At 40.9% G+C, this 72089-nt stretch overlaps 3 protein-coding genes across 5 annotated transcripts in view; 1 reads left to right on the top strand and 2 right to left on the bottom strand.

The window, feature by feature from the left end:
* The window catches only part of kcna7 (potassium voltage-gated channel, shaker-related subfamily, member 7), an 8034-nt gene extending 4265 nt beyond the window's left edge, over nucleotides 1–3769 (top strand). The window contains exons 3-4 of the mRNA XM_066642197.1: nucleotides 755–1081; nucleotides 3191–3769. Of these exons, the coding sequence (XP_066498294.1) occupies nucleotides 755–1081; nucleotides 3191–3769 (906 nt within the window). The remainder of the gene's footprint in view (nucleotides 1–754; nucleotides 1082–3190) is intronic.
* Nucleotides 3770–12249: 8480 nt separating this feature from the next.
* fgf21 (fibroblast growth factor 21) lies at nucleotides 12250–25848 on the bottom strand. Its single transcript, XM_066641859.1, has 5 exons — nucleotides 25726–25848; nucleotides 17772–17941; nucleotides 15547–15624; nucleotides 12972–13075; nucleotides 12250–12772 (listed from the first exon to the last, which is right to left on the bottom strand). The coding sequence occupies exons 2-5, from the start codon at nucleotides 17914–17916 to the stop codon at nucleotides 12470–12472; spliced, it is 630 nt and encodes a 209-aa protein (XP_066497956.1). The 5' UTR covers nucleotides 17917–17941; nucleotides 25726–25848; the 3' UTR covers nucleotides 12250–12469.
* Nucleotides 20949–59120, bottom strand: slc1a9 (solute carrier family 1 member 9). Of its 3 annotated transcripts, none has more exons than XM_066641855.1 (11): nucleotides 59005–59120; nucleotides 40892–41038; nucleotides 39245–39397; nucleotides 37910–38163; nucleotides 34693–34798; nucleotides 33179–33305; nucleotides 30321–30554; nucleotides 28599–28793; nucleotides 25746–25880; nucleotides 24097–24526; nucleotides 20949–23367 (listed from the first exon to the last, which is right to left on the bottom strand). In XM_066641855.1, the coding sequence occupies exons 2-11, from the start codon at nucleotides 41031–41033 to the stop codon at nucleotides 23149–23151; spliced, it is 1995 nt and encodes a 664-aa protein (XP_066497952.1). In that variant the 5' UTR covers nucleotides 41034–41038; nucleotides 59005–59120; the 3' UTR covers nucleotides 20949–23148. The 3 variants fall into 3 exon arrangements, with proteins under 3 accessions (XP_066497952.1, XP_066497953.1, XP_066497955.1); XM_066641856.1 differs by having other exon boundaries at nucleotides 40892–41034; nucleotides 59005–59065; XM_066641858.1 differs by lacking the exon at nucleotides 30321–30554.
* Nucleotides 59121–72089: the final 12969 nt, after the last annotated feature.

The raw sequence follows: 72089 nt of genomic DNA, 5'->3' as shown, positions 1-72089 counted from the left end.
AGAAAATCCACACAGACAAGGGGAGAACACACCAACTCCTCACAGACAGTCACCCGGAGGAAACCCACACAGAAACAGGGAGAACACACCACACTCCTCACAGACAGTCACCTGGAGCGGGACTCGAACCCACAACCTTCAGGTCCCTGGAGCTGTGTGACATCACACACCTCAGGAACCAATCCCATTTAGCTGCAGGCAAGTTCAGAATAGTAGTTTGGCGATAGATGAGGTAACGGGCCACAGAGAGGCTGTAAGTGTATATGCTTCAGTGTGTATGTGTGTGTGTGTGTCAGGAACGTTGTGCATGTGCATGAGTGTGAGAGAGAACTCTATCTGTGTCTGAAAGAGTAGAGTGTGGTGTTAGGCGTCTGAGATGTTCCCGTGACAAGGGATGGATTTCAAACAAACTTCACATCCTTCCCTTTCATTTCCTTCTCCTCCACTCATTTTTCCATTAATCCACTACTTTTCTCTCCTTCCCTTATCACTCTCTCTTTCTCAACTCTGCCCCCCCATTTCACCACATTTTCCCATCCCTCATTGTGTCTGTTTTATTTAGTTATCCCTCTTTCTTTGGTCCTTACATCCTTTCCTTTCCTTCTTTTCTTTCTGTCTTCTTCCAGACCTCCATTTTTCTTACATTTGTCCTTTTAAAAGTAGTCTTCCTGTCTTTCCCATTCTAAACCCTCTGTCTCTCTTGTTCTCTTTCTTTCCTTCCCCATCCTCCTGCTTTTTACCACCTCCCCAACAGCAACAATCCTCCAACACAAACTCCACAGGCACGCAGCATACAGCCCCCTCCCCCTTCCAGGATCCCTTCTTCCTGGTGGAGACCATGTGTATCTGCTGGTTCTCCTTCGAGCTCCTGATGCGCTTCAGCTGCTCCCCGAGCAAGATGCACTTCTTCAAAGACGTCATGAACGTTATCGACTTCTTCGCCATCATTCCCTACTTCGTCACGGTGGGAACGGAGCTAGCCAAATCCAAAGGAGGAGGGACCAGCACGTCCCTGGCCATCATCAGGGTCATTCGTCTGGTCCGAGTCTTCAGGATCTTCAAGCTGTCTCGCCACTCCAAGGTAGGATGAGCATTTAATTCTAAAGTCCACATTTATGAGTCTTTAGGACAGTGGTGTGCCCCGGTTTAGAGAATCTCCTACTCCAGCCTGAGGTCAGGGACTGATGTGGGATGAGCAGGAGTGGCTCTTAGTGTTTCACAACTAACCGTCCAGCATCAAACCGCACTGAATTTAGAGTGGTCATCAAATCTGGAACAAGAAAAGTTCCAGTATCTAGAATAAAGCTTTCTGTGACCCAAACTCTCTGAGGTGTGAGTGACTGGGTGAGTGTGTGAGTGACTGGGTGAGTGTGTGAGAGACTGGGTGAGTGTGTGAGTGTCTGGGTGAGTGTGTGAGTGTCTGGGTGAGTGTGTGAGTGAGTGTGTGAGTGACTGGGTGAGTGTGTGAGTGACTGGGTGAGTGTGTGAGTGTCTGGGTTAGTGTGTGAGTGTCTGGGTGAGTGTGTGATTGACTGGGTGAGTGTGTGAGTGTCTGGGTGAGTGTGTGAGTGACTGAGTGAGTGTGTGAATGACTGGGTGAGTGTGTGAGTGATTGGGTGAGTGTGTGAGTGACTGGGTGAGTGTGTGAGTGACTGGGTGAGTGATTGGGTGAGTGTGTGAGGGACTGGGTGAGTGTGTGAGTGACTGGGTGAGTGTGTGAGTGATTGGGTGAGTGTGTGAGTGACTGGGTGAGTGTGTGAGGGACTGGGTGAGTGTGTGAGTGACTGGGTGAGTGTGTGAGTGATTGGGTGAGTGTGTGAGTGACTGGGTGAGTGTGTGAGTGACTGGGTGAGTGTGTGAGAGACTGGTTGAGTGTGTGAGTGTCTGGGTGAGTGTGTGATTGACTGGGTGAGTGTGTAAGTGTCTGGGTGAGTGTGTGAGAGATTGGGTGAGTGTGTGAGTGACTGGGTGAGTGTGTGAGGGACTGGGCGAGTGTGTGACGGACTGGGTGAGTGTGTGAGGGACTGGGTGAGAGTGTGAGTGTCTGGGTGAGTGTGTGAGTGTCTGGGTGAGTGTGTGAGTGACTGGGTGAGTGTGTGAGGGATTGGGTGAGTGTGTGAGGGATTGGGTGAGTGTGTAAGAGACTGGGTGAGTGTGTGAAACTGTGGACAGGTGTGAGTGTGTGAGTGTGTGATTGGCTGGGTGAGTGTGTGAGAGACTGGGTGAGTGTGTGAGAGACTGGGTGAGTGGGTGAATGTGTGAGAGACTGGATGAGTGTGTGAGAGACTGAGTGAGTGTGTGAGAGACTGGGTGAGTGTGTGAATTTGTGGAAAGGTGTGAGTGTGTGATTGACTGGGTGAGTGTGTGAGAGACTGGGTGAGTGTGTGAGAGACTGGGTGAGTGTGTGAGAGACTGGGTGAGTGGGTGAGAGACTGGGTGAGTGGGTGAAAGTGTGAGAGACTGGGTGAGTGTGTGAAATTGTGGAAAGGTGTGAGTGTGTGAGTGTGTGATTGACTGGGTGAGTGTGTGAGAGACTGGGTGAGTGTGTGAGAGACTGGGTGAGTGGGTGAATGTGTGAGAGACTGGGTGAGTGTGTGAAATTGTGGAAAGGTGTGAGTGTGTGATTGACTGGGTGAGTGTGTGAGAGACTGGGTGAGTGTCTGAGTGACATTTGAAACTTGAGTTTAGTTTAGTTTTGTAGCACTGTCACTAATGCAGTTAGCCGTCTCCCGAGTTTGTAGACATTTCCACGTTGTTCTAAAACAGCAAAAAGTCAGTACTAACCACCTATGGAGCAGGAATAGAGCAATATCCTCATTTCGGTTTGTGCTTTTCAAAAAAGCGTGAAAGCATGCTGGACAGACAGTTTGTATTTGTACTCATTTACAGACACTGGAGCTTTGTAAACACATTAGACCGGTTTCGAAACACCTTCTGATTTTATAAAAAGTGTTTTTTGATTTCCTTTGTGAACTTCGCCTTTAAACGCTGCAGTAGCCTCAGGTGCTAGACTGTAATTGCTTCAGCATTTAAGGTGGAACTGGAAATGCACAGCTAACTACCTAAACTTCAGTGTACAACTCGTGATGTTTTCTGCTTGTTATGTTCATGCGTATTATGTCTCACTGCTTTATTCCTATATCAGTGAAGTCTAATCTTATCAATGACCCACATCTGTTCCCACTCTAAGGGTCTGCAGATCCTGGGCCAGACACTGAAGGCCAGCCTGCGGGAGCTGGCACTGCTCATCTTCTTCCTCTTCATCGGCGTCATCATCTTCTCCAGTGCCGTGTACTTCGCTGAGGTGGACAACCCTGATACAGCCTTCACCAGCATCCCCGAGGCCTTCTGGTGGGCCGTGGTCTCCATGACAACAGTGGGCTACGGAGACATGTACCCAGAGACGGTGGGGGGAAAGCTGGTGGGCTCAATGTGCGCCATCGCCGGGGTGCTGACCATCTCCCTGCCCGTCCCCGTCATAGTGTCCAACTTCAGCTACTTCTACCACAGGGAGATGGAGTGCGAGGACAGCCAGGAGTACACTCACGTCAACACCTCGCTGTGGGAGAAGGAGGAGAGCGACGGAGAAGGGGATGGAGAAGGAGGAGAGGGAGAAAGAGTTGGGGGAGAGCGGGATTATTTTCCACTGGATGGGGAGTGCAGGGACATCTGCGTTCCTTTGAATGGTACACTGTTGGCTGGAATTCACGCAGGAGAACAGAGGAGGGGAAACATCTTTCTAGGAGAACCACGGGTCACTCAGGTCTAATAGAGAGAGAGAGAGAGAGAGAGAGAGAGAGAGAGAGAGAGAGAGAGAGAAATGGGATTAGCTGGAGAAATCACAGACAGGTACAGGCCAAAAGAGACCACCACCAAAATCTAGCAAAACATGGTTTTGAAAGTGATTATTTATTCTTTTAACATTTTTTTATAAAGTTATAAACCTAGAGATGAAGAATCACATTGCTTTGTAGTCCCAGCATAAACCAGTTTATGGTCCATAGAGTGGGTCGCCCACATAGGGGCGGTAGTGCTTTAAATATTAGGTGTACAAATAGGTTTTACAAATAGATGTACAATATTGTCCTTTTATTCAACAAAAAATAACATAAAGATGAAGTAGTTTGAAGTGAGAAGAGTTTATTGGGCGCTACATTTGTTATGAGCTCCATCAGGAAAAATCTCTGCAGAGGACTGTGATGGACTTATTCTGTTCTTGAGTTTGGGTTTAAACGATTTACAGATGGGGATCTTGATGTTAACGATCATGAAAGCAGTGTATCAATACTTACTTTTAAGTTTATTTGTAAATATATAAGAACAATTATCCATTTGAGTACCACACAGTTACCATTAAACTCAGTTGTACACCTAATCATACTCTTAGAATCTCTGCTACATACAGGCGACCACTAGGTGGCAGGATAATATTATATTTATATAAGGTCAATGCCAGTAAACCTTAGTGAGTGGACAGGGCTGAAGAGAGAGTGTGGGGAGTTGGAGGAGTGGGTTGATGTGCCCCACTGAAGGTTCTCCAAACATGAGAGAAAAGCCTAAAAGAAAGAAACAGGAAATTGTGTGATGAAAAACGCACAAAATACACACAAAACAAACAAGAGACAAATCAGGAGTCGTCCAGCCCAGAGGACGTCCACACACATCCACACCAGCACAGCACATGCAAGAGGATCTTTATTTTCTTATATTTCTAAGACTAAGACTGTTTATACATGGTTGTGTTACTGTTTATCTATATTTCTATCTATGTTTATTTCAAGAGCTGCAGTCTTGTCTCAGGCTGGCTTCACAAGGCCAAACTTTCATGCAATTTTAGCAGCTCCAGACTTAGTCTCATTTAAATTGGGTCATGTCAGGTTTCCTGGACCTCGTTCGAGCTGCAAATCATTCAGGGCTTTTCTATTAAAGCTCAGTGAGTTTCAGTTGCTAAACCTTCCTCCCAGCTACTGCATCAACGTTCCTTATTCTGGAGCAGGACACGCTGTCTTCACTCTCACGTCCGACCCACTCCCTTTAGTGAACTATTTACAGGTGAGACTGGGGTACAATGAGCACTGAACATTAGTTATTCCACAGTGAGGGGTTTAGGGGCGGGGCGTCCGTGATGTAGAAATCAGTGTGAAATATGTTGGCCCTGCCTTTGTGTGGTTTTGGTTTTTTTCTCATTTTATGGGGTGATTTTAAAAAGAAAAGGGAAAATAGGTTTAAAATTTTGATCATATTTCAGAATTTACAGGGTTTAAGCAAAAATACTACATGAAAAATTATATAAAATGTAAAATAAAAACAAAGAAACAAAATTGAGGAGAATGAAACTAAACTTACTTAAAGTAATACTATGTTAGATTTAGTTTTTTGGGTTTTTGTATTTTTTTGCTCCTGGGGCACCCCCTAGTGTAATTTATATTTATAGCACTGTACTGAAATTAATGGGGAGGAGGAAGGAGCAGTGGTTTCCTACCCTTCTGCAAAAGTTACATACTGCAGGTTCTGCAGTGCTGATCCAGGAGTAGAAACAACAGAGACACTATTCTCCCTATTACAGCTCAGTGAACCATCACAGTGATTTTGAAGCAGTAATTTTAAGGTAAGAATATTACATAGTGTTGCTTTAATGGGCTGTATTTTATACTTTTCTGAGTCGTCTGTGACTCTCAAAAAATCCCCCAATAAACTCCAATTCAATTTCTGATGCCAGCCCACGATACATGGAAATGTGATGGGGAAATCCAGTCACTTAAGCCACATTCAGAAGTGGTTTGTGGCACTTCAGGCCACATCACATCTGCAGTGTGAGCAGTAATGGGCCCTGATGCGTCCTCAGCATCAACTAATTACTGCTCATTGAAACTGCACCATTGCCCTGGTTTCTTTCACGGATTCCTCTCCTGTTCCGTCCCATTTCAGTCTACACCACGCAGTCCAGACGCGCGCTAATATTCATGGGACATTTCTGTTTGGAAACAAGCAGTGGAGGAGTGATATATGTGTGCACTGCTTCCATCATGGGGAGTTAAGAATTTGAACACTGGTCAATAGAGTGGTATTTAAAAATGCTAGTTGTAAACTGCTATGTGTTGTGACTGTGGTTTATGTAACTGTCAAGTGGCCAGAAATTATGTGGCATGCATTTCACAACATGCTATCAGCTGCATGAAATATTTCACCAGCTTTAATGTTAGGGTCTGTGTGGAAATGGTAAATAATGGCACTGGACTTCAGAGGGCAGAGGCTGAATGGCCCAAGACCAGATCTACAGCACCCACTGGTGGCTCAAGTTAAGATGACAGTTGGGACAGAGTCTTAAAAATCTCGGTCAAAACACCAGAACCCAGGCTTATATAAGCTAATCTGTGTGTGTGTACATGTACTGTGTGTATGAGTGTGTCTGTGTGTGAGTGTATGTGTGTACATGCCTTGTATACGTTGTATCAGAATTGTATTTATCCTAGAAACTAGTGTGAACCATATTTGTATATTCAATAAACAGATTATTTTCTTCACTTTCTGGAAATATCTCTATTAAACACAAAGACACACACCCAGTGTCCATTGAAAATATTTAAGTGGAACATATAAGACTTGTTCAATGCATGTGCACATTCATTTGTGAATTTAGAGCCCACCAACTCACACACATGTGCCCAGAAACGGTGGGGTAGCTGGTGGGCTCAATGTGCGCCATCGCCGGGGTGCTGACCATCTCCCTCCCCATCATAGTGTCTAAATTCAGCTACTTACTAAATTTGGGAGATGGAGTGCGAGGACAGCCAGGAGTACAATCACGTCAACGGAGATGGGGGGGATTCAGGCAGGAGAACAGAGGAGAGGAAACATCTTTATAAGAGAACCACCAGTCACTCAGGTCTGAGAGAAAGAGAGAGAGAGAGAGAGAGAGAAATGGGATTAGCTGGAGAAATCACAGACAGGTACAGGCCAAAAGAGACCAACATCAAAATCTAGCAAAACATGTTTATGAAAGTGATTATTTATTCTTTTAACATTTTTTTATAAAGTTATAAACCTAGAGATGAAGAATCACATTGCTTTGTAGTCCCAGCATAAACCTGTTTATGGTCCATAGAGTGGGTCGCCCACATAGGGGCGGTAGTGCTTTAAATATTAGGTGTACAAATAGGTTTTACAAATAGATGTACAATATTGTCCTTTTATTCAACAAAAAATAACATAAAGATGAAGTAGTTTGAAGTGAGAAGATAAAATACACACAAAACAGAAACAAGAGACAAATCAGGAGTCGTCCAGCCCAGAGGACGTCCACACTAAGGATGTATATCTTCACCACTATGGTCGATTCAATACGCATCTCGATACACTGCCACCGATACGATATAATTGCAATACACTGAAAACCCTTGTTGATACGATGCGGTACAAATCACTCCTGTTCAGGATACGATGCAATTCAAAAATGATTTGATAACGATATGACTTCATTATAAGAAGATTTGGTTTGATAAGTAATCATTCGATATAGCTAGTTGAGGTTTGAGGATGTATTAGCCTAACCCATCGGTTTTCTTAACTCAATAGCACAATTCTGCTTTACTCTCTGTAACGATCTGAGGGATGTATGCATCTGGTTGTTTTCAATGGAGTAAAACCAATACATAATATAAAAAATGCATAATTCAATACATTGAGACAGAGAATTACATTTTATTCAGTTGAATTTATTCAGTTATATTCTCCGTCTATATTTATACAAAATGTATAAAACATATAAGATGAACAGTTTTCAAAAGTGCAGTATTAAAAATGTGCATAGAGAAAATTATGATTTGCAACACATACTATTGTCTGCTAGACTTATCTGCTACTCCGTGCTGTCGTGGAGGTTCGTCAGGCCGTCACCAAGTTTGTCATGCTACTAACGTTATTTTATAGCCCCACGGCATTGCTTGCAGTTTGAGTGCATCTTGTTAAGTTGACCACCTCGCTTAAAAAAACCCAAAATATGGTCACACGTTTGATTTGTGTGTCTTTTTTGGTGCATTAAATATCTCTTTGTCGTTGCTAATGTTCTCGTTTCCTTCCATTTTTGTTGTGTACGTCTGCGTGCTTGAGTCCGTGCCTGAGGACACGATGGTGCATTTATGTTGCCTCAGAAAAAAAAGAAATCAATAAAAAAATACGTTGACTCAGAAAATACGTTAGAATAAGGAATAGATACTGGAAAACAAAACACCCGATTTAACCATGGTATTTGCGATGCAAAAAGGCTAGAGGAGATGCACCGTAAATTCGCCCGCAAATTAAACCCGATGCAACTTGAATCTACCGGTGCAGTCGTATCACAGACATGTGTGCCGAACCACCGATGTGAATCAGTGAATCTCCCCATCCCTAGTCCACACACATTCACACCAGCACAGCACATGCAAGAGGATCTTTATTTTCTTATATTTCTAAGACTAAGACTGTTTATACATGGTTGTGTTACTGTTTATCTATATTTCTATCTATGTTTATTTCAAGAGCTGCAGTCTTGTCTCAGGCTGGCTTCACAAGGCCAAACTTTCATGCAATTTTAGCAGCTCCAGACTTAGTCTCATTTAAATTGGGTCATGTCAGGTTTCCTGGACCTCGTTCGAGCTGCAAATCATTCAGGGCTTTTCTATTAAAGCTCAGTGAGTTTCAGTTGCTAAACCTTCCTCCCAGCTACTGCATCAACGTTCCTTATTCTGGAGCAGGACACGCTGTCTTCACTCTCACGTCCCACCCGCTCCCTTTAGTGAACTATTTACAGGTGAGACTGGGGTGCAATGAGCACTGAACATTAGTTATTCCACAGTGAGGAGTTTAGGGGGCGGGGCATCGCATGATGTAGAAATCAGTGTGAAATATGTTGGCCCTGCCTTTGTGTGGTTTTGGGGGTTTTTTCTCTCATTTTATGGGGTGATTTTAAAAAGAAAAGGGAAAATAGGTTTAAAATTTTGATCATAGTTCAGTATTTACAGGGTTTAAGTGATGTGTTTAAGTGAAATGTGATGGGGAAATCCAGTCATTTAAGCCACCTTCAGAAGTGGTTTGTGGCACTTTAGGCCACATCACATCTGTATTTGAATTCATCAGACTTCCAGGACTGGGATCACCCATCCGTAGCCCGATCGTTCAAGTTCAAATTGAACACTGGGATACCTGACTTGACTATCGTAGGCTCCGGTGCTGCGATTCCTATAAGCCCAAGGAGTGGCGACTTTCTGGAAGTCCCCAGATATTAAAGTTGTACAAGAGACACTGGGAGAACTGACAAGACTTCCATAGACCCCGGTGTTGCGAACCGATAAGCCAGAGGACTGGCGAACCTCTGGGCTAAGGGGATGATATGGGTGGCCTCCCCTCTGGAAGTCCCCAGACATTAAAGTTGTAAAAGAGACACTGGGAGAACTGACAAGACGTCCATAGACCCCGGTGATCCCAGGCCCTCCAGCCCTGGAAGTCAGACAAATTCAAAGTTCAAATCAAACACTGGGATAACTGACTTGACTATGGTAGGCTTCGATGCTGCGAATCCGAAAAGCCCGAGGAGTGGCAACCCTCAGGGCTAAGGGGATAGTATGGGTGGCCTCCCCTCTGGAAGTCCCCAGAAATTAAAGTTGTACAAGAGACACTGAGAGAACTGACTCTAGACTTCCATAGACCCCTGTGTTGCGAACTGATAAGCCCGAGGAGTGGCGACCCTCAGGGCTAAGGGGATGATATGGGTGGCCTCCCATCTGTAAGTCCCCAGAAATTAAAGTCTTATAAGAGACACTGGGAGAACTGACTCTAGACTTCCCTAGACCCTGGTGTTGCGAACCGATAAGCCCGAGGACTGGTGACCCTCTGGGCTAAGGGGATGGAATGGGTGGCCTCCCTTTTGGAAGTCCCTAGAAATTAAAGTTGTACAAGAGACACTGGGAGAACTGACAAGACTTCCATAGATCCCATAGTACCATGAATATGTGAACGGCAAATGACAGTGCTTTTAGCCGAACAAGAGAGAGTTTGACTCGGGTTAGGAGAGGTGATCCCAGGCCCTCAAGCCCTGGTAGCCTGATGAATTAAAAGTTGAAAATCAAACACTGGGATACCTGACTTGACTATAGTAGGCTCCGGTGCTGTGAACCCGATGAGCCCAGAGACATGGCGACTCTCTGGGCTTAGGGATGGGCAGGGGAGCCCTCTTTTTGTAAGTAATATTAAGTCCTTACTTCCACTTCCAATTTCCATCTGGGGTGATGCGAAAGTGATAAGCCGATTCCCACCCCTTGTGCTTTGAGGGGCCTAGTTGTTTCTTCCATTCTCTTCCATACGGTAACTATATCCTGTACGAGTTGTGGTATACCCAGAGCACAAGGGGTAGACTTCCTCCCAGCTACTGCATCAACGTTCCTTATCCTGGAGCAGGACACGCTGTCTTCACCCTCACGTCCGACCCACTCTCTTTAGTGAACTATTTACAGGTGAGACTGGGGTGCAAAGAGGGATTTTGGGGGAGGGGGTGTCGCGTGATGTAGAAATCAGTGTGAAATATGTTGGCCCTGCCTTTGTGTGTTTTTTTTTTTTTTTTTCTCATTTTATGGGGTGATTTTAAAAAGAAAAGGAAAAATAGGTTTAAAATTTTGATCATATTTCAGAATTTACAGGGTTTAAGCAAAAATACTACATGAAAAATTATATAAAATGTGAAATAAAAACAAAGAAACAAAATTGAGGAGAATGAAACTAAACTTACTTAAAGTAATACTATGTTAGATTTAGTTTTTTGGGTTTTTGTATTTTTTTGCTCCTGGGGCACCCCCTAGTGTAATTTATATTTATAGCACTGTACTGAAATTAATGGGGAGGAGGAAGAAGCGGTGGTTTCCTACCCTTCTGCAAAAGTTACATACTGCAGGTTCTGCAGTGCTGATCCAGGAGTAGCAAAAACAGAGACACTATTCTCCCTATTACAGCTCAGTGAAGCATCACAGTGATTTTGAAGCAGTAATTTTAAGGTAAGAATATTACATAGTGTTGCTTTAATGGGCTGTATTTTATACTTTTCTGAGTCGTCTGTGACTCTCAAAAAATCCCCCAATAAATTCCAATTCAATTTCTGATGCCAGCCCACGATACATGGAAATGTGATGGGGAAATCCAGTCACTTAAGCCACATTCAGAAGTGGTTTGTGGCACTTCAGGCCACATCACATCTGCAGTGTGAGCAGTAATGGGCCCTGATGCGTCCTCAGCATCAACTAATTACTGCTCATTGAAACTGCACCATTGCCCTGGTTTCTTTCACGGATTCCTCTCCTGTTCCGTCCCATTTCAGTCTACACCACGCAGTCCAGACGCGCGCTAATATTCATGGGACATTTCTGTTTGGAAACAAGCAGTGGAGGAGTGATATATGTGTGCACTGCTTCCATCATGGGGAGTTAAGAATTTGAACACTGGTCAATAGAGTGGTATTTAAAAATGCTAGTTGTAAACTGCTATGTGTTGTGACTGTGGTTTATGTAACTGTCAAGTGGCCAGAAATTATGTGGCATGCATTTCACAACATGCTACCAGCTGCATGAAATATTTCACCAGCTTTAATGTTAGGGTCTGTGTGGAAATGGTAAATAATGGCACTGGTCTTCAGAGGGCAGAGGCTGAATGGCCCAAGACCAGATCTACAGCACCCACTGGTGGCTGAAGTTAAGATGACAGTTGGGACAGAGTCTTGAAAATCTCGGTCAAAACACCAGAACCCAGGCTTATATAAGCTAATCTGTGTGTGTGTACATGTACTGTGTGTATGAGTGTGTCTGTGTGTGAGTGTATGTGTGTACATGCCTTGTATACGTTGTATCAGAATTGTATTTATCCTAGAAACTAGTGTGAACCATATTTGTATATTCAATTAACCAAAGCAGGTCACAGAGGTTTCCTTAAGACCCAGAATTGTTTTCTTTTTTAGGAAAAGGTGAGAATATGTCCACTTTACAAAACGAATAGTCAAATTTAATAGGAATGCATTTTTAATAAATAATTCAGTTTGCTGTTACTTCTTTATACTTAACAAAATATTAATAGCACAAATATAATTCAATGGTACATTAATAAATACATAATAATAAATACATAACAGTATTTACGAATTCTAATTAACAAAAATAACAAATATATTTTCTTTGGAAAATTAAATATATTATAAATATAAAATATATATAATATAACACATTTCCTTTGGACTAAAGCTTAAATATTTAAGCATTTACAGCATTTGGCGATGCTCTTTTCCAGAGTGGCTAACAACTTTTTTACTGTGTTACAGATGTAGTTTAATCCAGCATTAGGGGTCTTGCCCAGGGTGCAACATGATGTTCCTCCCGAGGTGTTAAATGAACCCTATAGAATCCACACTATGGAAACACTATAGATAAATAAACATGAGCTGAAAGAAAGGGGGCTACAACAACCCTCGTCTCTTCTTCTTCTTGTGCATGGACGGACTGTAGTGAATCTGAGACTCCAGACCGAACCCAAATGGGTCGTCAGAGTTTACATCCACACTAGGCTCCTTCCTCTCCTTCTCTCCTTTAACAAACAGAGTGGAAGGGAGTGGGAGGAAGCGAGAGAGTAGATGACCCCTCTTCTTCCCGGCCCGTTTGTAATGGAGGGAGACTGGAAGGCGGGTGTGTGGAGACAGAAACAGAGTGTACAAGTTCTCCAGGAGCTCCCTGAAGGTGCAGTCCTCCTCTGAGTAATGCCACTAAAACAGAGCAGACGAAACAATGAGATAAAACCTGCACGTGAGATGCAGAGGAGTAGAAGAGGGATGAAGAGTGTGAGGAACAAGGGGAAAGATGAAGAGTGATGATGAAGAGGAGCAGAGGGGTGAAGAGTGATGATGAAGAGGAGCAGAGGGATGAAGACTGATGAAGAAGGTCAGAAGGATGAAGGTTCATCACCTGTCCTCTGAGATGTCCCTCTGGGTTGACACACAGGAAGAGGGAGGTTTCTACTCCTTTAATGACTGTCTCTCCTGACTTTACTGACCACAGCTCCAGGACACCTTCAACACAACAGGCACCTTGTGGTTATTTATTACTGGAGTGAGAAGGTTGTTTTATCATCTCTTTGTGTCACAAACCCTAAACACTCGTAATAATACGGCTGTGTGAGCAAACAGTTAAAGGAACTTAGCAGTTAGCAGAGGTCGGGGTGAACAGTGAGCGGCTCAATATCATTTAAAGGAAGAGGCGCTGAAAGTGGGCGTTCTGAACAGGGCTGTTTACACAGGGGGAGAACACTGCTGTGGGGTTTGGACCAAAGCAAGTCACAGACGTTTCATTAAGAAACAGAACTGTGTTGCACTGTGGAGAAGAGGAAGAATGCATCCTCTTTCTTGATTAATATTTTTAAAATTCTGTTGAATTAGAGCACCTAAAAAATATGTTACTTTTAATAGAATACATTATAATAACAATAAAAAATAACATTAATAACAAAAACAATAATAACACTAATTTTAACCAGGGGTGGCACGGTGGCGCAGCAGGTAGTGTCGCAGTCACACAGCTCCAGCGACCTGGAGGTTGTGGGTTTGATTCCCACTCCGGGTGACTGTCTGTGAGGAGTTGGTGTGTTCTCCCTGTGTCCACGTGGGTTTCCTCCGGGTGCTCCGGTTTCCTCCCACAGTCCAAAAACACACGTTCTTAGGTGGTTTGGAGACTCAAAATTGTCCGTAGGTGTGAGTGAATGTGTGTGTTGTCCTGTGAAGGACTTGCGCCCCCTCCAGGGTGTATTCCCGCCTTGCGCCCAGTGATTCCAGTTAGGCTCTGGACACACCGCGACCCTGAACTGGATAAGCACTTACAGATAATTCATGAATGAATGAATGAATGAATTTTAACCAGCTTTCCCCAACATTACCCCCTCCCATTTCAAGTCATAATTACTGCATACAAAACCATCTGGTTATTAATAAATTCTCTTGCTTCACATCCTCATTTGAAATGGACATACAGTGGGACCTCAAGTTATGAATTTAATTTGTTCCAGAACTGAGTTCTTAACTGGAACTGCTCGTAACTGGAACAAATTTTCCCCATTTAAAATAATGGAAATTGGATTAATCCGTTCCTATCCTCTGACAAGTCCACAAAATTTCCTAAATTATAAAAAAATGCATGTTTTTCAGTATGTAAGACTCACACAAAACTTAGAATTACACAACAAAATAAATAGATGAAAGAACATATACAACATACATATGAACGAAGCGTATATAACAGGATTTTCTTACACTTTAAACAAAACTACAATTGCACTTTCTACCACTAAACCACTAAAAACACTTGTGCAACGTTACAATGACCGAGATATGACTTTATACTGCGCGGCCACACGTGAGAAGAACGTTGTGGCTGGATGCAAGAGGAATCTGTGACCAAACACCACGGCAACTATCGGTCGGATCCCGAAGATCAGCTCTTCGTAACTCGGGAAAACATTCGTAACTGGATAGAAATTTTGCTCGCACCTCTACTCATAACTTGATTTGCACGTATTCGGAACACTTCGTAACTCTAGGTTCCACTGTAGGTTCAAGTAATAATTGCCTAAAATGCTTTAAAAAGAAGCAAGATATAGATAGAAATATATAGATAGAGTATAATAAGAAAGGTAAAAACTAGCAACAGGGAAGGGAAACTAAAATGGCATAAAATTAATCAGAGAAAATATAAGAATAAAAATAAAAAGAGGATCTAACCAGATGAACAATATGAAATGAAAAGCAAGAGGATCAACATAAATAGGAATAACACGAGGAGCAACAGCAGCAGGAGCATGATAAAAAGTAATAAAACAGGACATCGGCAAGGAGAGGAAGATCCCTTCGTGTGAGGGTACAGTCACCTTTGAGCTTTAGTCAAGACTGGAATCTGTGAAAATAATTTGCGAATCTGCATGGTCTTGTATTGGAATGGAGGGTAAACCCATGATATGAGAAGGGATCAGACTGTTCAGGGATTTAACAATAAGACCTTAACGCGAATCGGGGAATCGGGAATGGGGAGCCAGAGGAGAGAGGCTGGGACTGGGGTGATTTTTATTGACAAATAAACAGATTCCTGCACAGAAAAAAACTTTAGTGACCACTTTATTTTAAAACGAGGACTTTAAACAGTGTGAATTCAGACTCAAGGTTTTTTTTTTGAGTAAATATGTCACATATATGGTTCTTTGTTGCAAGGGCTCAATTATTAACAAAGTCATGTCTATGATCTCTCATCTTTGATAAGTCATGAATGAGTGAAACCCGCCACACTGAACTGACCTGCTATCTAAACTGTCATAAAGTTTCTGAATGACTTTGAACAGCCCAAATCAGTCAGAAACCAGTCTCCGTTTCAGAAACACCAAGAACCAAATCCAGCACAACACCAGCGATGCTCTTTACAGTGTTACAAGGTCTTAACAGAGAACATTAGAGAGATGAGTCGGTGTATGAAGTGTGTGCAGTGAGTAAAATTCACTCACAGTTAGCGCTTAGAGAAGGGGAGGCCTTTACAGAACCATCTCCAACTATCTCCAGGAAAAGACCTTGGGTTCTGTCCTCTGAAACACACACACACACACACAGAGTTTGAATACAACAGCAAACACACAAACACAAATCACTAACATGTGACAATGACACATCAAAGTAAAGTTGCATAACTAAGTATAAGCAGTAAAGTGGCAATGCTTTATCTGAGCAGTGTTTATTTGCTCAAAATAGAAAAGAGACTAATAAATACCTAGTATTAGAATAAAAACAAATAACATCATTAACAATCACAGTTAGTGTGATAATGTATGTGAATGTGTTGGTTTAACACTTTCCAGATTTCTCAACATGGCAGTCCAGTGTTATTTAAGTTTATCATCATTACGTTAAATCAAGTGTGGTGTTAATTTCACAAGTTTTGATTTACTGATAATAACAGCAGTTTAAAAATGGTTTCTGGTCTCATAAGCCCCTTTCACACATGCACAGTAACCCAGAAATACTCCAGACTGTGAACGCTAACACCCAGAATATTTGTTCTGGATTTTATTTTGACTTTAACCTGGCAGTGTCCAAGTAAAAACTCCAGGTAGAGTCCCAGTCAGTGCATAGGGGCGCTAATGTCCCAGAGTATCTTTTGCACACGCTGCAGAGGTGCCTACGTGTGCCTAAAGCACTTGGAACATTTCTTGCTGCGAGAGCGTGTTTGACAGAGAAAATTTCCCGCAGTTCACTGCATGTGTGAAAGGACAACTCTGGAACATCTCTGCTGGAACAAGCTGTAGCAATATCATACACTCAATCACTGCTTTACAAATCAAAACTTTCTGACAGCCCTCACAACGCACTACAGGCAACTAAGGGTATAGGCCACACTTATAATCATTCATTATCTGTAACCGCTTATCCAATTCAGGGTCGCGCTGGGTCCAGAGCCTACCTGGAATCATTGGGCACAAGACAGGATTACACCCTGGAGGGGGTGCCAGTCCTTCACAGGGCAACACAGACACACACACATTCACTCACACCTACGGACACTTTCGAGTCACCAATTCACCTACCAACGTGTGTTTTTGGACTGTGGGAGGATACCGGAGCACCCGGAGGAAACCCACGCGGACACGGGGAGAACACATCAACTCCTCACAGACAGTGACCCGGAGCGGGAATCGAACCCACAACCTCCAGGTCCCTGGAACTGTGTGACTGCGACACTACTTGCTGCACCACCGTGCCACCCTCACTTAGAATCATTCAATCAATAAATGATTAAATAATTAAATAATTTAATTCATTTAATTTCACTTGCAGCTTTCCAGAAATTTGTCTGGCTATGTGAGCCATGATGAATGAGGCTGAGGGAGAGAGCATCAGCAAAACACTCTGAGATGATTAAGAGCCAGGCCTGAATGATGTGGAGACAATATTGAATTGCGATTGCAATCTAAATTGCAATAATTTTCTATAAATGAAGGCTCAGACCTGTGTTTATAACCATGAAGACCAAGGTCTGACTTTGACTTCTATATCAGAGTTAGTCCACCACTATCCAAACACACTGCTCTATATTCAGGACCAATGTACCCATTTAAAAGTTGGTAACTTTGTTCTTGGAAACACAGGCTAGAAATAAATCTGCAACTCTTGCAATTTGAAAATTGTGATATTTTGGAATATTGTTGAAATTGATGTTGGAAGCAGGGGAAATTGTCAGCGTAAGGAATTAAGCAGCTTTGACAAGAGCTACATAGTGATGTTCATAATGTTTTGGCCAGAGCATCTCCTTAAAAACAGATTTCTAGTATGCTGTAATTAGCACCTACCAAAAGTGGTCCCTAGAAAGTCAATTGCAACAGGTTGAAGTACACACGGCTCACCATGGTCCTGTGGCTTGTTCACCAGTTGTCTTTTCTCTGAGGATGGTCAGTCCTAACTACTGCACACTGGGAACACCCCCAAACATTTTCTCCAGCTTCCAACACATTAACCTCAAGAACTGACTCTTCGCTTGCCGCTGGAACAAGATAATCCATGTCATTCACTTTTCACTTCACCTGTGAGTGGTTTTAATTTTGTGGTTGATTGGTTCACAGCTGGTCTAGGAGCACTTATGAAAGTGGCTCTAATCTGATTTAAAATATCAGCATTCACACACCAAGCTAAACAACTCCCGTTTGTACAAGGTTAAGGAATAAGGTCTAAGGGTTTTTACCTGTGTACAGCAGACGCTCTCTGACCAGGCCTGCGAAAGGAGCCAGCACACTGTCCGCGGGCACACAGCCACATGGACGGAGAGAGAGGACACAGAAGAGGGGGAGGAGCCAAAGTAGGGACGAGGAGGGGTATTCCAGCATCATGGATGAAGGTACAGACTACCTGCTACTAAAAATGGAGAAGGGAAAAATAAACATCAGCCTCACAGTCTGGTGGCAATGACCATGAAATTGCTTTATATACTGTGGCCATGAGTCACGCACTGATATGCAAATAGGTAAACAGATAAAGTCGTTCTCAGGAAGTTTACAGGAACAGGGCTAACAAGCAATGGCTAACAAGGAACTGTCATCGGAGCCACGAGGCTTTGAGACTGCTGCCACTTCCAGTTCCTTCACGACTCTTTAATGGCCCACTGTAGTGAAACATTTCCGCTCAGGCTGGGGGTTAGTAGGTTGGAGGAAGCAGTGACTGAATATGAAAGGCCAATAATGGAGATTAATTGTGGCTGTAAAAGCAGTTCTCACTAGGAAAAGATAGGAGGGTTATCCTGCAATGCACTTAGACCACTTATAGGGGGCACCACAAATAAATCAATATAATATTCTTATCCTCACTGTCCAAAGAAAAACATGTATCTCCAAAATAGTCAATTTATTGGAGAAGGAAATAACCTTAACTTTCAATGGAGGCCAATGTATAAACCTTTTATAGCTAGTCATTGTGGAGGATTTCGATTGGTCCATTCATCACGGCATTTTCACACAGTGTGAAGGACATCTGCTGTGTTCAAATAATGTAGTAAATGAAACATCCACAAACATGAAGATACACGTTTTTCTTTAAACAGCTACAATTTGCTTTGTAATTGACTGTGTGTAGAGGCTATGATCTGCAGGTTCATATCTACACTACCGGCAAATAATTGTTTAAATGTTACAAATTATACCATGTTTTCTTCGAGAGAACACAGTTCTGGGGTCTTAACACATCTGCACAGTTTCACACACTGTGGGGTGCTGTGGGATGAAACTGGAGCACTTGGAGGTAACCTGGCAGTGAGCCAAGTCTGGGAATAATTCATTCATTCATAGTCTGTGACCCTTATCCAGTTCAGGGTCGCGGTGGGTCCAGTGAGCCAAGGCGGGGTAAGTTCAAGTAAGTTATGTGATCCCTCGAACAGAACATCAGTGAGACTGGATTTGTTTAATTTCTGTGTTCCAATTTCCATTTCAGATTGACTTTAGAAAGTCAGGGGAAAACCTTTCATTTTACACCAAACGTCTCAACATTAAAATCTAGACGCCTGTAGTTAATTACATCCTCTTGACATTAAAGAGTAAAGAATAGTTTTCTTTTACAAAACAAAGCCCTAAAAACAAATGTTCTCCTCGTTTGCATATGAACATGACTGAAGATTTGGAGTCTGCACGGTCCGCATATTTCTGTGGTGTTCTGGTGTGGATCTGGTGACGGAACTGTGTGAGTGTTTTTGGGATTAACTCTGAACTTCAGCTCTCTTCATCCCGGCAGCCCAAATCCGAGTGGATGTTTGACGGCGAGTCTGACCTCCATGGGACATCACTCTGCTCCTTGTTCAGCATCTGTACTTAATCTTTTCTCCTTCTCTGTGACGTCCAGGGAGTCCGGTCTAACGTCAGTCACCCGACATCCCCTCCGCCCTCCCACCCACATCCCACCGCTGTCTGAGGAGAGTGAGTGGGATTGACGTCTTTCCAGCCATCTGCCGTACCCTTCATCCCTTGCTCTGCCTCTCCTTCTTCAGCTCTCATCCACTCTCACTCTCCTTTGAGCGGATTAAGTGTGTTGATGTCTCTTTGTGTCTTTGTCTCGCGCGTGTTTGCATCCATTGTGCGCCTGTCGCAATATCTGCATCAAGTAATTTCTCTGTCCATGAGCTCTTTTTATTATTTTTATTAAAGCTTGATAGGACTTAAAACATCTCAATCTAAAACTGTAGCTTGTTTTTAATATTTAAAGGGTTCTGTAGAAAAGATGGACACTGCTTTGAAACTGCAGCGCCCCAAAACACACACTCAGAAACACTGATTTATAAAGACAGGGTTTCATACATCACACACCTAAGGAACCAATCATGTCAACTCACAGGGTGGGGCTTTCCAGCTGCTGGCGAGCAGTAGAGGGATGGGCAGAGATAGAGGCAGGAACTAACTGCATATTCATGGATCCGTGCGTACTGAATAAAGGTGAATGTGTAGTTTCTAAGGCATTAGGTGACTTTTATCTTGTAAATCACTTTTACACCTGTTTCTCTAAACAGAGGCAAGTTCTTAAGGGGATAATCAATGACCAGGAGAGGAACTTTAACAGAAAACCACACATCTTCTTAGCTAAACACATAGGGGTGGTTTCCCAGACAAGGATTAAGCCTAGTCCAGGACTATATCCTTCCTTCAATGGAAAAATCACAAGACTTCACCGTCAGAAAATGTATCACTGTGGAGGTACCTTTTGCTGTCTCTGAGGTGGTACAAATATTTGTACCTTTAATTAGGGACCATAATTGTACCTTATTTTATTATAATTGTAAATTTAAAAATAATTTCATCTCCAGGTTTTTATTATATTGTTTAATATGACACAGTTCTATAATGAAAGATTACAAGTGTAGGCTTAATCCCTGTCTAGAAAACCACCCCAAAGTGTGTTCGGGATTTAGTTTAAGTTTTTGTGAGACGCTTGATTTGGAACTGCTTTTATTTCGATTTCTCTGTAAATGAAGGGATTCCCAATTGGTCAGTCTGTCTCATTTAAATATTAGCAATCTGCCAGATATTGGTGCATGCTCACTGATTATTTACATGAAATCCTGCTTGAAGATTGCTCCAATAAAACTAAATAAATGAAATGAAAATGGCTGTCACTGTCCAACACACACACACACACACTCTCCCTTTTTCTCTCATTTCCGTCCCTTACACAAATAGTTTATTTTATATCTGCTCAGAATATAATGTAATACTATACATATATAATGAAATACAATATTAACATGTATTTAATGGCCATTTTGAAAGAGAATGATTAAATGACAGCGTGGTGGTCTCTGACTTTTGCATAGCACTGTACACATACCCCAACACACCAAAAGAAATAAAGTGACATACTCCAGCTGTAATTGAAATAATCCTCTAAGATTTTATTACATACAGTTTACACTTGAGCTGGATGTGCCAGCTACATAGGAACGGGGAACATCTGACGAAAGGCATTTCAGAGAGAGACAGAGAAAGACAAATCAGAGCAAACCTATCGTACAACAAACTCTCAGAAAAACAGAAATCAGACGAAAGAGTAGAGACGTGACAAGTATACACAGATCTGAAAAAATAAAACTGGTTTGAGTGTAGTTAAGAAAAATTGAACAACTAATGACCCACTGTAGCATACAGCACACAGAAATGAAATATTATCCATAATACAATTCAAATTAAATCAACATAAATAAATTATCTATTATAACACCAATGACATTCAATAACTGAAAAGGAGTTTCAAGAGTGGAGTGACCTGCTGAGAACAACAGAATCCAGAGCAGAAGTGTACTGCAATTATATCAGTTCATCAGAATGTCTGTTTATAGCAATATTGTGTGTTTTGGCCATGTGTAAAGGTCAGTCTAACAAGGAAATAGGCAGAATGGGTAGGACATAGGGGGCAGTCTGTGCACTCCCTGTTGCAACGATGACAGCAACCTTATGTTTTTGTTTCTCGTCCTTCCTAGACCTGGACATGGTCTTCAATGGAAAGAGAATGACTGACTCAGTGGGATAACAAATGGAAGGGTTTATGTACCATGTGTGACGTACATGATGAAGGAAGGGTGAAAAAAGGGACAGAAATCGTCAGCTTTCATCTGATCCGGCAGACCCCATGTTTAAACACGGCTTCATAAACCAATAAGAAAGAGGTGATAAGGACCAGCGCTTACAGGAATGAATGGTCGGGCTTGGTCCTGAATCACTCTCATAAAGACATAATGAACAACTTCAGGACTGCACTACCAATAAACCAAAGTTAGTGTGTCATTATGTTACTCAGAATCGGGCTTCACAATTTGTTTGAGACATGGCTTGGGCAAAACATTAAAGGAATATTTCAGCAAGAAATCAAATGTACTCCGTTGTTCCCTTTACCCCTAGTGCAGACAATCAGCCAAGACATGCTGAGTGTTTGAAACTGTAGTTTGCACTTAGGTTATGAGACCAAATAAAAGCTAATATAAAGCTATGTTTTTTTCAAGAATGTGCACATTAAGTTGGGGACATTCAGCACCTACCAATCCACACAATGTAAAATAAAACAACCCAGTCATTTTCTTGTGGTCTGCCTAAGTCTGTAAACACGGGATAAAACAAGTTGTTGATTTTGTTGTTGATTCTTCTTATGAAGAGTGCAGACACTTGTCTCGCCTCCACCTCTGAATCTGTCCAATCACAGCGCTGGTCAAGCTTTTACGTGAGAGCGCAAAGACGAGGTTAAATGCACAAAACAAAGAAAACAAGAACGGAGAGGAAAGGGAACAGAGAGAAAACGGCTAAAAACCAGAGCTTCTGCTCCTCGCCACTGTGCGCTTGGGGTCGGGGTGGACAACGGGTGGCTCATTATGATTTAAAGGAACAAGCACTGAAAGTAGGCGTTCTGAACAGGGCTGTTTAGACAGGGGGAGAAATCTACTGTGGGGTTTGATCCTTGTAGTGTTTTGACCAAAGCAGGACAAAGATGTTCAATTAACTGTTTTCCTTTGTGGACTAGGACCAATGCTACAGCATGTAAGAGTAAATTTCAACTGCTGTCAGTGAAGGTCTTGACGATACGCCTCTCTCTTAACAAACAGACACTAAACAATTAAGGTGTAAATTAAGGATGCATTCATGCAGTTTGATATAGACAACAAGACCTAGGGTCTAGACCTTTGTGACCTCACAGCTGCCTATGGGGAAGATTTGGACCCTGTACTAAACCAATCAGCACACTGAAAACTAGATGTCTAGAGTAAAACATACCACGTCACATGCTGTATGTTTATTAGAGATTACTGAACAACATATACAGTATGAATGATGCAAATTTGGCTTTGATGGAGCTCCAGTTTATCTTGGCTGATCAACTGTATGTGGAATAAGAAGAAAATTGTGTAGATTTGATTGTTGCCAAAGTATTCCTTAATAAACCAGAGACTAATATTCCTCTCAACCCATTCACAAACATTTAAAAGATCACATAATGTCAAAGCAGAAGCCCAGCCTGCTCCAGCTGAGACTCTCAGCAGCCTGCGTTTCACCTGAAGGGAGGTTAATGTAAAGTGGGCAGTGTGTGGGGCTGATAAGCCCTCAGGGGAGGTCACAGGGCTGGATGGCATGACTTCGGTCATAAGCAGTGTCATCACTCTCTTCGCCATCGCTCCCCTCGTCCATCATCATCCTCTCTTTTTCTTCTTCTTCCTCCGTCTCGCTCTCCTTGTCTCTTTCTCGCCCCCGCAGTCTCTCCCTCTCTCTGTCTCGCACTCTCTCTCGGTTTCTCTCTCTGTAGCCACGGGGCAGTGTGGGAACCTGAAGACACAAAGAGCACACGTGGTCTGCAACAAATTACAGAAGCTGATGCCTGTGTACAAACCAAGTTCTATATAAATGCTTATTTATATAGAGCTTATTTATCATTTAAACTAAATGTGCCTGTGTATGTTAATGGATTTGTCAGTATCAATTTCCTGAAACCATCATTTTAAAAATATAAGGGAGTTTAAAAAAATACAGTATGTAGTTCAACTGTGGCCTAAAGGTGACAGAAGTCCCCTCAGTCCCCTCTAAACGAAGGGAAACTGGGGGGCAGTAGGAAGTGTAGGAACAGTGGATGATGTGCCCTTGAGCAAGGCACCTAACCTCCAATGGCTCTCTGGGCACCAACATGGCTGCCCACCATGTGTGTTCACTGAGTATCAGTGAAAATGTATCAATTGTTTCCTCAGTTATGCTTATACCACATTATGAATATGGTGCTTTATGGTAACTACAGGCTTTATGGTGAATTATTCTTTTCGAAATTTGATGCTGACAAATCAATTAATGCAGACAGGTAAACTGTGACAAAATGAGAAAAAACATGAATCTGCTCTTAAAGAGAACGTCAATGTGGCATTTTCAGCATATTGTCACTCCCCAAAGACAAACATGTATTGTTTAAATAAAAAAATAAATGAATATACAACAAAACTGGTTACTAATTCATCAAAACTCTTATATTTCCAATATTACTGGACTGATCTGTGAGCTGTGTCTCACCTGGTTGTCGATGGAGGGCAGGGCGCTGTAGCCCGGCTCTGCGCGACGCAGGAGGCAGGGCGAGTGTGTGCGGAAGGGCCGGGGGGAGTGTGAGCAGACGGAGCGAGGCGAGGGAGAACGGATAGAGCGAGGAGAAGGAGTGCGAACGGAGCGAGGCGAGTGAGGGATGGAATAAGACTGAGACTGGCTCAGAGATGGGGGGTGGTGGTGGTTCTGTTTTGGGGGCCGAGGGGAGCGTGGGGGAAGTTCGGGTGGACACAGGGGGTCAATCAGGTCGATGTCGGTCAGTAAAGGAGGAGGAGGGACAAACTCTTCGTCTGAGAGAGGAATTTCGCCGTCAATCTGAGCAAGCTCTGCTCTCGACAGGAAGTCCACGATCCCTGCCCCGAACGAATCACCAACCACGTTGATGGAGGTACGCATTCTGTCTCTGTACACACACACACACACACACACACACACACACACACCACACACAAGTGGCACAACAAGAAACAACTATGTGCTCTTTTCTTTTGCTTAAGAAGCCTTTAGGACCAAGATAACATGACCAAAAACATCTTTATGTAAATATGATAATGTAAAAGTCCAGGAGAAGCTACATTACCAGTGTAAAAACAATGCTTCAGAAGTGATACTCACACACACATACACAAGAGTGCAGTCTATAAGCAAATAAAATCTGATTTATGTTTTTATTCTGTATTTCAGCTTAGAACAGCAGGTTAATTCTGAGGTCATTTACATCGTAATTATTTAAACAACACTGGAATCATCGACCATTCTACAAATGTCCCTGCGTCAGCTGATAATTAACAATGTGACCATTGCCTGCTCAGTTGTCTATGTGATTCTGGGACCAATAATGGTTTTCACAAAGAGTACAAGGCAGAAACACACTGGACAATTTCACACACACACACACACACACACACTCGCACACCAACCAACACAGCCAATACACAAACTAATGTGTTGTATTTGACAATAAAGAATAATTGATCCTTGTGTTGTTGGAGCAAGTGGAGGAAACCCACACAGAAAAGGACAACTCACAGACAGTGAGGCAAGGCAAGGATCGAACCCAGGACCCATGGAGGTGTGTGGTAGAGAGACTAGCTGTAGCTTGTAATCCTAATCAATATATTATTCATTGTGTAACACTGCAACACAACTAATGCACCTGGGTAAATTTCAGTGGAAATATATGTAATGTTTTTGTTTTAATCAAATGAGTCCCCAAACATAAAATCACCCGAGGAGCATTTGCACTATGAAAGAGTTTAATGACACCTCCAAAACACCCAGGAACTTAAAACAGCTGCTTAAACTGGCCTTCTTACTGTCCCCTTAGAGTGGCAATTTGTATAAAAAGATTCCAAGATTGAGCAATGAAAAGATATGGATATACCCTCAGCCCAAGGCTGACTTTCTGCACTTTGAGCTCATAGTCACTGTTTGGTTTCAGAAGGTGTGAAGTAGTAAAGAGGCAAGTCAACAATGAATGTGTCACTGATAGGAGTGCAACATTTTGGGAAATCCTTTGACGATAAGCAACAATAAGTCAGCGATTAATGGTTAACAGATAAACCTAAAATCAAAGAAACACACACAACCTCCCACACACACCCTGGAGTGTATTGACTCACAGCAGCCAGTCCACAGCAATGAGCAGACTGATGTCCTGGGTTGGGAGGCCCACAGCTGTGAGGATTAGCAGCATGGTGACCAGTCCTGCACTGGGAATACTGGCCGCTCCCACACTAGCCAGAGTGGCAGTCATACTGCAGAACAAATACACAGACAGATTAATAGAGTGAGGTCACGATTATGTGCACATGTGAAAAGGGCTAAACAAATAAAACAGAGCTGAAATGTGATGGTAGGATGGAGGGATGGAGGTGTGATAGATGCATATGATGGAGAGACAATGAAAAGTGTGAAACTGGTAGCAAAGGTGCAGACATGACCTTATTTGTTACACTAGTATAAACATACATTTTGTATGTCTGTATATTAATATAAAAATGACACCTCGAATAAACTAGGGCTGGGTAATAAGTCACTATCAATATATATCACAATATAAAACGTTTCAATAAAATTTCAATGTCAATAAAATTTAATAAACACATTTTCAATAATTGAATATACATTATTTAAAGCAACTGTCACTGACTGATGTTATTTACAGGGTGCTACTGTTACTTCAGCACTCAGTTATAAAGTTAGTTTAAAAGTATTGATAAAGCCAAGAGATTTTTATTTGACAGTGAAGTTGTTTTTCTTAGCATTTATCACACCCACTTTTCCTGAGCACCATATATATATATATATATATATATATATACAGAGGTAGGTCACTAGGTCACAATTGTTCATTTGTGTCAATAAAAGTCTGATACACACACACACACACACACACACACACACATCATCAGACACATGCTGACTTCTTGAAGGAATATTTTGATAACAAAGACAATACTAAACAAAAAGTTCAATAAAACTGATTGTCCCGGTGAGACAGATAAATAAAACAAAAGGTAACCAGTTTAATAAAATATTTTATATGAATATTTACATAAGAGTTTCACCAGTAATTCTAAAGTAAAAGGAAGGAAGATTTATTTTTACTAATGTACACGAGAAAGTCTACCATTACACATAAACATTACAGATGAACGCAATACCACACCAGACGTGACTTGTTATCATTGTTTGACTTTATTGTTTAGTTTACAAACGTCAGGAAGGACTCGTTCATTCATTTTCTGTAACTGTTTCATCCTGTTCAGGGTTGCAGTGGACCCATAATAATTTGCTGTAAAGCAGGAATACACACTGAACAAATCACCAGTCCATCACACACTCACTCACAGACACACACCTGTGGACAGTTTCACACACTCACCCAGTCACTCACACCTGTGGACAGTTTCACACACTCATCCAGTCACTCACACACACTCACACCTGTGGACAGTTTCACACACTCATCCAGTCACTCACACACACTCACACCTGTGGACAGTTTCACACACTCATCCAGTCACTCACACACACTCACACCTGTGGACAGTTTCACACACTCACCCAGTCACTCACACACACTCACACTTGTGGACAGTTTCACACACTCATCCAGTCACTCACACACACTCACACCTGTGGACAGTTTCACACACTCACCCAGTCACTCACACACACTCACACCTGTGGACAGTTTCACACACTCACCCAGTCACTCACACACACTCACACCTGTGGACAGTTTCACACACTCACCCAGTCACTCACACACACTCACACCTTTGGACAGTTTTACACACTCACCAGGTCACTCACACCGTTGGACACACACACACACTCACACCTGTGAACACTACCTGCAGCACCACTGTGCCACCCATTTTGAAGTGAAAAGTTCTGCTATGTACTTTTTTCTTGCCACGAAAATGTGACTAGAAAAAAAAGTATACAATCATTTTCAAAAATAAACATGGGTTATAAGCTCTCGAGTGCACCCCAAAAAATAACACAGCACCAGGAGACAACGACTTGTGCATCATTTCTACAGTGACAGAAGATGTGGAGCACAGGAGAGCTCTGATTCTACTCTGTTGTATTTTACTCTATGTAGTGTGATTGTGTACATGCTGGGACTCCTCTATCTAGAGATTTACATCAGAAGACAAAGTGGAAAGATGCTTCCCAAGTTTATTTGAAACCCGGTAATCACTTTGAACGACCTGGTGTACAACATGTTCTTGTAAATAGGCTGTTTTAGTGTGGTTTAGGCTTCTGTTGATGAGCCTGAATATGAGTGGAGTGGGGGTTCCAGTGTGTAGAACCCTGTTTTTACCACTGGAGAGCCATGCAGAACAATGCACACCTTTAGTTAAACGTGAATATTATACCACGTCATCATCATCACCACCACAGCCCAGGCACTTGCCTTACTTAAGACACCAGAGGACACATAGATCTGCACTCCTCTAACATTAAATACATTAAATCTGTGGTGGATGATGAAGTTATTGCTTTTAAGGGCATGAGGTTTGTCACCCTGCCTCATCCATATAAAATAAAATAAAATAAAATACAGTGCCATCTGTTGTCAATATGGTTTATATCCAGTGTTCAATGTCAAGGCTGCCCACAAATATTACTCTTGTCTCAGCAAGTCAGTCATGTGGCTGTGTAGACTGAAATAATTCTTGGTTGAATGTGGGGGGGAGAAAAAGAGTGTTGTTTTCCTCCAGTGCTAAAGTCTCTTTAATACTTTCTACATTTTTAAATACATTTTAACAGAAATGGTCACCAGCAGCTCAAGTTAAAAATAATAAGTCTTTATTGTACAGTCTTAAAATATATCACAAATGTTTGTGAAGCATTTGTCTGTTTGTTTCTTACTTTATTAGTCTATTTTGCATCACATATTTAATGTGGCAGGTGAGACATAACGTTACAAGCCAGTAAAGGGATTTGCACAGACTGACCTCACAGTGGCAATCTGTCCTCCGTCCAAATCAATGCCATTCATCTGGGCGATGAAAATAGCTGCCACTGCCTCGTAGAGTGCCGTGCCATCCATGTTGATGGTGGCCCCGATAGGCAGCACAAACCGAGTGACCCGCTTATCGATCTTCAGGTTCTCTTCCAGGCAGCGAAACGTCACAGGCAACGTCCCTGCGCTGCAGTGGAAAGAACAGAGAGTGAGGGTGCATAGAACAAGCAGGTAATTAATGTGAATTCTGAACCCTTTAAAGTTTTAATGGAGCTCTTTGATACAGAGTGGGCGGATTCCAAACTCTGAGTCCTCATCACATCCACCAAAACCTTTCAAACAGAGAGGACCCAGGGATGAAATACACACATTTATTCTTTACCCCAAGATTTTTCATTGGTTGATGTGGGCTAAAAGTTACATCATGATGAATAGCGGAAGTTAAGCCAAAATCTTAAAAATGTACTTGGTTTGGCAAGGCACGTGATTACCACTGATAAAAAGACTTTTGCAGGGCTGACAGAAATCTAAGAAAACTAGGAAAAACTCTGCTGTCCCTCAAGGACCTAAAATGTCTCTGTTTTAGATCAAGCTCTAATTTAAACAGTATGAATGAAAGATTTCAACAATTGTGCTTGAAACCAGAGCATTTTGAAAACATCAGTGGAAATATAGCTCAAATTTGATGTGAATTACCAACATAAATCTGGACTATTAGATACAGCTGGTTAATAGGCACAGACAGTTTCAAGGGATGATACTAGACCTGATCTGACCCAAATATGTAGGGAATTCACTATTCAGTGCTAAAGATCCTACATTTCTGCATGTAAAGAAATGTTTGGCAGCTGTGACTTTACAAGTTGCTGTCAAAAAAACACATATTTCTTGCCATTCCCAAGGTCCGCTCTTAATACCTAAGTGCAAGATGAAGGAATCTGAAACAGTGCTGTGTTTGTAGAGTGCAAGCTTGTGTCAACAGCTGAGGAGAAAGTGCTTTGTATAAATGTTTAGTTAAATCCAAGGTAAACCCAGGATGGAAGTAATTATAGATTGAGCCGACAGGATTATTCTGTGTAATACTGTGCCAAACTGACAGTTGGTTTAATATTCCTAAAAAACAGAGGCCAGTTTGGCTCATCAGATAAATTCCCACAAGACAGGACTCACGGAGCAAACTGGACAGACAAGAGATGAGGAAAGCAGAGAGCAACAAACATGAGCAACATGGAGAATGGTGAGAAATGAAATGCAATTTCACAAGATGCAAGAGCAATAAAGACACAGCTTTGAAGAGACGGACTGGTGGATAGATATGCAGACACATCAAACCAGATATACTCATCCTTATGCCTGAGTTTTCCTGAATTACAGGCTGTATTGTAATGTAATCAAGATACACATTTGACAAAAAGAGCTCTCCATTGCCGTCATTTCTGAGTGAACCCCAAAGTCCTGGAGATATTTATAACCACCAGGCAGAGTCAAAAGTGTTTCATTATTCATCCCTTTTCTAAATAAGTGAAGTGCAGACAGAGGTTTAGTCTGCAAAGTCATATATTTCTCATCATAATTCAGAGAGTGTATGATTTGATTGGATTTTGATTGTTTTTTAGAGTGCAGAAACACTGTAACATCCATCTGAACCTCAGGACTGTGAGAACGGATAAATGAAGAGCAGTGAGACAGGTTCAGTTCAGTGAGACTTGATTACCTGCTGGCAGTCCCGAGAGCAGTGATCCAGGCCTGGAATATTCCAGAATAAAAGGTAAAGGGGTTTTTCCGTGTCACAGAGAAGAATATGATTGGTAGGATGATTCCACCATGGATAATCAGGCCGACAATTACAGTCACCATGTACATGCCCAGCTGCCTCGCTACCATCTCCAGGTCACCGATGGCTGCAATCTTCCCACAGATGAGAGAGGCAATACCCACCGGAGAATACCTACAAACAGAACACTGATATTAAACACTGGAAGTCTCCACTCAATTTGTCACGCTTCACATTTTCTACAAACCGGATTCCAAAAAAGTTGGGAAACTAAACAAATTGTGAATAAAAACTGAATGCAATGATGTGGAGATGGCAAATGTCAATATTTTATTCGTAATAGAACATAGACGACAGATCAAAAGTTTAATCTGAGTAAATGTAAGATTTTAAAGGAAAAATATGTTGATTCAAAATTTCACACTGTCAACAAATCCCAAAAAAAGCTGGGACAAGTAGCAATAAGTGGCTGGAAAAAGAAAATTGAGCATATAACGAACAGCTGGAAGACCAATTAACACTAATTGGGTCAATTGACAACATGATTGGGTATAAAAAGAGCTTCTCAGAGTGTCAGTGTCTCTCTGAAGCCAAAATGGTAAGAGGATCACCAATTCCACCATTGTTGCGCAGAAAGATAGTGCTGCAATACCAGAATGGTGACCCAGCGTAAAATAGCAAAGACATTTAAGTTATCATCATCAGCTGTGCATAACATCATCAAAAGATTCAGAGAATATGAAACAATTGCTGTGCGTAAGGGTCAAGGCCGTAAAACTCTACTGAATGCTCGTGATCTCCGGGCCCTTAAACGTCACTGCACCTCAAACAGGAATGCCACTGTCAAGGAAATAACAGAATGGGCTCAGGAATACTTCCAGAAAGTATTGTCAGTGAACACAATCCACCGTGTCATCCACCGTTGCCAGCTGAAACTCTACAGTGCAAGGAGGAAGCCATTTCTAAGCAAGCTCCACAAACTCAGATGTTTGCACTGGGCCAGGGGTCTTTAAAATGGAGTGTGGCAAAATGGAAGACTGTTCTGTGGTCAGATGAGTCACGATTTGAAGTTCTTTATGGATCACTGGGACGCCATGTCATCCGGACCAGAGAGGACAAGGATAACCCAAGTTGTTGTCACAACTCTGGTTTTTAGCTGTTTTCGATCAGTTCTCTTTCTTCTCCGTTCTGCTTTTATACTCAGTGCTCTTATTTTTCCACACTCATTGTGTCTGTTTTGCTGCATCTAACCACGTCTTTGCACTCTCGCATAAATGCTGGCTCAGACAGAGCAGAGACAGTACGGAGGGAAACAGTGCAAACACAGGTCTGCGATGGGTCAGTGGGATTTCTGTTGGTCTTTTTGGACATGTGTGTGGTTATAACTACACGTTTTTAAGGACAAAAAGAATGTGGATTCATATTTGGCCTGAGTTTGGCTTACCTGCTCTGCTACTTTGAACATTCGCTGCATGCACAGCAGCAGTGTTTATGGTATCCTTTCAATGGTTTACTCACTGTGAGAGGCACAGTATAGGGTTCACAAAGTGATGAAGTGAGCTCTCTAAAGGACTGGCCAGGAAACTAAGTCTGGGATTTGTCAGCTATGCCTTACTGTAAAACCGCCCGGCATTTCACAAGCCTTTTATCAGTGTGGTCACATTTACTCAGATCTACGTTTAAGGTCGGCATGAAATTTGCCAGCAGTGTTTGAGGGTAAATTTTGGGTGAGGCTGCGTGTGTCTTACATCCTGGAACATGTTCAAACAATTTTCCTAAGAACAAATTGCTTCAGGTCTGATCTCAGTCAAAATGTATTTGCCTTTTCTCGTTGTGGATTTCCCTTTTCTCTCAGTTTCCGCTCTCACGTTCCTCTAGCTCTTGGACTCTGTTACTCCATGTGGAAAACATATTTTATATCAGTGAAAACTGCACAAATTCAAACCAGGCTCCTAAAAAAAATCCCCAGTTCCTCCTGTAATTTCCACTTCCTCAGAATATCTGACAGAAAACTACAAAATGCTAACTTTGAATTTAGAGGAAGACCCTTCTAGATTTGGAATGAGAAAATAATAGCCTTGATAAACCCAGCTATCAGCTGCAGAGATTCCCAGAAAGGTGTGTTCACTAATCTTATTCTTCACTAGGAACAGCCACGTTAAAGTGTGTGTAATCATAACCATAATGTTCAATTATTTCACCAACACAGATCCCAAATGTGCAGCTGCTTAATTTAATCCCTTAAACCACAGACGTATTATTGAGTAACGCCTACAAATTATTCTGTATTTGAAACTATTGTTTAAGCCCTCTAGCAGAATTAGTAACAAGTGTTGACCCACACAGAGAAGCTGGGATACAGCAATAGACACAATCACATGCTTTAGACATAATTCCTCTCATTTCTCTCCAGTTGTGTCTGTTCCGTGTGCTCGGTTTTGTGCCCGTGCCCTGCCTTGTTTACAGTTCACTTGTCATTTGGTGTCTCATGTTGTTGCCTGTGCCCTGTACTTTATTTTGCTCCCTGTGCTCATTAGCTCTGTTACAGCTAGTCAAAAATGCAGCTACACGCCTGATCACAGGCACTAAAACGAGAGAACACATCACCTCTGCCATGCTTCCCTTCCCTATTTAGCCCTGCATTGTTTTCTATTTTGATGTGCAGCACTGTCTCTTTGTGAGCTGCAGTGTGCCTCCCTGTTCAGTTCATATGTATGCTTACTGTCCTTCTGAGTATGTCTGTGGTATTCATTTTCTGTATTTGTCAGTTTAATAAAGGAACACACACAGCCACTCACCACATGATCATGGACACCATCTTCATGATGATCTCATTGAGGATGTTGAAGAAATCTGTCATGAGTTTTCCTTTCTCCCCCATTTTGCCCATGCAGATCCCAAACGTGATAAAGAATCCAATCAAGCCTGAACACAAACAGAGACATTTACAGAGCGGTGTATGCAAGTAAATCTGTCTCATCAGACTTTGAAATATTACCACACCTTTGAATTTGCAGCACTGATTTTTTTGCACTGAAATTATGCATCTGAATATAATTGCTCTTGAACTCGTGAATTTTCAAGAACACGTTTTCACTGTTACTATTCAAAGTTAATAAATTCAGATAAAAAAAATCAAGCTCAAATATATTTCGAAGTTGCTCAAATTCGGTACGAAATTCAGATGCCAAAATACGAGTTACAAAAAATTGAGAGTACACATCCGGGACACCAAGGATGAGCAATCGATTCATTAGGATTTTCTGTTTCACCTTAAATGGTGCAGTAGTTGCATTCTGTCGCCGCTAGATAGCAAAATACGAACACAACTTCCATACCGTGGATACTATCTCTTTATTTTCAAAGTGTCTCAAAAATCTGAAAGTCTCACTAAAGACACAATTACAGACTATTGATATCCTGAAAATGAAGAAATTTTACTGTGGATATATTTTGTAATCGCCCTGTGAACATAGCATGTGATATGACAGAATAGTTCGTCTACTGGATTTGAGCAACTTCAAAATATATTGTTTGAGCTTGAATTTTTTTATCTGAATTTATTAACTTTGAATAGTAACAGTAACAAGTTCTATTCAAGAGCAATTATATTCAGATGCATAATTTCAGTGCAAAAAAAAAATCAGATGCATAATTTCAGTGCCACAAATTCAAAGGTGGTAATATTTCAAAGTCTGATGAGACAGATTTGCTTCCATAGCAGTGGTGTTAGACTTGGGTCATGGAGCTGCAAGGTTTAGTGTTAAGTGATGAGTTGAAACGTGTGTGTAACGTAATGTAAATTCAACTCTTCTAAAGACTGTACATTTGAACATACAGGCATTATATATAAATTAAGCTGAAAATAATAGCTTGTTTTCATTTCATTTTGAAATAACAAGAACATAAACATAAACATATCTGCCCCATAAGCCTGTATGAGTTTACCATTGTTTATTTACATTTTTTCCTGGAAGAGACAAACATAAATTTGTTTCAATGGTACAAAAAACCCTTTCCAATTCAAAGCATTAAACAGAAATCAGAATGTTTAATAAGTCCCCTTTAAATAATGAGAAAGCACTAAACTATGTAATGTAATGGCTCATTGGTACTCAAGTCTGACACCTGCCAAATTAAACAAATAGCATCCATCAAAACCATCATCCATCATTCTGAAAACCTCAACAGTAGCATAACAGACATGTGAAATCACTCTCAGTAAACAGTGACACACTGTGAATCATGACGTTAAAGCCAGCTGAATAAACCTGTACGAGGAACCATGTTTATAATGCAGGATATTTCCTACCGAGCACATTCATTCCCCACTTAAACTCCAACTTCTTCTTGGTGACAATAATCGGCTCCGTCTGGTTCTCAGTGGGCACCGCAACCTTCTTCAGAACCGTCTGGACCTGCGGGGAGCAAATAGAGGACAGATTTTAGACACTTCCAGGAAATGAATCATGAGCAGCAGACGAGAGATGTGTCAAAAGTAATCGAAAAAATGTAAACAGCTAAAATTGGGACGTATGATAGAGATACTTTTGTCATGCTTATCTTCATGTGTTGGCTATGTTGATCGGATGCCATGGTGAATTCACACAGAGATTAGAGCCATTAGAAGGTTGGACCTCAACGATTTTAAACCTCTAACCACCACACACAGGTTTCTGATCATTACACAAAACGAAAAAATGAAAGAAAACATGAGGAAATGTTATTCAAATTCTCTAAGGGTGATCCAGATGAGTGTAAATTAAGATGTTTCCTCACAAGGCAACAGCCCTTTTAGGCAGAGCCAGCTTTAGACTTCAATGCGTTGCAGTTTCAAATTACCCTTGAATTGCAAAGTACAAGAGATGAGACAAATGGCTCCACTGAGATCAAGTTCAAATAAATCAGTGCAAACACTCACACCACTAAGAACATCAGAGCTTTCTGACAACTGCTTTTATTACATTATTTACAATAGTCAGCCTTTTATTAGCAAAAGAACACTGAAATGCCAGGGTGACAGTTCATGTACTGCAGACCCTTTAGGCAATTCACCTCTCCTGAATATGTGAAAGATATAAAGCAGACGGACATTAATCAAAAACTAGAAAAAAAAAACTGTGGAACCAAGTCCAAAAACAATTATCTACTGCACGGCACAGTACGACTTACCACAAAAACACAACACATAAAATTATTGTGTAAGAACTTGCTTGTGGCAAATAAAGTCAAAATAGACAACTTAATACATTTCTGATGGTCTCCAACTTTCTGCTTCCAGAACAACAAACATTGAAGTGTTTTTATCTGATTCAGAAAGCTCCTCCCAACCACTCCATGAAATAAACAATTCAGGTATATTAACAAAATACACATGTTGACTGAATGATATAAGCCTTACAAAGAGATATGACTTCACTGATTATGAAGGGAGTTACAGTCGTCTCAGTTCCTAACACAAGTCCCAGGTATCCCCAGTGACAAAAAAAGCCTGTCTCACACGATTCAGTTATTTTGAAGGTGATGTATTATGACAAGGGTGGCATGGTGGTGCAGCAGGTAGTGTCTCTGTTACACAGCTCCAGGGACTTGGAGGTTGTGAGTTCGAGTCCCGCTCCGCATGACTGCCTGTGAGGAGTTTGGAGTGTTCACCCTGTGGGTTTCCTCTGGGTGCTCTGGTTTCCTTCCATGGTCCAAAAACAGGCTGGTAGGTGGATTGGTGACTCAAACTGGTGTGTGTGTGTGTGTGTGTGTGTGAACAAAATAACAAAACAAACAAACGGACTTGAGGGCAAACACAAAGCGAGGAACAGATGTGGCAGACTAGAACAGGAAACGTGACAGCTGAGAAATGAAACAATACAATACGAGGAATTGGAACGAGAAACAACATGACTAGGAATTAGAACGAGAACATGACTAGGAATATAGAACGAGGAAACAACATGACTAGGAATAGGAACGAAACAAATGACCGATATGAGGAAATGACACAAGGGAACTTAAATACATGATACAGACGAGACACACCTGAAACAGATAACGAGGACGACGGACAAGGAGGCGGGACATGGGCGGAGACATGGACAATAACAAAACAGAGCCATGTGCTGAGAGAGCACATGGCGGGGAAAACATACATGACCGGACGAGAGCGTGACAGATAGGCATTTACAGACAATGAATAAATATTATAACAAAATCACTTTCTGAGTACATTAGCACATTAGTTTGGGGATATGGAGCTCCTACCAAAACAAAAACTGTAATATAAAGAAGAAAAATAAAACAGGCACATCAAGCGAACTGAGTAAAAACAGAGAAAACGAGAATGGAGAAGAACGAGAACTGAGTAAAAACAAAGCTTCTGCTGCTTGCTCCTCACAGCTGAGCGCTTTGTGTTTGGTTTAATCTCAAGCTCATCCTCAACAGGCGCTGAAACAGGTTGTTCTGAACAAGGCTGTTCAGAAAAGATAATAAGTGTTGTGTTGTTTGATCCTTGTGGAAATTTGCTCAAAGCATGCAACAGATGTTTCATTAAGACCCCAGAGAGCTGTGCTCCCTTGTGGAAAAAGTGGTGTAATAAAAGGCCTGAACATATCAAGCGGACAAACACCACGATGACCAGAAACAGCTGGTTGATGTGCCATACTAGTGTTTGATTGCTGGGAGACTTCTGAATGTTCTGTCCCCATCCATTCACTGTGGTTTACTTGCGTTGCCTGTGTTTATTCCGGGTTTTTGCAGAAAATTGCAAATAATACAATGATGTTACTGGTTGAATATGTGGTAAGCGCGCTCAGTCCTTCAGACTGTACAAGCGCTCAATTCGTTAACATGTATTATAACTCTGCTTTATATGAGCGGTCCTCTTTGTCTTCGTTCCTAAATGTGGTTTACTCCAACCTTGAGAACATTAATCAAAATAGTACCCTTAGATACTATTGGTTCAAGCCATATTTCATATTAAAAAGAAGTTCACCAAGTCTAACCTCCACAAAATGCCACTCCTGATATTACCATGGACCCTGGGTCATGTCATGATAGACCACATTTCAAAGGGAACACATTCTCCCCCTTTCTCTAAGAGGGAACACGGTTCTTGTTCTTAATGAAACGTCTGTGACTTGCTTTGGTCAAAACCCCACAGCAGCTTCTCCCCCTGTCTTGTCATGTTAGAATGGCCTGTTTTATCCCATGTTTTCTGACTTAAGCACATAACAAATACGGATTCTGTGGTCTTTTTTTTCTAGAGTGTGTGTGTTGTTGGGCCCCGGATCCCCACATGAATGTACACAAGCGAATTTCTTCATAGTATGTCTCCTGGCTGTCAGTTATGATATAATGACTCATGTTCTACACTGTCTAGAGGCATCACAATTACAGCCCAAAGTGCAACCACAGAAACCACAGAGTTCTCTGCAATTTCTCAGTTTTAACTGACCATTCTTCAGCTTTCACTGATCCAGCAGGCATGCTAGATACAGGCTGAAGACGTAGATTTAGAATGAAGGTGGGTGTAGAGTTACCTGTTGAAAGCAGGCCTGAACCAAGTTCTCAGGGAACAGGTTTCGGATTAAGTCCAGAAAGGCATCCAGACTGCTGACATCTTGGTCTTTGGGGCCAGTGCTCACTTGGCTTGCCCTGAGTTTGGGATTCCCTGGGTGTATCCCCAGCACCAGGATCACACCCAGCACAGCTGCAATGACTGTGGTAGACATGTAGTAAACCATGGCCCTGCTGCCCATGCGGCCACTGGAGCGAGCATCCAATCCAGCCAGACCTGCCAGAAAGAGAAGGGCCAGAAAGACCTGAATAGATGAAATGTTTATCTAACATTGGGTTTCATATTAAAACATCCCTCCAGTGTAAATGAAAGTTGGAGGTAAATATATTTTGCAGTGAAAACATAGCTTCCTACTTTACAGAAAAGCCTGTGTGTATGTGCATGTATTCTGACAGACTATATTACAGTGCAAGTTCAAGAGGCTTTAGTGTAATTGTAGCTATATACCAGTACACAGTGAAACAAAACAACTTTCCTATAGGTCCAGGGTGCAACACAGGACACAAGAGCAAAAAATAAAGTGTAATTATTACGAAGAAATCAAAATAAATATAGAACAAGAGCAGACACAGCACAGTTCCTCTCCTCCCACGGCTTTCCCTCAGTCTGTGTCTCTCATTGGCTGTAGCTGGTCTCCACACTCACTGCCATTCACAACACCTTTCACAGTAGGAGTTAGAGTCGCTGACAGGTTATATATCACACCTGCCAGATATTTGTCTAGCTTCTGCAATCTCTTGGATCATGTACAGCAGTGGTTCACACATAATGACTCAACCTGAGGGTTTTTCGGCTATATCCAAAAACAGTCTGCAACTGGAAAATCAGGGATAAAATCTTGTAGTGTGAACCTGGCATAACAATATTTAAGGTGTTAGAGGTGTTTCCTCTTGGCTAAACCTTCTTCATCTGTAACACTGAACAGAGAGATGGGTTTAGGGGTTAAATCTATGATTGGACTTTCACAGAATATTCGTAGCTATGAAGTAACACAAGTTTGCACACCACATTTAACACTGTTTGTATGCCTTAACCATTCAGCGCCACAAAAAATACAGTTAGTGTTCTCAGTAACAATGTACAACTTACTTTTTGTCCCCAACATGTCTTGGCTAATCAAAAACATCTGTGTTACAGAGAAGGAAACCGACTGATAACAGTTCAAAGGTTTCCCCATTCTCAAACTAGAGAGTACCAGGTCTTCCCTACTGCAACTAAACTGATAAAACTAATGAAAGGAATGATACTGATACATGATGATAATGGCAGGGTGTGTGTGTATGTGTGTGTGTGTCACCTGTAATGAGGCTGGAGATGATGAGGGGCAGGATGAGCATTTTCAGCATCCTCATCAGGATATCTCCCGGGAAGGAAACTAACATAAGTATATCTGAGTCCAAATCAGGAACGTACCGTAACAGCAAACCCAACACTGAGCCTCCTATCACACCTGGGAGGAGTGTGTGCGCCAGAAAGAGCGACAGAGACAGAAGAGAAATGTAAAGAGTAAAGCATGGTAAATTTAATCATATGATGACAATGATCATGACTCTCTGTTTGATACATAGAGATTCTGAAGTATATATTTTGTTGTGTAGGGAGACAGAAAAACAGAGAGAGAGAGAGAGAGAGAGAGAAGAAGAAGAAGAAGAAGAAGAAGAGGGTAATTCAGAAAAAGAAAGAGTTACTGAATCACAGTGGGAATACGTGGAAAAGGAAAAAGAACAAGTAGGGGACAAACGGAGGGCTGGATCGAGGTACAGAAAATGACAGATTAAAGCCAGTACAACAGGCCGCAGGCGACTGTGACCACAGTAGTGACCACTTGTGCTTAGTTTCCTGATAAAGGAAATGCTTAAACAGTGACAAGACCACCCCAGGGACAGCTTTGGATTTACATTTTAAAGAAAAAGTAGTAGTCACAAAGCCTTTTAGGCTGCATGTGAACTGATTCCTGATTGGGGCTTTAAAGGGAGAGGGATTTGATTATCCAGCCTTTGTTTATCCTCACATAACCCTCTGTTGTCACAAGGGACTCCAGATCATTGGATACATACCAAGTGTATGTTACACTGTATTCTATTTATTTTTTAGGGTTGTTCATTTTAAGTTGCTAACGCAATGCTACATTACATTCAGATAAAAATGTCTTTAATATCATACTCAGTTGGTAACATATCGTCACTGTTCTGTGAAAAACATGTATCTCCAAAAACTTTACAGGAGAAGGAAATAGCTTCTTAAATTTCAGTGGAGTTCAATGTAAAAAGATGTTATCCAGAGTCAATTTTGGAGCAATTCTATTGGTCCATTCATAATGAAATTGTCACATGATGTGAAGGACTGCTGCTGTGTTCATATTCTGTAGTAAACTACACATCCACAAAAATGGAGATACATGTTTTTAATTGGATAGCGATGATAAGTAAGGCTTAATAAGAAGAAATTAATCAAAATTACTACGACACATTGTAAAAAGCCAAAAAAAATCCAAAATTGTTTTTTTGATTAGTTTTTTGTAAAGTCCTGCTATACGTAGGTTGCAACTGTTGTTGTTGTTGTGGAGGTGCACACTTGGTAGTGAATTTTCGCTCGTAAACACAGAGGACCACAGTTCAGCCTTTTCAGTTTGAACCAGAACAACGGCATTTCTGAAATCAGTGATGGAAACACACACCAGAGGAGTCAAAATGATGACAAGAGGACTCCCATGGCGAGGAGAGTGGGGAGTAACGGCTGGTGTTGTTGTGGAAACTGTGTGTCTCTAATGGAGAAACACTGCACACCTACTCACTGCAGGACTGTCAGTAGTTGCTCACCTGGGGGTTTTACATTTCATGCTATAACTTTTGTCTTTACTGGAATTCTGTGAAGCTGCTTTGTGACAATATCAGTTGTAAAAAGAGCTACATATAAATTAAATTGGTTTGATGTTCACACATACCCAGCACAGTAAGGGTAAGTAGAAGGTTGCGAGCGAACCAGCTGCAGTGTTGATGCGAAGCGCCTTCCTTAGTCCCTGTTTCCCCTCTATCCTCCGCCATGCCAGCTCCGCCCATCTGCTTCCCTAACTGTTGATTCGTCATCCTGCCTGAAAGAGAGAGAGATTAATACAGAGAGTTTACTGGAACTAATGAAGTATAATGATAATTAATGGCAAAAAGGACATTGCTATTCTGTCTTCGGGAACAGAAGATGAAAGCAGTGGCTGTGTAAGACTACTTAAGACTATTAAATATTTTGCTGCTTGTGAACGGAGAATTGTTTAATTATTAGGGTCCCTATGGCTGTGGTCCTGTTTTGCTTTTACTATGCTATACTGCTCCCACGGTTTCCAGTGGTAGAGCTCCTTTAATTTCTAGACTTGTTTATTTATCTTAGGAATGAAAACCTCTTACATTTTATTAAAAGGGGCATATAGTACCTCTTTTTATCATTATTGTACAGGCTTGGAGTTTTAATGGGACGTCTGTTACATGCTTTTGTCAAAATACAACAAGGATCAGGCTCCACAGCAGTGTAAACAGCCCTGTTCAGAACGACTGTTTTCAGAATGAGCCTCTGTTTTGTGCCAACGTGAGGGGCCTTTCTGCGTGAACAGCAGAAATGCTGCATTTTAGCCATATCACTTTATTTTGTTTCTCCTTTTCTGTTCGTACTCTACACACTTATTTCCCTATCTTTACAGTTCACCACTGACATGTGTCTAGCAGTGCCTTAGTTCAATAGCATTTGGACTCTAATCCTGTTTCTAGCATCTGCTAAATGACAGAAATTTAAATAAAAGTGTGCAAACACTTTTCTTTCTACTATGACTTGATCTTACTATGCTTAAGCACATAATATCACAAGCAACATCTGAGGCTGCCACACCATTAGTCTGCATGAGCCAGTCTTATCCACATTATAAACTCAGGGTGAGAAACTGCTTGGGGTGAAAACAATATGCACAAGGTCCAACAAAGCTTATCAGCACACAGCATTTATTCAAGCACCGTATCCACACTGAGACAGCAATGAGGAGCAGATGAGGAGAGAAAGATGTGCGAGGAGCTGTTTCGGCAGGGAGGGGGAGTGTGTGTACACTGTATGAGCGAAGAGGTGAGAAATGCACTCTGAGTTTGAGTAGGATTTTGGCCAGCGTTCAATAAAGCTTGTCCAACCTAGCAACAGTGTTTTGTAAAAACGTGTTTGTGGGCCGAACCTTTTCCAGGAATCTTTTGAAGTTTTCAGAATTCTTGAGTTTCTCAAAAGTCACCTGCAACTCCCAAAAATATTTTTTGGAATTGTTTGCCAATAACTTTCAACTTATTCATTTTTTTATTTTATTTTATTAATTTCACAGTCAGCCACTTTTATTTAATAAGAATATTAGAATAAGAATAAGAATAGTTGGTGTGTTCTCCCCGTGTCCGTGTGGGTTTCCTCTGGGTGCTCCGGTTTCCTCCCACAGTCCAAAAACACACGTTGGTAGGTGGATTGGCGACTCAAAAGTGACCGTGAGTGTCTGTGTTGCCCTGTGAAGGATTGGCGCCCCCTCCAGGGTGTATCCCCGCCTTGCGCCCAATGATTCCAGGAAGGCTCTGGACCCACCTGAATTGGATAAGCGGTTACAGATAATGAATGAATCTTTGTTAGTGCGCTTGCTATAAATATTATGTTGGTGCGTTTTGAAGTGCTTTGTTCTGCTGTAACAAAAATATTCCCTTCAGAGATCCATCTCTCTCTCTCTACCTGTCTATATGTCTCTATTTATGTGTCCATTCTCTCTTCCTATCTATCCATCTGTCTTTATCTCTCTAGCTTTTCATCTTTCTCTTTCTCTCTTTCCATCCATCCAAATGTCTGTCTCTCTATATCTCTCGCTTTCCCACTTTCTATCTATGTCCCACTTTCTATCTTTTCTCGCTGTCTCCTTCTATTCATTGCTCTCTCTCTCTCTGTCTCAAACCATGTATTGTCTGTACATATGTATCTTTCTATCTCTCTAAGTTCAGACCTAGAATTCCACCTGGACGACAGCAGCCAATCCAATCACTCACCACACACACACACACCATTCTACATGTCGTATCCCGTTTGTTAAAAGAAGTAAAAAACTTAACATCAACATGTCACTTGCCACCTGCTGCCAAATCATGACTACAAACTGCCTGATCTCTTAAAAATGACAGGCTGCCTGTCAATCTGTTGCCTTCTAGTGTGAACAGGGTTAAACACTGCAATTATTAAAACTACTATGTCCATTTTGATGTGACCGTGTCTTGTTAAGTTCCTCTTCTGATACCTTGCTCAGTTTGTGTTCTGCCATGGACATTTGGTCTGAATCTTCCAGGGACATATTTTATATCAAGGAGCCCTTTTCAGACCTTTTTATCATCAGATTAAAATTTGTGGATGAGATTAAGGCTGTACAACTGAAGGATTAGTGATAGACAGAAGTGGCTTGCACGTCTTTAGCGTTGCAAAGCTGCACTTTGAGTTTTGACACTTGCCTTGGATGTTTGCATCTCAGTCTTTGACCTGTTTGTTTGGACAAACCCTATTTAGGTCCATTTTCATTAACCATATCCCTGCAGTATTTAAACAGCCCTTAATGAAATAATCAGATCTGAAAATTTTACTAACCAATGCATATCTGTCTGCCACTGATTATCAAGTTTATTAGTCCAGCCCTTTCTACGAAGAACCGCAATCCAAAAGAAATTATCCATCCATTATCTGTAAGCGCTTATCCAGTTCAGGGTCGCGGTGGGTCCAGAGCCTACCTGGAATCATTGGGCGCGAATAAAGGCGGGAATACACCCTGGAGGGGACGCCAGTCCTTCACAGGGCAACACAGACACACACACACTCACGAGTCACCAATCCACCTGCAACGTGTGTTTTTGGACTGTGGGAGGAAACCGGAGCACCCGGAGGAAACCCATGCGGAGAACACACCAACTCCTCACAGACAGTCACCCGGAACGGGAATCGAACCCACAACCTCCAGGTCCCTGGAGCTGTGTGACTGCGACACTACCTGCTGCGCCACCATGCCACCCCAAAAGAAATTATGTATCTTCAAAATAGTAACTTTACAGGAAATGGAAAAAAACCTTCTTAATTTCAATGTAAAAAAAGTCAATGTTCTGTAGCATTTCTATAGGTTCATTCATCGTACAGTTTTCCTGGGAGAGTGACGATATGTGTAACTTTGTCAATATGGAAGCCTGAAATAACAAGTTTATTGCCCTATATTTAAAGTAAAGCGGTCACTAAGCCCTCGGGTTTTTTAAGTATTTTGCCATCATAACACATGCTCACGCTGAAGGAAATATTTCTTTCTAGACAGATCTTTTTCCGCGCTAACTGTTTTGAAATAAAGTAACCTTGAGTGTGAAAAAGGCGCTATATAAATAAAACATATTTTTATTATTAATTTTGGACAAGCAAACATTGATAATAAAAACAGTAACAGCAGATGCATGGTTCTTCTGGCTATTCATTTGCTATTAACAAATCCATGACAATCCACTTTAATATATTCTTTAACATCACTGGTTTTCAGCTGAGTTTACTCTTGGGCATACAAGAATCTTACAACTCTTTGATTTATATATTCACTATTATGTGAATATGAATGAATGCAAGTGCACATACCGGCTGAGGACATTTGCATGTTAGATGTTAACGGTAAAGTGCAGCAGGTTTGGCTGTTTGTCATTCCTGTGGTTAAACTGGAGCTATCTTTCTGCCCCCGAGCTCAGCAAGAACTGCCTGCCACTGCAGCCCAGGTTTCAGACTCTCTCTATCACCCCCCCCCCCTCTCTCTCTCACACACACACACACACACTTACAGAATGAGTACAACAGACAACTTACAGCTGTTTCTGAGGCAGGCACCTCCATCTTCCTAGACAGTGTTTTTATTAGAGACGAATAAACCAATGCTCGAAAATAAATGGCTGCCTAAATTTGGCACCGACACAGAGAATAAACGCAGTAACTAAAAGACGAGGACAAATCGGGAGAAAAGGTTTTGAATCTTTGTTTTCAGGATCACTGGACCTGCTGGAGAATAAGAATCTAAACATAAGACTCCATGAAGCTCCCTCTCAAATTTAACCTGTCATTACTCAGACCTGCTGCACTGATTTTATTCACATTCACATACATTCTCTCTGTCTCTTTCTCTCATACACAGGCTTAGGCCAGAGGAGAGAGAGCTTCACATTCCCTGCAGCTTGTTAATATGGCCAAGAAACACACTTTTAAACCTAACGGATGTATAGCAAACACCCTCTCTAATCAGCTCCGCTCCATTAGAAATGTCTGGATCAGTGACTGCGATTCAGAGAGAAGAAAAACAGGCCATGTGTAAGCACGTGAGAAACACAACCAGCATGCTGTCCGATGTGTGTGTCTCTCTCTCTCTCTCTCTCTCTCTCTCTCTCTCTCTCTCACACACACACACACACACAAGTGACATCATGTTTACAAACCTTCAACATTCACACTCTGTGGAAAAGTCTTCCTCGCCATGATAAAAACATCTCCATTAAAGAACAGCATTGCAACAGAGTTGGTGAGTAATGTTCTACTCACAGAGGTTTGTTTTGATCTGGCATGAGTTCCTTTCCGCTTTCATTCCTTTCTGATCCCTCCCTGTGCTCAGCCTCACACTGTTTGACCCTTCTTTACCCTCCATCTCTGTGTGTTCATCTCAGGTTTGAACTCAAACAGCAGTTCCTGCTCATGCATTAAAGCTAAGAGAAAGCTGAGGTTGATATGCTGCCTCTTGGAAAACACTCATATCAGGTGTGAATTTGCAGAGAACTCCTCTGTGCAGCAATTTATGAGGTCAGTAAACATTCATTTGAAAACTGCTACCATTAGTACAGATATATATAAAAAAAGAAACATCAACTGTATCTGTTTAACCACTTTCAAACTTCTAGCCCTTAGGTTTAGAGTCTGAAATCTAATGAAACCTAAATTACAAACCAGATCCCAGAAACATTGGATGAGTAGCTTAAGAAACCGTCATGCTGCTTTGATAAAACATCCACATGGGCTCAGGATTACTCTGGAAGACTGTTGTCACTTAACACACTCCACCACTGCGTCAATAAAAATCTGTTACACAAGAACCAAGCAATACATCAACTCAACACTGAAATGCGAGTTCTCTGATCCTGAGCTCATCTAAGATCTGGGTGTGGAAGACAGTGGAAATGTGGGGTGTGTGATGATCTGGGACGGACTTGTGTCCTGTCCAGGATGCGTTTCTGCCTTGTGTCCAATGATTCAAAGGTTGGACCTGAATATTCGGTTATTCGTTCACTGGGTATGTATTTGGTTTTTATTTAGAAATTTGAATAAAATGAATAAAAATGAACAAACATCTAGTTCTCAGTGCCAAAACAAAAGAAACTGTTATAAGTGAACATACAGAAGCCAAACAGTTGTAGTATGAGAGGTGAATCCTTATCCACGGCATGGTTGTTTTGTACATATGTGAATGTACCACTGTAGAAGCATATTTGAGATATTAGAGACATATACTGCCATCAAAGTAACGTCTTTTCCTGGGATGTCTATGGTTATTACAGCAACACAATGCCAGGCCTTGAAGACACAGAGTGCATGTGCTTGAAAATATATGGTGCATCATGAAGAGCATGAATCAGGCATCAGAAACTGTGTACTGTCTTCTACACTCAGAAAAAAAGGCAGGGTACAGGTACATTATTGTCACTAAAGGTGCAAACAGTGTAGTGTATCTTTTGCTAGTGCCGCCCGTAGAGGCTGAAATGGGGAAGTGAACTCAGAAGTCTTTGGGGTTGAGATCAGGGTGGCTTATAAATGCATATGAAGCCGGACCCCCTCGTTGGATAAATGAATATGAGAAAAGGGTGGAGACGGGGTGGAGGTGGGAGCAAGTTTGTCCAACGTGGAAATGGCATGAATTTGCGATGTATAAATAGGGCTGAGAAGAGGAGTTCGGGCGTGGTCCTACTCCCAAAATTATGTTATTACATAACTTCAATTAAAAGTACAGCAGTGTTCTTAAAGTGCAGTTGTGTACCCTAAAGGTTCATTACACTCTCGTATACTGAAGAAGAGGGGGACACCTTTCATTATTTCACAGAGCTGTCTAAAATAAAAGGAGCATTCTGGAGATGTGGTGAGGAGATGTGGAGAGGTGTATTAAATCAACACAATTTTTAAATCTATTATTACTGAATATGGTACAGTTACGCTCCCTAACTAAAGGTACAGAATATGTATGAGGGTTTTTCTGAGAGTCTATTTAGCATTAATGGGCAAATGTTTCCCTCTCAAAGCTGCAACGATTAGTAACCTCAGTTCCCAAATGGGTAAACAGTGTGAGAGAAACTATCATAGTTTCATGTCTCATCATGTTCCTTATTTCCTTGACCATCACCCTCATCACACCTACCCCTCCTCTCACCCTTATTCTTCCTCCTATCCCTCCCCTGATTTCCATTTTCTCTCACCTTTTCCCCCCTTCCTCTGTCTTACATGTTCTTCATCACCCTCATTCTACATACCCCTCCTCTCACTCCTCGTCTTCCTCCAATTCCCTTCCCCCATTACTCCAATGTATATAAGGCCCTCCTAAAATACTTGGTGTCAGACTGGATTGGGAACAGACTAGACTGGCAACAGTCACAGACTGGATTGGGAACAGACTGAACTGGTGACAAACTGATGACCAAGCTGTGCCCGTGCTTTTCTGCATGCACGTGAAGGAAACCTCCACCTCTGAACCTCCAGTTTCTAAGCCTCAGATCATCCTGAGATAGACTGAGATCATCCAGCTGTACTCATACATGGTCCTGTGTATGTGTAAATAAACTCCAGTCAACGCCGAACTCCAGTCTCCTGACTCTTCAATGCCGAATTTCTAACAGTGTCAGTAAAAAAGAAAGTTGGAACACGTTGAGAATTTGACGTCTGCAACACTCCAGAAAAAGTTGGGACAGAGGCAAATTTAGCACTATGTTTACTTTTACAAAATACAGCACAATCAAAGAACCAGAAAATATTTACAAATCCTTTTGTGATTTTGTCATTAAAACTTTAAAGGAGAATTAACGCAGCACAGATTTTTTTAATGCATTTTACAAAAATATCCCAACATTTCTGGAAACATGGTTGTAAACTAAATTATGTGCCTCTAAAAGAACTGAACCAATCCTGCAACAGCTGCAGTTCAGTGAGTCAGAAATGTCTTCTTCAAACCAACAAGCCTTATGATGTGTTACTGTATTTATGTTTATTAATATATTTACTCTGAAGTTATTTCATATTTTACTGAAGAAAAAAACTACACATTTTTATGGAAGACTTCTGCACTCTGCATAATTTCCCTCAGTGTCAGAGACAGAGACACAGCACATAAGCAGTAGATAAACAGATAGACTGACTGATAGACAGATGAAAGGAGAAAGTAAGGTCAGAACTGCTGTATCACTAAAAGAATGAATGTTTGTCTAATTCCTCATTTTAAAATGAAGAGAAACGCTATTAGCATTAGCAGATAAAATCTTTCTTTTTCTGTTTGTGCTCTGGGGATTAAATCTTTCATAGGGCAAATCTGCCAGAGTTCAGAGCCTTAAGGAGTAGCTGGGATATCTAATCCCTGCATAGAAGAGGAAAGAAATCAGTGCAGCTCTCCTTCTCTCAGAAGCCACCAGCATCTGATAAGTGGGAGATAAGCCTGGAGCTTGGAGAGCCGTTACAGAACCATAACTTGGTTGTTTATAGAAGAGTTTTAAACTGTGATGTAAGGCTGTGGAGTCTGCATCATTAAAGTTATTCTCTATATGCAGTTATGATATGTAGACACATAAGGGGATTTTAATCTATTCACATGAACTTTTAACTGAGCTCAATTTAGTCTGAATTCACAGGTCTCAGGGGAAGTGCAAATGATGAATTCATTCATTCATTCATTTTCTGTAACCAAATGATCCTTGTCAGGGTTGTGGTGGGTCTGGAGCCTGTCCATAGTCACTCACACTCGTGAACAGTGTCACACATTCACCCAGTCACTCACACCCGTGAACAGTGTCACACATTCACCCACTCACTCACACACTCACCCAGTCACTCACACCCATGAACAGTGTCACACATTCACCCAGTCACTCACTCCCATGAACAGTGTCACACATTCACCCAGTCACTCACCCTCATGAACAGTGTCAAACATTCACCCAGTCACTCACGCCCATGAACAGTGTCACACATTCACCCAGTCACTCACGCCCATGAACAGTGTCACACATTCACCCAGTCACTCACACGCTCACCCAGTCACTCACACCCATGAACAGTGTCACACATTCACCCAGTCACTCACACACTCACTCAGTCACTCACACCCGTGAAGTGTTCACACATTCACCCAGTCACTCACTCCCGTGAACAGTGTCACACATTCACACAGTCACTCACACATTCAGCCAGTCACTCACGCCCATGAACAGTGTCACACATTCACCCAGTCACTCACGCCCATGAACAGTGTCACACATTCACCCAGTCACTCACACACTCACCCAGTCACTCACACCCGAAAAACAGTGTCACACACTCACCCAGTCACTCACACCCGAAAAACAGTGTCACACATTCACCCAGTCACTCACGCCCATGAACAGTGTCACACATTCACCCAGTCACTCACACACTCACCCAGTCACTCACGCCCATGAACAATGTTACACATTCACCCAGTCACTTACACACTCACGCCCATGAAGAGTGTCACACATTCACCCTGTCACCTATGAGAAATATCCGCACCCAATAATACCAGAAGTCTGACCCGATTTGGGTTTGGACAAATGTACCATGTACCATGTCTGGTGTCAGCTGAACAAATGGGACGCTGAATCAGGCCACATGCGTGATTTTGCAGTTACTCATATGGCCAGGATTACAATCGATCCCAGATAAACACAAGCTTTTCCACCAGCTTTCAACTGAGTTTCAAAGAAACAAACAAATCCTCTATCCTCTATTATCCTACAAAAAGGCTTACACCACATCACTGAGGGGGTCTGATTCTGCATGACTCTGGCAATGACCTGGGCAAACGATACAGACAGATTTTCCTCAGTCCATTACTATATCCACAATAATTTTCAACCACAAAACAAGAAACAAGCACTTGTGCAATTCAAGGTAATGAGAATCATTTGTTTGATTTGTACTACAGGTGTTGCATACACTGATCCACCACAAGATTAAAACCCTTGACAGGTGAGATGAGTAACACCAATCATTTTGTTACAATGTCAGCTGTCGAGGTGTGGGATAAATTTGGCAGAAGGTGAACAGTCATTTGTTAAAGTGATATCCGAAGCAGGAATTATAAGTATCTCATCCACATTGACAAGGGCCAAATGTGTGATGGCAAATTGACTGAAAAAACAAATCCGATCCATGGATGTGTTGCTAAAGTCTTGGTGCCTGACACCACAGGACAACTTCAGAAGTCTTCTGGAGTCCATGCTTCAACAGGTTAGAGGTTTGGCAGCACGACTGGGACTTATCATTATATTAGAAAGAGTGATAGTATAAATAAACAAACATAAATCAAAACATGGAAAGACATAAAAAATTTGTTAAAACAAAGAGTTGTTCCAGTCCTAACAGAAATGTCATTAATTGCTTTGATCTTTGAAGTCTCCCTGCCAAATTTGCTCTAGCTATGTATTTAACTCACTCACCCATCTTTATGTTGGGATCATTTAAAAGGTTAGAAGAACCCTATGTAATATGTTAACCTTGAAATGAAATATGAAATAACCTTAAAAATCAATGTGATGCTCCGGGGACCTGTAATAAGGAGAATACAGCCTCATTCATTACTACTCCGGGCTCAGCACTGCAGAAAATGTATCTTTTGAAGGAGAGTAGAATATCATCCCCTCTCTCCCCTGCCCACTGATTTCAGTACATTGTTGTGAAAATGAATCACACTAGTGTGAGCCCCAGGAGCAAAACACCCAAATCGTACCTAGTGCTCCTTTAACAGGCGATTAATACAAGAATGTAATGAGAACAAAGTTATCATGTGTACAAAACTGATAGTTCTACTTGAAAATTGATAGTCTACTCGGAATCACCGGGCACATAGCAGAAACACACCTTAGAGGGGGCGCCAGTCCATTACAGGGAGACACACACTCACACTTAAGGACACTTTTGAGTCGCCAATCCACCTACCAATGTGTGTTTTTGGAGTGTGGGAGGAAACCTGAGTACCTGGAGGAAACCCAAGCGGACATAGGGAGAACACACCAAACTTCTCACAGACAGTCACCCAGAGCGGGGCTCAAACCCACAACCTCCAGGACCATGGAGCTGTGTGACAGTGTCACTAAACCATGTTGAGTTGTTAAAGCGGATATCACTTTCTCACCAGGGACCACAGTTTCTTTGTGGTCAAAATACAGAGGGATGTCTAAATAAACCTTGTTCAGAACAGCCAGTTTCATTGACTATTTCCATTTTTTGCTCAGTTCTCTTTAACCTCACATAAAATTTTGGTCTGATGCTGTGTGTGGAGATATAATATGGAACATGATACATTTCCCCTTCTAATGTAGAATCCCTTGTTTTGTAACTTAGGCAGCCCACAAAAATGTCTTGAATCTTATTTAAAAGTGAGTGCTATACACTCCATATACCCATATGTATAATTAAAATAAAAGTAAAAATATTCAGCCCACCAACCCATACACTGGGAAACAAGACACCAGTGAGTTTTCTATGTGTTTTTTTTTAAGTCTGATCACATTAGACTAAATTAACTGTTTTGATACTGCTCTGTATCTGACGTCAAGTGCAGAAGCTCATTATTATTTAAAGGGACTGAATCCGACCACTCTGAACATGGCTGTTTAGATGGGGGAATACGTGTTTCACAAAGGCATTATTATTTAAAGTGGACTGCAGCTGGAGGCAGTGCTTCAAGAGCCACCACACACAGACGTATCAAGGACATGGGCCACAACTGTCACATTTCTTGTGTCAAGCCACTGATGTCCCAGAGACAACACCAGAAATGTCTTACCTGAGCCAAGGAGAAAAAGGACTGGACTGTTGAGTCCACAAATCTTGTTTTCCAATTAAAGCAAATTTTGCATTTCATTTGGAAATCAAGGTCCCAGAGTCTGGAAGAAAAGTGGAGAGGCACACTATCCAAGCTGCCTGCATCTATTGTGAAGTTTCCACAATCAGTGATGGTTTGGGGAGCCATGTCATCTTCTGATGTTGGTCCACTGTGTTATATCAAGTCCAAAGTCAGCGCAGCCATCTGCCAGGAGATTTTAGAGCACTTCATTGCTTTATGGAGATGCGGATTTCATTTTCCAGCGGGACACTGCACCTGTCCACACTTCCAAAAGTACCAATACCTGGTTTAATAACCGCAGTATAACTGCTTGATTGGCCAGCAAACTCACCTGACCTAAACCGCATAAAGAATCTATAGGGTCTTGTCAAGAGGAAGATGATAGACACCAGACCCAACAATACAGACGAGCTGAAGGCTGCTATTAAAGCAACCTGGGCTTCCATAACACCTCAGCAGTGCCACAAGCTGATCGCCTCCGCGCCACAATGCACTGATGGAGTAATTCATGCAAAAGAGTGCATTCTGGACATTCTTTTCAGTAGGCCAACATTTCTGTATTAAAAATAATTTTTATATTGGTCTTATATAATATTCTAATTTTCTGAGATAATGACTTTTGGGTTTTATTGGCTATAAGCCATAATCATTAACATTAAAAGAAATAAACACTTGAAATAGATCACACTGTTTGTAATGAATCTATATAATATTTGAGTTTCAATTTCTGAAGTGAATTACTGAAATAAATTAAGTTTTTGATGATATTCTAATACAGGAGATACAGGTGCATCTCAATAAATGTAATCTCTAATACTTGCTTAATGGTTTCTGACGCTCTACGACACAGTTAGGTACTCTCAATATCCCTCAGTAACCATATAAATACATCTAGGTAATTTAAGCATGCAGTTTGCATTGTACATTCTACACAAACGTACATGATTCCATTATTTTCATTGGCTTCTCATAGAATCCGTGCATAATGTGAAACACCCAATAAGCCTTGGCTTGGTTTTACACAGCTATCACATTTTGAGTGTGAATCAGGATGCCAGCAAGCAGGATTTAGGAGTGAACACTGTCTGCGGTCAGCCCCAAATCCCACGGATGAGTTTTAGGCCTTAGGGAATCCCAGAGCATTACAAGCCAAGAGAGAGAGAGCAATGAAGGAGAACCACTCTAAAACAAACCTAAACTGTGCCAGGAGAATCTGTGTGATTTACTCCTGTGAACTGTGTGACATATTTCTCACTCCCTGTGTAGCAAAAAGCAGAGGAAGAAAAAAAAAATTGAAGACGAAGAGAGAGAGCCTCACTGAGAGAACTGTAGAAGGCTACAAGCATTTACATTTGTGTGTGATCCTCAATGGTTTAGTTTTGAAAATAAACTTTGATGGTTTATGATACACTAAGAGTAGCAGCTCAGAGGAGGACAGGTTTCCTTTTTGTCTATTCCCATGTCTTAGTTTAGTTTTGACTAATATTGTGACCATAATTTAAATTATGATGATTTTTTTTACATGAGTCTTCTTGTTCAAGAGACTTGAATGCTGCTACCTAGGTGTGACTGTCACATCACAGATCCGGGATGTTTGGGTGCTCCTGATTTGCGGTTAACCATTTCTGGCATTATGCTACTTTTGCATACTTTTGGCTTGTTAACTATCTTGAGACATTTAATAACGGTTGCAGATCTTGCGTTTTGAAAGTTGCAATCTCTCAAACTGTTAAAGTGATTCTTCTTTCAGGGCTAGAGTCTCTTAGGAATGCTTTCCTTTTGAGGTTTGGTTTTTAGAGATTCATCCTCAAGCTATTATTGAGATTTTTCATTTCTTTTTTCCCCCACTGAATGTACATTCTTCTTATTTTGCTTTGGGAAACTGCGGGCATTGGAGTGACATAGCACAGTGCTTTGAAGAACAGAAGACAAATGCATGCATGTGAAGTGTATTTCTTGTGGCTACTCTCATTCTGGTTGTGTCCAGAAAGGAAAGGTTGATAGACCTTAGATGGATCTATGGACAACATTTAAATGGGGCCTGTAAAATTAACATATGCTTTTAACATCTCTATTTTCCATCACGTTCCCCCCCCAAAAAAAAGTGGAAACATATGTTTACAATGCTAAATTTGGCAGTGAAATATAAGAAATCTTAAGCTTTAATTCTTCTTTTGTTTGCTCCCTCCTGTCAGGGGTCGCCACAGCAGATCAACTGTGATCCGCAACATTGATCTTGCACATTTTTACGTCAGATGCCCTTCCTGACGCAACCTTCCCTATTTATCCATGCTTTGGGACTGGCACTACAACATGATGCATTCCAGTGGCTAGGTACACACACTCACACCTTAGGACAATCTTCCAAGTTGCCTACCATCGTGTGTTTTTGGAGCATGGGAGGAAACCTATGCAGACACAGGGAGAACACACCAAATAACCACCCAGAGCAGGACTCGAACCCACAACCTCCAGGACCCTGGGACTGTGCGACTGCGACACTACCTGCTGCGCCACCGTGCCGCCCAAAATCTTTCACTTTAATTCTTTATGTAAATTAACCAGCAGTGATACTCTATTACTTGGTAAGACTTACTATTCAGTTTGGAAATATAATTAATGTTTTTAATCAAGCACCACTTGTGTTTGTCTGTACTACAATAAGTAATTATTTTGGGGACTGCTTGTTCAGTGATTGCTCCCTCATTGTGTTACTCTCTGTCCCTTCTCCTTAATAAGAGTCACAGTGGAAACTGTAGTTTAGATCCTCATCAGGGGGAATTACTGCATCTTTTTTCCTTTATAAGGTCACGGTGGAAACGACAGTTTAGATCCTTATCAGGAGGAATTACTACATCACTTCTCATTTATAAGGGACACAGTGGAAAATGCAGTTTAGATATTTATCAGGAGGACTTACTACATCACATTGGATACGAGTAATTTTAGTTACTTGGTGTAATCTGTTATCTCACGTCCAATGTGGACAAAAATAACTTGTCAATCAACGTGGTCCCTCCCCTCCCCCTTTACAATCTACGATCATCCAATCATGATCTACAACCTTCCATATCCAATCAGTAGCTCAGATTAGAGGACACACAGCTGTCTGAAGATAACCCACGAATAAAGCTCTGCTCACACATCACAACCATGATGTGAGCTGCTGGGAGTTTATTCAGTCGCAGTCTCATGCAGACTGCTGCAAAAAACTCAACTGTTTCAATTTGTTTCATTTATCCAAACTAATCAGTGTATAAAATGATATATAGACAAGGACACATAGTTATAATAAGCACAAAAACTGTGTAATGTGACATCCCCAACATTGGCAGATTTGGCTGATCAAAGCCATGATATTCTTCCGTCAGGGTCTGAAAATTTGATACAATTGACCAAAATGTGACCACAAATATGGCCCACTATTTTTAATTTTCACTCAACAGAAAATCATTATTTTACACAAGGTAGTTTGTTTACATTTTCACCTGCATAGTCTTTCACACTGGAACATGGAGCAATAGTTTAAGACTATTGCTAATGTCTTTATAGGAATTTGACAGAAATGTAGAGAGAAAGAGAGAGAGCATGTGTGTGTGTGTGTGTGTGTTTCTGTGTGTGTGTAGGATTATTTTCTGCAGCTGATTGTTTGGTGTGGGCTTTGTGATTGGATAGAGTTATAATCCCACAACTCTCTCCCTTAGAGAAAGGAAAGAGAGAACAGGCTGGCTTACTGTCTCACCTGGCCTGAGAGGGTTAAAATACACAGATCAAAAACCCACCAGCACAGTCAGAACAAAACCTTCTGTATCTCAATTTGATATTTTTTGTTTGTTGTTTATTCGTTTTTGTGTTGTTTACTTTGTTTTTTCCCACAAAGTAGAATGGGTCCAGTTTTGTTGCAGTAGCATTAAATGTTCAAATATATTTGCTTCTCTATTGTCCTTTTGTGTTCAGTGTTTCAGGGAAACAGCATTTTTTCCTGGCAGTGACAATGTGCAGTGTGTATATAAATACTGGTCTTTTTTACTTTTTCTAAGATAAGCTGCTATGTTGTATTGGGGAAATATGATTTCTCCTTGTAGAGTGAAGCCAAAGGTCAACCATGCTCGTGTTCACCAGACTAGAGGTATTTGGACCCCAAAAAGGAATAAATACAGGCACACATTACACACTGTAAAGTTGAGTGGACAACGTTAAAAGATTTTAACCTAGAGCTTGATTATTTGGTGTGATTCACTCAGATTTCAATGAATTAATTTAGCAATATCTCGTGAATGGAGAAAATGCAGCTTTATTTTAATGATATATACTCTGTCTCATCGAGCACAATGTTTTGTTGTTTTTTTTAACAATATCATCGTCATTTTGTTATGTCTGTGCATCTGTCATAGAAATCATCTCTAAACGGAGTAATGGACATCTGATTAAAACTCCTGCATAAGAAAAACTGTTTTATTTTTGCTTTTCAATAATGCACCTGCTTTTGCTTTTCTTGGATTCTTTCTTTTCTCTACATATCCGGCGCTAATTCTTCTGATGTGATGGAACTCACATGTTGCGTGTGGTGAGTAATGGCCTTTGGCTCCTGTATTTTTAACCTCTGTTCATACAGTCTTTGTTAAACAAATATAATGCGCTCCAACCAGGGTACCACACACACACACACACACACACACACAAACAGCACATGCACTCATTGTCTCTTATTACATTTCAGTGAAAGCTAAAAGAGAACATATGGTGGTTTGAGGAAGAACTGTTTGTGTGTTATTTTAGATTGAAATGGGTTCATGCTCAAATTTTCATGTCAGTGCACTATGTCTATGTTCTCTGTGTGTGTATGGCCCCAGTGAGTGTGTTATCATTATTTTATACAGTATGTGCTTCTGTATGTGTGAAATTTCAATACTATATGAGTCTCTCACTCTCTCTATCACACACACATACATACACACACACACACCTCCCCCAGTTTGTTCGTCTCTCCCGGACTATAATCTGAGTGCATTAATCTGTTGTTTGAACTCCTTAAGCACAGACTGTCTATCACATCTGCTCCCCTCACCCTGCTAAAGCTCCGCTATTTATAAATAATCCCCCAGTTCCCTCTCTTTCTCTTTTGCCTCTTTTCTTCTTTCCTCTGGTTACCACACTCACTTTTTCACAAAGGTTTTTGTGGTCAGGTATTTCCTCCTCCAGCAGTCCAGTTTTAAATCTATTACCAATCCTAAGGCCTATGAGAGAGGAAATATATCTGTAAAATATATAAAGATCAGTCTCTGTAATTTAAGTATGCTAAAAACAAAAACAAAATATAGTGCCATGTCAGAAAATAGTTTTTTTTTTTTATAAATCAGCTCTATAAACAACTTGCTAGAGGATAGAGGCTGGGTGAAATCATAAGAAAATGGTATAATAAAACAATTTTTACATTATACGATATCTGATTTATATATATTATTTTCACAGCATAGACATAAGTAAACTCATGTGAAAACTGTCATGCCAATATTAGTCACAGTGTTCACTTCCATATTTTAACAATTGTTTGAAATAAAAAAATCATACATATTATTATTAGGCAAATCCTGCCCTTTTTACCAAGGGAGACATTTTGATGATCATGGAGCTGAAGTGTTGTCGCTGAGGTCTGAAGCAGAGCTGAGTAATGACACTGAATGTGATGCTGGCTGAGCTGATTGCATAGTTCACAAAAATATCATATTAGGGTTACGTTTTTACTTTAATGGTTAATTAAATTAAATGGTTAATTTAACTGTTATCTTGGTATTTAACTTTGGCTCCTGTTGTGACACACCATCTGAACGCCTGGACTTTTAACAAGACGCCTGGACTTTTATGTTAGAGCACAACTGAGGGGTTAAACAGTGAAAAAGAGTGGAGAAATAAGAAAACAAAAAGAACAGTGAAAAGTGAATGAAGACACATGAGAAACTGAGAAAAACTGTTACAATGAGTGAGCAGAAATAAGAGAATTGAGTAAAGAGAGCAGAGAAATAAGAGGAACGAGCAAAAACTGTCAAAATGAGAGCAAGGAAATTAGGGAACTGTGTAGAAATGCAAAAAAATCCACTGCTGTGAGCTCGGGTCAGGGTGAACTGTGACTCATTATGATTTAAAGGGACATGAGCTGAAACAGACACTGAAGGACAGGGTGCAGTTGTTCTTGATTTATTTTGACCAAATCATGTCACAGAAGTTGTATTAAGACCCCAGGGAACATGTTCACTTGAGTTCTAACCTGAACACGGCTGAGAGCAGAGAGTTTCACCATTTACTAACACCTTACACTAACTCACATATCCCACCTGTCACATACTCATGGTTCTGTCAGTAATCATTGTGTGCCTTTGTGTGTGAGTCAATAGCTGCACTTTAGTCACAGCTTTAACATTTAACATTAGAGCCGTGACTCAAACAGGTCTAATCTCCGCTTTCCAGTCAATCTATCATCGGTTCAACGCCTCTAACCCTCGAGGAATGCTTGCCGTTTGTGTAAGTGCTGACGCTCCAGGCTTTCTAGAGCTGGAGTGGATAATTGGCGAGTAATAAATAACGATGGAATGAGAGGGATGGGACAGAAAGCGCTGATCCCACATTACACAGCTCTCTGAGTCCAAACCATAAGCCACCGTGCCAACAGACGCATTATGGGGATGATTACATGTGAACAAAATGCAGAATTTTCCACACGCACAGACAACTGAATTAAAAATAACCACTTGAGATCCAGCTTTTATATTCCAGCACTTGTTGAAACAAAAAATATATGAATATAACTACATGGCGAGAATATGAAGAATGTGAGAAAGTCTAAATATGGTAAAGAAAAAAGAGAAGTACTCAAAAGGAAAGTGAGGGTGACATCTTACCTTAGTTTTGGTGGTGCCTCCCATCCATCGAAGCATCAGGAGAGAGATAATGATGGAAGGCTAAAGAGATAGAGAGAAAGTGTGTGAGAGAGAGAAAGGAGGGGGGAAGCAGAGTCACATTCTTTGCGTCATCTGAGAAAATTTGCAGATTAATAAAAAAGAAAAAAAGCTTGATTCTAAGCTTCATTCTACAAATCTCTCTCTCGCTCTCATTCTGGTTGTATTAATTGTATTATCCTCTCTTATTATGTATGGTAATTTTATAACTTGTCTCATTTGTGCTAATGTTTTCTATTTCTATGTGATTATTCATATCTTGTTTCACTTTTGTTTGTCTGTGCAGCCCTGCATAAACCCTGCTGATTATCCAAAACAAACCCAAGTGAAATGAGCTGCATTCAGTGGAACAGTGAACTTTAATAGTGTCTAAAGAAGGCAAATAATTAACACAATTATATAAGCAGGGATTTTTAATTTAAACAAAATTAACTCACCCGTTTCTTCCTCTTAATGATGAATATCACAGCTGCATACTGTTCTTCTGTCCACTGGAGGGCGACAGTCCTCTGCTGTCTACAGTGTGGACTATAGGGTTAAAAAAGGGCACATTTCAATTTTCATAAAATAAGTTAATTTTTTTTTAAATAGTACCTTTCCTAAGTCACAATTAATTTATTTCAAAAAACAAGGAAGCCATTATTTGAAGTGTTATATAATGCAAAATTTTGTCTAAAATAGAAATTTCAGCTTAGCATTGTGTCATTCAAAGTTGAATATAAAGATTTAAATAGAAAATATATTTTACTGTTTAGAGTCGTCTTCATTTGGTGAATATTGCTTGTGCTTTAATACTTTTTTAAGCTGCACTGTGTTTTGTCAAGTATGGGGGAATTGGCAACCTCTTTGGGGAAAATATGTAATTACATGGAATGTATGGAAGAACATTTTGTAAAGTGGTTTGTGCTGTGTTTCATGGCCCTGAGCGCTATCAGAACTCAGTGACAAAAATATTGTCTGTGTTAAGTATAAACACGAAATGCAATTTCAATTTTCAAGTAAGAAAATAAAAAAAACATCAATCTAAAAAAAGGCATCAAATCAGAGACTCATTTTTCACTCCGTGCCTCACGGGCATTCTCCCATATCTATCTGGTGAGGTCCTTGTGCCTCATTGCCATGCTCTTCATGACTCACTGACATGTCGCCCATGCCTCATTGGTGGGCGTAACTGCTTTGCTGGCAAACTCTACCATGCCTCACTGATGAGCTCCACCAAGCCTTGCTGGAGTGCTCCATCATGCCTAGCTCCACAGTGGCTCACTAGCAAACTGCCTCTGCCCGGCCTGCTCGCTTGACTAATAAATATCTCCCTACTTTCATTCACAAACATTGTGAGCCATGCCCCCACTAACACCACCCAGGTAACCAGCCCAGGGACCTGTACCTTCTTTTTTGAGCCTGTGTGCATAATATTAATACATAAAGACATTAACTCCCACCAAATCTGACCCAACAGCCAATTTTAGGATTAGGTGAGTTGCAGCAGTGGAAGGAAACAATTTCAGATATTTTAAACAGTGCGGCTTACAATACTTACAATAGCCACTTGAAAAATACTTGACACTTGTAGATAGCCTTCTAAAACCTGTAATTTCTGACAACGAAAACACTTTTCATAAATAATAAATGGTATATGGCCAAACATTTGTAGACATTTCATATTTGCTCTGAAATCAAGGGTATTCCTCGGGTGCACTTTAAAACATTTGTAAAAATTGTAAAAGGTAGCTGAAACATTTCTAAATCTAACCACAATACAAAAACCTGTTCTTTGTCCAAATACTAGCGGCTAAACTCTAATACACAGTCCATGTAAATGTAATGGGCATAGGCTTGTTTTAATTGTTCAGTAATGTGTATAACATAAACCGTCTGTGCTTACCTTAGATTTAGAGCAGAAACCTTAAGACGTGCTAATCTCATTTTAATTTAGCAGGATCTGTATAAATGCCATTATGAAATACAAAACTCTCTCACGTGGTAAAGAATCTTTTCGTCCAAATCAACACATTACTTCAATAATGTATCGCTAATTGTATTTGCTAAGGATTTTAAGCGTTTTGTGACCCTTTTTTTCTCATTTGCCTCTTCAGGCGCTGAGGGAATTAAACAACTACAACGGCCGGATCCCAACGTTTCTAACGGTCAACAGCTAATTTAAATTTCAAACAAAACATCTCGTGCTTTCCCTTCTGATTGGTTATTCACCCTACCTTATGTATTATTCGATAACTCATTCACTATTCACTACATAGCGTTTTTCTCCCGAGCGATCTGCTGACAAGGGAACAAGAGCTAACGAGAGACTTTTTACCTTAAAGACACATTAGACAATTTTATTTAATTTATAATCTAGTAAAAACAGGTGTAATATATAAACCTATCATTTTAGAAAATTAGATTTAGAAATATTTACCAATAGCATCAGAACACATTCTGTGCCTGAGGGAAACCTGCTTGTAAAACTGCTTTTCATTATGCAGTGGCTGTATTTGTTAATGCGGTTTGACTGCTCTTACGCTGAAAGTCGTCTTGAATATGCCCTAGTAAATATATGAACCAACAAGATAAACAAATTCCATTCTAATTTCATCTCAGTTTTCACTGAAAAGGAAATGGAGTAGGGATAAATGTTTGAATTATTAATAATAATACATTTAATAAATTATAAATAATAAATAAACAAAAGAAAAAAAAACTCTTGATAAATCAAGTGTACATTCATCTGATGTCAACACTTTTAAGTTGTATATATGGTATAAAAATTATGTAAATTGTGTGTATGTTCACTGCCCCTAATCACTAGTTTGTGTGTGTTCACTGCCATGGATGGGTAAAATCATCCAATTTTCACAGAATAAATGTGCAGTGACAATTAAAGTAAATTTCATTTTTAGGTTTGCTAATATTTATCCAGTATTCACACCATTATTCATTTGGTCTCCCCCTATAACACAGTGTTGCTAAGCTGTGAGAAGGGAAAGCATGCTTCTTCAAACTCATGTCAAGCAATATGCCATTGTCTAGATCAACATGATTGAAGGAGAAAGGAACTGCCAATTCTGTTAAATCAGCTACCAGACGCTCAGTGGTAACCAAATATTAAGGAAGGGCTATAGGATGGCTAACATAAACTGAGCATCAACAGATGGGCTACAGTTTCAGCACCAGCAAGGTGGGGCTAGAGATTTACAATAGCAAAGGTTAAACTTTTTCTGAGCTGCTTTGTCCATTAGTTTGCTATAACACTTGTAACTGAAGTTCCTCGAACAGATGGCTGGTGTTTTCCTCTTTTGACTATCACAGAAAATGATACTGCTTTCCAGGTGGGTAATGGTTTGTTGTGTGAAAAACTGCGAGTGAGCCCCAAAGGTAATGAATACAAGAGGGTTGAGGAGTTGAGAGATGTCAGGGAATTATGTAGTTCCAGGAATTATACAAGTTCACAAGCATAGTACAATAGAGCACAGACTAAAACAAACACAGAATACAAATTATAAATAACCCTGGTCTCTTTTCCAGACTGCACCTCCACGTCTTACTGAGATCTCGCTGTGTGCTCCAAACACATGTGCCTTAGCGAATTACGTGGAATTAGTTATTTCATTGGAGCAGAACGATTTTGAGCAGCAAACATGAAATGCTAAATGCTAACACATGTAGCGTGGTCCTGCTCTGTTTGAACAGGAAGTTTGGAGGTCTGGGGTCAGAGAGAATTGAGGTCTCAATATCATTGCACCATTGTATTCTGTGTTTAGAGTCTGAATTAATATATTATCCAGGCAAATGGTGATAATAGAAAAAATATGAAAACATCATTAGTTTTTCATTAATGAAACCTACATCAGTGAGCCATAATTTTAAAACCACTTTAGTTTTTTTACAATCATTGTTTAGAAGTTAATGAATGTAAAATTTTAAGAAGAAAAGAAGAGTAATTCTAAGATAATGACAGAAAAGCATTTCTGTCAGTGAAGTTAGTAACTTGTTATCATGACCTATTATCTCATAATTATTGCTTTGCAAAGTGGATTGGCTACTTAAAAGTGTAAGTAGGTGCGAGTGTGTGTTGCCCTGTGAAGAACTGGCGCCGCCTCCAGGGTGTGTTCCTGCCTTGTGCCAAGTGATTCCGGGTAAGCTCTGGACACACTGCGACTCTGAACTGGATAAGGGTTATATGACAATGAATGAATGAATATAGCTTTGCATTGCATAAATATGATTTAATATTTTATAATTATGTCTTAATATATCATAACTACTTCATATCTTGTAATTATAAATAATATCCCATAATGACTTAGAGTCTCAGTGTCTGGGTTTTAACTATATATGTTTTTTAGTTCTCATCCAAATTCTTTTCAATCCCTGGGGTAATGTATGTAAATAGTTTGAGAGTTGGAGTGAACTTTTGATCCTAAACTAAATGTCTAACACCTACTTTCACTAAGGTTTATTTGGCTGAATCCCATCAAATGCTCACAGAAATCTGCCAGTATGTAGTGTACAGATTTCCTTCTTCTTCTTCATTCAGAAGAAATGTTGGTGTCTACAAACATTTGGACATATGGAGTACATGACATAAAAACACAAGGTCAATAAAATCTATAATAGATTTTTCTGGAGTCCCTTCCTTTGCCCTCTCTCTCTTCTGTACACGAACACCTGCGCCGCTACAGAGATACTGTAATTACGTCCACGGATAAACACTGTAATACTGCAGATCGTACATGTGCACTCATCTCTCACCCCAAAGACATGCACCCACACAAACACACACACATTCCTGTGTGTCTCACACACACCCTGTCCCACAGGACAAGCAGATGGAGAGGCAGAGGAGTGCAGAACAACACTCTCCCTCATTCTCTCTCTCGCTCTCTCCTGCTCCCTCTCTTTTGTGCGATAGATGCACTGTAAGTCTATCCCTTGCTAATTGCTAGAGTGCTTCAAACACAAAGTCTGCCGCTGTAACCCTAGCCCACAGGATGTTGTATGGTCAAAAACATTTACAACGTGTTACATTTCCTCCACAGCACACACAAAATGTGTGTGTGTGTGTGTGTGTGCTTGTGAGTGTAAGGCTGTGTGGGTGCTTATGTCCACCGAATCAGTTGCAGTTGCATGTTTTCAAACACACTCCAGATAATCCATCAAGCTCCTGCTATTTCACTGATATCCACAGGATCAGCACTCTCTCTGTCCCTGGAGTAAACAGTGGTAGAACAGTAATGAATTCACTCAGATTGAAATACATGAGGGGGACAAAGATCATTATCACACACTGGCTAGGTCACAGTGCTGGAAAAGCAGGGACTTCTTTCAGTAGGACAATCGATTCTTAAATATACTGCGATTCTCGCTCAAATGATTCTGAATGGATTTACAAAAACATCACAGTTTGCAGTAAATTTAGGCTCTGCATTCACAGAAAAATAAACCATCTGCTCTTGTGTGCATCATTTCAAGAGAAGGACCAGCCCAAATGCAGGAGTGAAAATGCAAACTGTTCATATGTGAAACAGCTTTAGGCCCCATCCACACGCATCCAGATATTTTTAAAAACAAAGGTTTTTCTCTGCGTTTTTAAAACACCCTCAGGGGGAAATTTTTGAAAACTGTTGTCAGTGGTTTCGTGTTTACTGCAAAATGCAGCGTTTTGAAAAAGCTGACATCACACTTCCTGTCTGTCTCTGGCTGAAATTCAAATAGATCCTCATTCCCTATATAGTGAATTAAATAATTCATCAATCTACAATGCAGACAGCACTAGGTTTCATATTCCCACATGTGAATAAATATAAATAATATCACACTAGATATACACAATTGATTATTAAGATCTAGATTCAGTAATTTCATGACATGCGCAGTGCAGTTCATAGGGATTATGGAGTGATTTGTGATTAAACCTCTGTGTTTGACTCATGCTTCATGGTGATTTTATGTCTCCCTTTAAGCCCCTTACTGGACTGGCAAGATAATGCAACAATTCTCATATTTGTCTTGATGGGGATATTTTCAAAAATGGGGAGAGGAATATCTTGTTTGTTTTGTTTTGTTTTTGTTTTGTTAGAAGGACATTCTGTTCTTGGAAAAACGGGATTTGTGTCAGTGAAGCCCCCTCTATATTAGCAGATATCCTGGACAATAAAGAGTTATTGAGACAAAACATATTGCAAAAACATAAAAGTGTAAAATGTAGTTTGTGCAAAATAGGTTTGCACATAAGTTAATTAAAATTTGATTTAAAAATGAGTAATAATCATATATTGTGAAATGGAATATCCTTTACTAAGCCTGGTAGAAAAATTCAGAATTTTTGAATTCAGCATTTTACTATGATGTATTTTAACTAATTACCCATGAACAGCATCTAAAACCCACCTAATGACCCCAGTTAAAGGAACACTACCTAATATGTTTACATTAAAATTACAACTTAAAATCATTGTGATGCTCCGCTGACCAGTAAAAGTGAGGACAGGTCATCTGTCGTTCCTCTGGGCTCAGCACTGTAGGAACTGCACTATGCAACTATTCAAGGCTGGTAGGAAACCCTGGCACCCAGGGTTCTCTGCTTCAGTGTGCAGTTGTCTTTATATTTCAACATTTGGCATTGTGTAGATGTGTGCCAGATCATCATATACTTGTTTTCTGTTATCTACAACCTGTACAGTCATAGCTCTGATGTAATGTGCTCTGCCCAATGAGAACTGGTGGAAAATCTCAAATACAGTGAGTCAGTGCTACAGAGCTCTGTGGACATGACATTTCAGCCTTGAAACAGAATCCAAACCATCTCCTGCAACTGCTCCAAATCAGCCGAGCAAATCTAAACAATGAATTCACTTCCGAGACATGATGTTGAGTCCACATCTGCAGCGGAAGAATACTGGCATATTTTAAACAGTTACAAACATGATACCACTTGTAAAGGAAACCCAGGAGTGATGGGGAACAGCTCAGGTTTGTGTTGAACACAATGGCCATGCAGTAGCTTCTTCTCGGGCCAAGTAAGATCAAAGGGACTTTCGTGTTACTGAGGGAATATTAGCTGTGGGCTGTTAATTTAGCAGCTCTCTGAAACCTTTCATTTTTATATACAAGCAATCTTGGGTATGAGAAAAGTGCTATGTAATTTAAACTTACAATCATTATTATTATTATTATTATTATTACATATCAGTTTGTTTGTTTTGTATCTGAAATTCAACTTTCAAAAATTCAAAATTCAACAAGCATAAAGATTTCCTGATCTCCAAAGATCTCCAAGAATTCCCCCTGGGTTCGGATGCCCCTGCAGTGGTTCTATGGCAGATCTGGCTTTAGATCTGGCAGTTTTGCCAAGTTTAGCCCCACCCACAAAAAATCCAAAGAGGGAAATGCAAAGAAAAATATATATAAATATATAAATATATAAATAAATAAAAAATATCTCTAAAAAAATAAATAAAGCATAAAGCCTGTGATTTTCTTTCAATGTACATAAATCATTAATCACACAAATCATGGTCAAAGGAAAATTATAAAAATAAGCGAACAGTTTTTTAACGTTTGACACAGCGGCACAGCTGGTTTAATCAAACTGTTTAATAAAATTGGACTCTCTTTAAAAGCTGCACATAAACCTAAGGTCACCATGCCCAATGCCAAGTGTGGACTAGAGGGGTGTATAACCCCCAGGATTGTGTTGTGAAGCAAAGGAACTGTACTCTAGAGAGATTTAGCTTCATCCAATACCTCTGGGATGAGTTGGAGTAGCAGAACTAATCATCCCACATCAACACCTGACCTCACTGAAGTATTCCTGGCCAAATGTCATCAGAAGATAAGAGAAATTTTCTAACATCTACTGTAAACACTCCACAGGAGAGTACACACAGTTACTGAAGTAACTGCTGATGTATCTCCCTCCTTTCAGTAGAAACGCTGGATGAGCCACTTCATTGCATTCTGCACAGTAATAGAGCACAGACTCCCCAGGAACGCAGTGGAAATCTAAGGCTCAAAAATCAAAAGCACCTGAAAAGCATCAGCTCCAGCTGTTTCTATGAAGAGATCTGAGCATTTTGAACCTCATCCCTCTCTCTGGGACTCGTTCATTATAAAATCAGAAGACTGTCAGACTGGGATTCTATTGGGAGAGTTGATGAAGGCAGAAAAACACTAAACTGACTGCGTAAGTTGCTTTAGTTTCCTGCCTATTATTTCTGCACAGACAAAACATAATCAGCGTTTTGGGTCTTGTAAAATTAGCCCGAGTTAACCACCAATCGTGACTAGCCATAGAACTTTAATAGGTCTTGCCTCTCAAATGCAATTATGTCATTATGTTATCGTGAGCATATATAACTGCAGATCTGTTATAGTGGATTAAGCTTAGCAAGGCAATTAAAGTAAGGATGGATGAATCTGAAGAATTTAGAGAGAGGGAGAGTATAATGCTAAATGAATCTGGCTAATAAAGACCTGTGGTAGGTGATATGCCCTGAATCAGCTGTTATGAAGCCAGCATCGAGGTCGCTTATTCTTCATAAAGCTCAGCGGCAGCTCAGTGTGAGGTCCAGCCTCCACTCTCTCTCTCCTTTACATTCAAACCTGTTTCTCATCAGCCAAGAAACACACGGAAATAAACCCACTGTTCCCATAATGAAGGCATTCCTCCAATCAATGACTCCTCCCAAGTCTCGTAAATCGCTCGCCACATCTCATTTAGCCCCAAACTCAACTTTCCATGCGTGTCAGTTCTGCATGTGCACAGAAAAACGGGCTACATTATCGGTGTGATAAAGCGATAGGCCCAAAAAAAAAAAAAAAACCCAGCTTATTCCAGACATAGTGAATGAAGTTGATCAGCCATTTCATGTCTGGAGTCATTTCAGCAATTAGCATTGTGCTAACTGCATGTTTACACATTTGTCTAAATTATTTGTGTAATTTCCGACATTGTACCACAGTCTGAATATGGACAAAACCTGCCACATAGATAAATAAAATATTACAGCAATGTTAAAATGTGAAATTTGCTTGTTTTAAGCAGTATTAACTTTAATTAATTAGCAGCATTAGCTTCATATCAAACATATCTTGGTTTATTGACAGCATATTATGTGAAAATATTTTTGTTGAGCAAATATAATTTTAAAATCCAAATTTATATATTTCAGTTTACTTTATTAGCTTAATATATCTGATGGATGATCATATGCAGACAATTTACATCGACATTTACACACCCTGTTTAACTGTAGACAAAACACTGGCTGCTCTTTACATTTTTGTGTATTGTGTGTGATTAAAAGTGCTATAAAGACATCTTATTACATATGGTTCCATTCACTTCTATTCAGAGTTAAAGAGTTTTCTGCTTCGTCTTCTTCAAAATCTGCAGATGTCTCTGACACGGACAAGGAGGATTTATAAAGTGTTGTGGACCTTTGCAACTGTATGAAATCCAATTTCAGGCTTCAGTGACCTCCCTGTGGTCTTCAAACGCCGCAGTGGTACGAATAACAGCCACGAAACGGGGAACATACCTATGAGAGGATCAGCTCAGAGACGCCAGAGACGCTAGAGACACCAGATACACCAGAGACACATCCATCAGAAGCCCTGTACCCACTGCTGACCCCTGCCCTCTGCCCTCTCCCTCTCCCTGCCCCAGTGTGGGCCAGTTAATTAGGTCAGACTGTGGTCAGTGAGGCAGCGTGCCTGAAATTGGAAACACATGCCAAGGCCCACACCGATTCTGAGGAGGAGGTAATGGGGCTGGAGGTGGGCCGGGGTGGAGTGCTTCAGAGGCACGGGGGGCTGGGGGGATAAAGGAGGTTTTCGGGGACTGACTAAGCAGGAGAAAATGGGATTAGAGAGGAAAAATGCAGGGAACAAGGAGAAATGGATTTAATTAGGTTGTGGCACTGCATTGCAAAGATTCTTATAACTGACCAAGTCTAACCTCAGGCAAAGACTCAGAGACTGGTGTGAAACCAGAGGAAGCTTACAGCAGCAACTCTGTATTCCAGACTCTCTTTTTTTTAAGTTTTTGAAACAGAAAGAACATAGAAAGAACAAAAAACATTCATTATTAGTTCCTGGGTTTCAGTACTGTCCGAAGAGCCAAACTTATGACTAATGGGGACATATACAACCTCTTTTCCCACAAGTGAGCCCCCCAGCAGCGTTCTCCCCCTGTATAAACAGCTCTGTTCAGAATGGCTGTTCCTTTAAATGATGAGCCTCTCGCTGTTCACCCCAACCCTGAGCACACAGCAGTGAGGAGCGAGGAGCAGAAACTCTGGATTTAAGCTGTTTTCGCTCGTTTCTCTTTCTTCTCTGTTCTCATATTCTCAGTTTTTACTCAGTGTCTTTGTTTCTCAGCACTCGTTGTCTGCTTTGCTGCGTCTTTGTGCTCTTACATAAATGCGGGTCCAGCGTTGTGATTGGACAGACTAAGACGAGGGGGCGGGGTGATTCTAAAGTCTCTGCACTTGAGTTCTGCCTTTGAGCCTGTAATAAAACATCAATTCTTTTCTGGCTTTTTTCATACATCAGCAGGAATATTTCTACACTCATTTTAAGGATACAGATACTTCTCCCAGGCTCAGCATTGCATTTACAACTAATTCTTTGTCACGTAGTAACATCTGTAGTGATCATAAAGATGCTGTAAGTGAGCAAGTCACTCTAAACACATTCAGTGATGTGGACGCCTGGACCCTCTGGATTCTTCACTGTTTTTTTTCTTCTTTAAATTCTTTCTATTTTCTTTTCTCAGTGCAAGCTTCTCTACAGCTCCACATCCCCTTTCAGACCCATAGCGCTGAGTCTTTCCTGTCACAGTGGAAGGATGGACACAGACAGCTGTGGATTCGTTTAGTTTACTGGTGGATACAGTCCTGGTGTGGGACAAAGTCTTGCAAAGTTGTTAGGAGACCCATATTCTGTATGTATCTTTCCTATTAACCTTTGAAACATCTGTTTTTCCCCTTTTTTTCTTTTGATGTTTTTGTGCCTACTTTGTGCAAGTGATTTATCGTACATCTGACATCTTCAGAAATGTCTTCTGAAAATTAAATGACTTGTACCCTTTCATTGGGATTAAATAAATGAAGGATGGGATCTAACCCCAAGTCCAGACATTGTATTAAAACAAGTATCAAATGTAAAAATCTCTCTCTCTCTCTCTCTCTCTCTCTCTCTCTCTCTCTGTATGTGTGTGTGTGTGTGTGTGTGTGTGTGTGTGTGTGTGTGTGCAGACAGCATGCTAGTCTCTGTGACAGCCCTGCCATTTTCAATAATTGCCATAATAGCTACATAACAGAGGGTAATTGCACAGTTATGGTGTGAGGTGGGATTTCCATTTCTATGGAAATAAAACCTTGTTTGGTCACATTCACATAGCAACAGAAACACTGAAAGGGCCAGTAAAAAACTGCCCTGAGTGATGTAGATAGTTATACATGGGTCAGATGAGTTTCTGTATTTTTAACTAATTTTATTTATTGTGTGTGAATATACAGGATACGCTACAGATGTCTCCAGCACTGCCATACTGTCATTTATAGCAGTGGGGGAAAAAAGCAGACTACATGTTACATAAGGAGTATTTGGACATGTAATTTTAAATTATGTGAGAGTGCACATACATGGAGAAAACGAGAATGGAGAACAAAGAGAACCGAGAGAAAACAGCTAAAAACCAGAGCTTCTGCTGCTCACTCCACACTGTTGTGCGCTCGGGGGGTGAACAGCAAGCAGGTCATTATCCTTTAAAGGAACAGGTGCTGAAAGCGGGCGTTCTGAACAGGTCTTTTTAGAAAGGGGGAGGACACAGACTCATACGAGGAGGTGGGATGGGACTTTTAAAGTGTTTACAGTCTCAGGATGATGCAGCACAAAATCACAATGACTCACTTTATTCCATGCTTTCTGTCTGTCCATGAAAAACTGACTGATCAGTCTTGTTTCACTGTGTGTGTTGGTAGTGTTGGTAAAGAAGTGCAGTATGTGGAGGAACCTGCTCAGCCGTATTAGGCTTGGTATTGATTCCCTTTTAGTGCCAGCAGTGAAACAAATGAAATGGAATGGATAAGGTAGTAAATATCCGTTCTTTCATCAGAGAAAGTGTGTGCAATTTCTTGTGTGTGTGTGTGTTTGTGTGTGTGTTTGTGTGTGTGTGAGAGAGCGAGAGGAGTGCCCCAAGAATCTGTGACATAGTGTGCAAAATAAACGAGAATTGCAGGTTTACATTATTGACAAAGACTCTGACGGTCTCTGAAAGGCTGACTGAGCTGTGTGTGTGTGTGTGTGTGTGTGTGTGTGTGTGTGTGTGTGTGTGTATAAAAAGTGAGTGTAAGGGTGAGTCAGGGTGTGTGTACAGTATACATATACATTCATTTCTGAGGACTTTTGTCACTCATTTTGAGTTTATCTCTCTCCTTTACATGTTTAGTGATCTATCATCTCTCTCTCTCTCTCTCTCTCTCTCTCTCTCTCTCTCTCTTTCTCTCTCTCTCTCTCTCTCTCTCTCTCTCTCTCTCTCTCTCTCTCTCTCTCTCTCTCTCTATCTCTCTCTCCCCTGGGGCTGAAATAACTAAGTGCATGCGAGGCGAGTTGAGACAGAGTCGGAGACGCAGAATGGAGGGAGGGAGAGAGAGATTACGAGTGAATGACACCAAATGCCAAGAGGGAGGAATACCACAGCGGAGGAAGGGAGAGTTTAGAGGAGGGACCACACGTCTTTCTGTGAGTGTGTGTGTGTGTGTTTATGTTAAATAAGAGAAAGCGCTGGTGTGTCCATGAAGGTGTGCCCCTGACTTTGTGTGTGTAATTGTTTTTGTACCAGTTCTGGCCAGAAACATTCAGATCTGAAAGGAAATCCGGGCGAGTCGCTAGAAAAGAACCCCTGCATCGCTTTTAACACGTCACATTTTTTTTAGAATTGAACCAAATTTTTAAACAAAAAAACAAATCAATTATCTCTCCCAGTCCCTGAGGTCAGGATTACATTCAGAGCAAGGACT

Source organism: Hoplias malabaricus, chromosome 13, assembly GCF_029633855.1.
Source record: "Hoplias malabaricus isolate fHopMal1 chromosome 13, fHopMal1.hap1, whole genome shotgun sequence".
Taxonomy (NCBI): Eukaryota; Metazoa; Chordata; class Actinopteri; order Characiformes; family Erythrinidae; genus Hoplias; species Hoplias malabaricus.
The sequence above is the reverse complement of the archived record's forward strand: the minus strand, read 5'-3'. Positions and strand labels throughout refer to the sequence as shown.

What these genes read in the sequence shown, in the direction of transcription:
- fgf21 (XM_066641859.1), bottom strand. Translation starts at nt 17,916, where the DNA reads ATGATGCTGGAATACCCCTCCTCGTCCCTACTTTGGCTCCTCCCCCTC. An exon ending in AGAGCGTCTGCTGTACACAG is followed by an intron (nt 15,625 to 17,771) that starts GTAAAAACCCTT and finishes TGTGTGTTTCAG; the next exon opens with AGGACAGAACCCAAGGTCTT. An exon ending in AGGGACATCTCAGAGGACAG is followed by an intron (nt 12,773 to 12,971) that starts GTGATGAACCTT and finishes GCTCTGTTTTAG; the next exon opens with TGGCATTACTCAGAGGAGGA.
- slc1a9 (XM_066641855.1), bottom strand. Translation starts at nt 41,033, where the DNA reads ATGACGAATCAACAGTTAGGGAAGCAGATGGGCGGAGCTGGCATGGCG. An exon ending in GTGGGGAATGAATGTGCTCG is followed by an intron (nt 33,306 to 34,692) that starts GTAGGAAATATC and finishes GTTTGTGTTCAG; the next exon opens with GCTTGATTGGATTCTTTATC. An exon ending in ATGGTGTCCATGATCATGTG is followed by an intron (nt 30,555 to 33,178) that starts GTGAGTGGCTGT and finishes TTCTGTTTGTAG; the next exon opens with GTATTCTCCGGTGGGTATTG.